This window comes from Vitis vinifera, chromosome 9, assembly GCF_030704535.1.
Source record: "Vitis vinifera cultivar Pinot Noir 40024 chromosome 9, ASM3070453v1".
Lineage (NCBI taxonomy): Eukaryota > Viridiplantae > Streptophyta > Magnoliopsida > Vitales > Vitaceae > Vitis > Vitis vinifera.
The window spans coordinates 19,587,716-19,659,804 of NC_081813.1; the positions used below are offsets into that span (position 1 = coordinate 19,587,716).

The following is a 72,089-nucleotide window of genomic DNA, read 5'->3' on the forward strand; positions in this document are numbered from 1 at the left end:
CCCACCATAAAAAACCTCAACCATAATCCCACTGAGGAGAAAAAAAAAAAAAACCTCAACCAAAATCCGAATGGAAAACATTTGGAAAAAACAAACCCTAATAAAAAAACCCAATAATATAATGGAAAAAAAAAATACCAAACAAAAAATAACCGTGAAAGATCAAAATACAAAAAAAAAAAAAAAAGAAGAAGAAGAAGGAAAAAACATAAGAAAAAAAAAACCAATGCAAAAACACTCACAAAAAATAGAAACAAATGATAAAAATTCTTGAAGAAGATTGAAAATATTACAACAAAAAACAACTACATAAAATCTTAACAAAAAACAACTCCAAAAGTCCCAACAAAAAAGCCACTGCAAAAACGAGCATAAGATGCCTTAACAAAAATAAATAAATAAATAATAATAATAATAATAATAATAATAATAAAGCGAAAGATCTTGAAGAAAGAGAAGAATAAATATGAGAGAGTTGTACTTTGATCTTTACCCGTCTATCTTTATCATGGGTTTGAACTTCACTAGAAAATTCAATGGGCGAGAGGGTGGAGAGAACCTAAAAGGAAGGAGAGGGAAATGAAGAAATAAGAGAAACGTCATCGTAAGGAAATGAAAAAGGGCAATATTGTCCTAAATGGGTTATTTTAAAAAATAAAAATAAAAAAGGAAGGTTATTTATAATTTTAGATGTTGTTTCTCATAACCATATCCTTTTAAAACTTTTATGGTTACTAGAATTTAAATTTCCTATACCTTTCTATCCCGTAACACCTTCTTAGTTGTCTTCATTTGTATAATTTTAGACCTAACCAAAAAAATTTAAGATTTTTATTAAATTAATTTAATGAGTAATGTATACATATATTTCAATAAATCTTTGAACAAATCTAAAATTTAGTTGTGAAAAATCAAATTTTACTTAGACATTTAGTTTCTAACTCTCATACAAGTGCACTCGAGAACAAATGAAAAACAAACAAACAAATAAACAAAATAAAAGGAAAACAACCTCATGCATCATGTATTAAATGCACATATCCATAATTTCCCAGATTTCTCAAGTAATGTTCTTAAAGTGTGTCTCATAATATTTTAATTCAAAGTATTTTTAACGAAATTGTTTTGTTTTTAAAAGAATCACCTATTAAAATGTTTATGTAAGTGATTTTTCATATTTTTTAAAACGTTTTCAAAATTTTATAAACACCTAATTTCTTTTCAAAAATATTTTTGAAGCTAAAAATTATTCGTAGAGTCATTATCAAACGAGCTCTTAGTCCACTCTACTGTTGGATGCTTTATTTATATCTCGGCCAATGGTTAATTAATTTGTAATTATAGAGTGGCTCTAGAGTGCGTGCAACTCACATGTTCGATGGCCATAAATGGTCTGTGGGGTTTTTATTCTAAGGTAATGTTTAAAATCTTTATTCACGTAAGAAAAGAAAAAAAAGATATATACATTGCATAAAACAATATAAATTGAGCTCTACAGTAACAATGATAGAAAATTTGAGTTATTTTTTTAGATTTACGACAAGTTTAACATATTCTTTATTATTTTTCTTTTATACTGACGTTTTTTCATTGATTTTAAGACTGTTACATTATGTTAATTTGGTTTCCGAAAAACATTAAATAAAAAGGAAAAAAATATTAAGAAAAATTATTATTTTTGGTTTTATTATGAAAAATATATATAAAAAAAATCAAATATAATTAAAATTAGTAAAAAAATTATATATTTTTAAATTATTTAATTGTTATATTTGATGTAAGATATAAAATAATTTATTAATTTTAAATCTATTTTTTCTACTTCTCCTCTTTGTTTTCTTTTCAATATTTTTCCTTAAATTCGTCAGGAACCAAACATAACCTTAAAAAACTGCTATTTATTATTTTTATTATTATTATTAAAATTGTCAATTTATATATTTTTAAAATTGAATTGATGCCAAGTGATGGCCTATGGTTTGGTTCTTTTGCTTCCAATCCAAATGGAAAATAAGAATATTTCAAAAGTAGACCTGTGTAGTACTATTTAAAAAGAAAAAACTAGTTAAGAATACTATCATTTTTTTAATTTAATTTTAAATAGAACTTAAAATTAAATAATATTTAATAGTATTAAATATTATGTTGTATGTTTTCTTAATATTTTATTTTTATTAAATATTGAAAAGTAAATAAGAACTAATATATATTACTTTGGGATAATTGTGTTTCAACTCATTTGGATTTGATAATTAAGATAAAGTCCTCCAACCTATGATTACAAGGGTATAAAATAGTAATTGACAAAAATACCCTTTAACTCATTTTTGTTTTTATTCTACCATTCTTCACATGTCACTCCCAATAAATTCTTTCTTATTTAACCATTTTTTGATTTTTCATCGTTTCTTTAAACTCTTTTATAAATAATTGAAAAATCAACATTATTTTTTATTTTTAAATTATAAATAAACAAACATTAATATATATTAATGATTCAAAGACTGAAATTTTTGAAAAAATGTTAATTTAAATAAATAAAAATTATCTTTTACATTTTAAAAGTAAATAATTTAATGGTTAAAATATTCAATATTTTCTTTTCTTTTATACTAAAAAGTATTTTAAAGTTTATTTTTTTCACTATTATAAAATAAAAAGTTTAATTTTTTTTTAATCTTCTTCCTTCCTTATTGTAATAACTTTTTGAACATGACTTAGGAATAAGTTATATGAAATGATGCAAATTTATTTACTAAGGATTTTTTTTAATAGTTTGAATTAATTGAAAATTTATTAAAATAAGAAAAAGCAAAAGAAAGAAAGAGAATGGATAGAGCGTTTTTATTTTAAATACCCAATTAAAATGTTTTCATATGACCTAATTTTAGAAGTTGATTATATCAATACCTAGTAGAGATTGAATTTTTCTCATATAAAAGGGTTGAAAAGTATATTTACTCATTTTAGATAAAAACACGTAGTTACAAATGATATAGATTATGTTTGAGTTTGGTTTAAAAATATTTTTCTAGCTTTTATTTATTTTTTTTATTTTTAAAAATAATTTTTATTTTCTATATTGTCTCTTTTTGAAAATATGTTTAATTAAAAAATGAAAACTATTTTTAAAAATGAAAATTGAAAACCTTATTTAGTACTATTTTTATATATATAAAAAAAATTAAATTTCATTTATTCATTTATTTCGCCATTGTTTAATGGTATTACACTAATTGTATAAGGGAAATATATTAAGTGTATAGAGTGTACAAGACTACTCTTTGTGAAATATTACAATCGATTATAAGTCATTCATTTATTTTTCCTATGATCATCACCCACGAATTGTACACATATGTCATGCACTTTATTTAATTCACATATGGAAATTCCAATACTTTCTCTAGTAATGATATTTGGGGAAAAATTTTTGACGCTAAGTCACTCATCATTTTCTCAACTAAATATTTGGAAATATGGTTAAACACTCCTACATAACTTAGGAGAGATATGAAATTTCTGTTATTGTACAAGGGTATTACACTAACTGTACAAGGGTGTACAAGACTACCATTTGTGAAATATTTCAATTGATTCTAAACCACTCTTTTATTTTCCTTGTCACCCGAGGATTGTACACCTATGTCATGCACTTTCTTTAACTTTTAAATATTTTCCCCAATAATGATATTTGAGGAAAAAAATTGATCCTAAGTTATCTACCATTTTCTCAACCAAACCATTGAAAACATGGTTAATACACAAACATTGACATATAACTTAGGAGGGATATGAAATTTGTGTCACTGTACAAGGGTATTACACTTATTATACAAGGGAAATATGCCAAGTGTACAAGGGTGTACAAAGCTCCTAATAGGTTTTGTACAATTTTTAAACAACTTGAATTTGATATTAAGACGATTATTGATAGTGTTTTTATTTTATTTTATTTTTTGTCAAACTATGCCATTAAGACATTCCTTACAAAAATTAACACATAGGAAATAAAATTAAAATCAATCATGTTTGAATTGTTCATCATAAGTAAACTAAATGAATTATATATTTTTACTATTTTGCCTTTATAAACATAATTTCAATGTTATCACTAGAGATTAAAAAAAATCATATTTAAATGGAATTACAAATAAAGAAAAATTATTTTTGTAACATTTTTTTTATTTTTTTTAAATCATTAATTTAAATTATGAAATTAGTTTTAAAATTAAAAATATTTGTTGTAATTATAGTTTTGAAGATTTCATGATTTTTATCTTATTACTTTTAAAGAATTGCTTTAATAAGAAAGTATTTATTTTAATGATTTTAAATATTTAAATATTTATTAAAAAATATTTAGGATTAGTGTGGGGAGCAATTAGGTAATTTTGGAATGGAGAAATTTTGAATATCTTCAAGACTTTAATTCCACCAATTACCCTATTTACGCTTTCAAAATTATTGGAAGGTTGATACATGGTCTTAGAAATATTGTCTTCTTTTATATATATAGATATGCATGTAAGTGTTTACATTATTTTTGAAATAATATGAGATATAATAAACATCACGTGTCTAATTTGCAAGTTAGAAAAAAAATAAATTTATGATGTATTTAAAAAATATTTAATATATATGAGAAATAATGTACACCATATTTATTATTTTGTAAGTAAGAAACAAAAAACATATTTGCTAAGGTATTTAAAAAGTATTTATTATATATTCTAAAAGTTTGAAAAAAAAAATTGATGATATCTAATTTGCAAGTTAGAACAAACAAAGAGAATACTAATATTTTATGAGGTGTTTAAAAATTGTTTAATATATATGATAAATAATATAAGTTTGAAATAAAGAATAATATTTATGTTGTGAATGCAAGGGTGGATGTCACCCGTTAAAGTCCCCTTTGCATTAAAACTGGTATTAAAACATTATAAAGTCTTCCATTAATGCCTCTATTTATTGATATTAATGGAGAGCATTAATGGAACACTTTTGTGAGGCCTATAAAAGGCCTTCCATCCTTTGTACAAAAGTATCCCAAAAAAATAAAGAAATTCTCATTCTCTCATATTCTCTCGCTTTCATTCTCTCAACTTTTTCATTTATCTTCTTTGATTCCTCCCCTCCATTATATTTATTATTAAAGTAATATATAGTTGTCTCCACTTTTATTTGAATCACATTTACCATCATTTTACAACACATTATTAGCACGAATTGCTCTAAAGGTAATTCTCGTATCTTAAACCTGAAGTTGTTTATATAGAATAAAATTTTACATATTTATATTATTGTTGATTTTGTTTTGTTATATATTGTTAAAAGTTAAAGTAAATTATTTGATTTTTTTTATAATAAAAAGTTATATCAATGCTATCAATTTATTATAACTGATTCTAATAATATTGTTTTGTTATATATATGAAGTTATTTGACAATGTTGAATCTCACAAAACTCGAATTTGTGGCACTTAACATTTCGGGAAAGAATTATCTATCTTGGATCCTTGATGCTGAAATACATCTTGATGCAATGAATCTTGGAGCTACGATCAAAGAAGAAAATCAAGCATCCTTGTAGGATAGTACAAAAGCGTTAATTTTCCTTCGCCATCACCTCCATGAAGGTTTAAAAAATGAGTCTCTTATGGTAAATGACCCTTTTACTCTATGGAGTAATTTGAAGGAAAGATATGACCACCAGAAAACTGTAATTCTCCCAAAAGCTCGATATGATTGGATGTACCTGAGGTTGCAAGATTTAAAAACTGTTAGTGAATATAACTCCACACTTTTCAAAATCAACTCTCAATTAAAGCTGTGTGGAGAAAAAAATCACAGAAGAAGACATGTTAGAAATTTTTTTTACTACATTTCATGTGTCGAATGTGCTCTTGCACCAACAATATTGAGAGCGTAGATTTACAAAATATTATGAATTAATATCATGTCTTCTTATTGCTAGACAAAATAATGAGCTTTTGATGAGAAATCATCAGTCTTGTCTAATTGGATCTGAACCATTCCCTGAAGTGAATGTAATATTGTCCCAAAATTGTGGATGCAGATGAGAATGAGGACGTGGTCGTGGTTGTGGAAGAAATCCTCGATACCATGGTTCTTATGGTAATAATTCATCAAATTCTCATAAAAGGAAAACCTCATTGCACCACCAGAAGTGGAATAATATTGAGGCAAAACAAGAAAATGGGAAGTGTTTACAAGATAAACCTCCTAAGAACCATGAGAATAATTGTTATAGATGTGGCATGAAGGGGCATTGGTCGCGTACCTGTCATACGCCTAAACATTTGATCGACATTTACCAAGCATCGATAAAAGTAAAAGAAAAAGTGACAGAGATGAATTTTATTGATGGTGATTTGGACCTAACCTACTATGACATTGATTTTTTTGGAGGTCCTAGTGAAAAAACAAACCATTTAATAAATGATGAGAATATTAACATTGATTGACGTTACTTTATATATTAAATAATATATTATTATGTCTTATATTCACATGTAATTTTATTTTGTTATTTACATTGTGCCTTGTTTTTTTTTTTTTAATATTGGTTAAATCTAAAATCCATGTGTTATTTGGTCTCAAGATTAATGAGGATGATGTATGTTTCGCAAACTGTGCAACCACACAAACAATTCTTTGAGATAAAATATATTTCCTCGAATTGTCATTAATAAAATCTAATGTAAGTACCATATCTGGTACTACAAACTTAGTTAAAGGCTCTAAAAGAGCAAATATAACGCTATCAAATGGAACTAGATTCCATATAAATGACGCTTTATATTCTAGAAAATCTAGAAGAAATTTGCTCAACTTTAAAGATATCTGCAGAAATGGTATCATATTGAAACTATGAATGAAGATAATGTAGAATATATTTACATGACTTTCATTATATCTAGCCAAAAACTTCTAATGGAAAAACTCTTGGCTTTCTCCTTTAGGTTGTATCATACAATTATAAAGCTTATTGAATCATATGTTGTCATGAACCAGAAGTTCAATGACCCTCAAGTTTTTGTCCTTTGACATGATAGGCTAGGTCACCCAAGGTCTTTAATGATGAATCGAATAATCGAATACTCACATGGGCATCTACTAAAGAACCAAAAGATTCTTTTGCCCAATGAATACTCATGTGTTGTCTGCTCACAAGGTAAATTGATAATTATACCATCTTTTACTAAAGTCATATTCGAGTCACCAGTTTTTTTAGAAAGAATACATGGGGATATATGTGGGCCTATCCATCCACCATGTGGTCCATTATGTTATTTTATGATCTTAATAGATGATTCTACTAGGTGGTCATATGTTTGTTTCCTTTCTACACGTAGTTGCCTTTGCTAGACTCCTTGAACAATTAATCAGATTACGAGCACAATTTCCAGATTATCCAATTAAAAAAATACGTCTTGATAATGCTGGCGAATTTACTTCTCAAATATTCATTGACTATTGCATGTCAGTAGGGATAAATATTGAGCATCAAGTTGCTCATACTCATATCCAAAATGGTTTAGCAGAATCTTTCATCAAACGTCTCCAACTAATAACTAGATCATTACTAATGAAAACCAAATTACCTACTTCCGCCTAGGGACATGCTATTATGCATGTTGCAGTTTTAGTCTGTATTCGACCTACAACTTACCATGAATACCCCCCTTCACAACTTGTGCTTGGAAAACAACCAAATATCTCTCACTTACGAATCTTTAGTTGTGTAGTATGTGTACCAATTGCACCTACACAACGCACTAAAATGGGTCCCAATGAAGACTTGAGATTTATGTAGGTTTTGATTATCCATATATCATAAAATATCTTGAACCTTTGACAGACGATGTTTTTACAACCCGTTTTGCGGATTGTCATTTTAATGAGAGTGTTTTCCCATCATTAGGGGGGAGAAAAGTCGATTCCTGAAGAACGACAAGAAATTAGTTGGAAGACATCTACTATGACCCATATTGATCCTCGTACAAATCAATGTGAACTAGAAGTTCAAAGGATCATTCATTTGCAAAATCTTGCAAATAAATTACCAGATGCATTCATTGATACAAAGAAAGCGGCAAAGTCATATATCTCGACTGCAAATACTCCAGCACATATTGATGTCCTTGTAGGACAGTTAACAAATGAATCTAAAATACGCCTGAAGTGTGGTAGACTTGTCGGCTCAAATGATGTAACTCCTCGGAAGAAGAGAACATAAGAAAAACTTAGCTCTCTAGAAGAGACCATCAAAATGACTGATTAGTTTAAAATTGATAAATCTATAGCCCCAAAAGAGACACAAATAATGCAGAAAGCCCTTGAAGAGACACACATTGAACAAGAAGCCCCTAAAGAGGCAAAAGTACTTGAAAATTGTGAGATCTTAGTAAGTTATGTACGCATGGGAGAAAAATGGGATCGAAATAATATTGTTATTAACAATATTTTCACTTTCCAAGTAGCTTTTGATATCATAAGAAATTATGAAGGTCCCAAATCACGAAATGTGGAAGAATGCCGACATAGAAATGATTGGCTAAAATGGAAAGAAGCTATGCAGACAGATTTAAACTCATTAACAAAACGAGAAGTTTTTAGACCTGTAATCTAAACACCTGAAGATGTAAAGCTTGTTGGGTACAAATGGGTATTTGTACGAAAGTGCAATGAGAATAATGAGATCATAAGATATAAAACATAATTAGTAGCACAAGGTTTCTTGCAGAGACTTGGTATTGACTACGAGGAAACATGCTCTCTTGTCATGGACACAATCACATTTCGTTTCTTAATTAGTTTGACAATCTCAAAATGATTGGATATGCATCTCATGGATGTTATTACAACATATTTATACGAATCCATGGATAATGATATATACATGAAAATCCTTGAAGGATTTAAATTGCCTGAATCAAATAGTACAAAACCTCGTAACATGTTCTCAATCAAATTACAACGATCCTTGTATGGATTAAATTAATCCAGACGCATATGGTACAAGCGCCTTAGCGAATAGTTTCTAAAAGAAGGGTATGTGAATTATTCTATATGCCCATACATCTTCATTAAGAAATCAAAAACCGAATTTGCAATTATTGTAGTGTATGTTGGTGACTTAAATCTTGTTAGAACTCATGAAGAGCTCATAAAACAACAAATTTCTTGAAAAAGGAATTTAAGATGAAAGATCTTAGAAAAACAAAAATTTGTTTCTACCTACAGATCGAGCATTTTCCAAATGGAGTTTTAGTACATCAATCAACATGCATTACAAAAGTTTTGAAGCATTTTTATATGGATAAAGTGCATCATTTAAATTCTCCAATGGTTGTCTGATCACTTGATGTGAAAAATGACTCATTTCATCCTTGCGAAAAAGATGATGTAGTACTTAGTCCTGAAGTACCATATCTTAGTGCTATTGGTGCACTTATGTATCTTGCTAATTGTACATGTCCAGACATTGCTTTTTCTATCAATTTATTAGCAAGATATAGTAACGCTCCAACTCGAAGACATTGATATCAAACATATATTGCGTTATCTTTGCGAAAATACTTATACAAGTCTATTTTACTCAAGGGAATCAAAGTAACAATTGCTTGGATATGCCGATGCAGGATATTTTTCAAATCCACATAAAGGTAGGTCACAAACATGGTATGTGTTTAATTGCAATGGTATTGCTATTTCATGGAGATTTGTCAAACAAATAATGGTGACCACATCATCAAATCATTCAGAAATACTAACAATTTATGAAGCAAGTTGTGAATGTATATGACTAAGATTTATGATTCAGTATATTTGGGAATCATGTGGACTCTCTTCTATCAAAGGTGACCTGATAATATTTTTTGAAGATAATGTTGCATGCATTGCACAAATAACAAGGGGTTATATTAAAGGAGATAAAACTAAACACATTTCTCCAAAATTCTTTTAACACATGAACTTTAGAAGAGTGGTGAAATTGATGTGCAACAAATACGCTCAAGTGATAATCTAGCAGATTTATTCACAAAGTCATTGTCAACCTCAACATTCAAGAAGTTAATATAGAAGATTGGAATGTGTCAACTCAAGGATATCAACATGAGAGGGAGTATGCTTGTAAAAGGGTGTCAGTGTATTGTACTATTTTTTCCTTCTTCCAGGTTTTGTCCCACTGGGTTTTACTGGTAAGGTTTTTAATGAGACAATCCTAACATACAAAAACAACTTAAAGAATTATAAGAATATTGTACTCTTTTTCCTTTGCTAGGTTTTTCCCATAGGGTTTTTTACTAGCAAGGTTTTAATGAGGTGTGATGGACATCCAAGGGGGAGTGTTGTGAATGCAAGGGTGGATGTCACCAGTTAAAGTCCCCTTTGCATTAAAACTTGAATTAAAACATTATAAAGTCTTCCATTAATGTCTCCATTTATTGATATTAATGGAACACTTTTGTGATGCCTATAAAAGGCCTTCCATCCTTAGTACAAAAGTATCCCAAAAAAAAGAAAGAAATTCTTATTCTCTCGTATTCTCTCTTACTTTCATTCTCTTAACTCTTTCATTTCTCTTCTTTGATTCATTTCTTTCATTATATTTATTATTAAAGTAATATATAGTTGTCTCCATTTTTATTTGAGTCACATTTATTCTCGTTTTACAACAATTTATTATATATTATGTAAGTTTTCAAGGTATTTTAAAAATATTTATTATATATAATGTAAGTTTGAAAAAAAAAATATTTGATGAGGTATTTAAAAGTTATTTACTTCAAAAATACATTTGGCAATAATAATTTTTAACTATTTATCTTTCATATTCAATTTGATGGAGAAAAATGATTGAGAAATTATTCAACTTGGTTCCACAAATAAATAGGTGAGAGAAGGGTAAAAGAGTCAAAGAGAGAATGAGAAAGATAGGGTGACTGGTTAGTTTTTTCATTTAATAGTTAATGATATTTTATGGATTTTTTAAAGGTAATATCCTTCCTCTTAATTTCTATTTTTTTATTAGGTTTTAAGTTTAATTATGGGTGAAATGAGGACCTTACCTCAATTACCAAACTGCTAAAAACACAATTCTCCCTATTACTTTTTTAGTATTGAGAAAAAGTTAAATATTTTGGATTTATTTGGAATCACAAAGCAAATTATTTTAGTAAAAAGCAAGGGATTAAACAAGAGAAGGTGATTAGACAAGGTAACATTAACAAGAGTAGAGGTTCAGACATAACATTAAGGATGATCTCATCCATCCTTCTAACAAGTAGGTGGTAGAGATGGTTGTCCTTCCAAAGGACCAGGCGCTGCTGCAAACTGTCCTGCACTCTTAGACGACCTGCGATGCGGCGTGGGACTAGAACTGCAACCACCAAGAGGCCCACAAGGGTCTAACACTGGCGGCGGAGACACCCACATGCACAGGATTCCTCGACAGGGATAGTCATCTTCGAAACTGATTTCCCCCATGGCATGGCCAAAAGCAATGGCGGCCATGGAAATAGAAAGAAGCTTCAACAGACCTGATGATGAGTGACCTCTTATCAGCATTTTCTCTACATAAACGCTCACTCTTATATTATAATACCTTCACAAATACGATATTAGGTAGCTTCTCCCCATGCATAAATACAAGCAAGGGCTGCAAGTAGAATTCAATGTGGCTGACATATTGAATCAATATTCATCAGAATTTTGAAGTTATTTCACTTAATGGACAGAGCTTTACAACTCTGCAAGGACACTGAAATGAATGCATTTGTACGGAACACATGGGGCCGGCAATTGTTAATTGGGTGGTTCGTTTTATTAATCAAACCAAACGAAAAAACAAAAAAAATAAAAAAAAAACAAGATTTTTAACATGGTTAGGTGATCAATGCTAACCCTATATCCATGAAGTATATCAACACTCGACAATCTACTTATTAGAACGAAAGAGAAGAGTTGCAATGATGAAATTCTAGAAAAAAAATCTATCGATCATGGTCACACTCTCTCAAAAAACAAAACCCTAAATATAAAAATGTTTAATAGAAACAAATTCGTCAATCATTATATAAATCAATGTGAGCTGCCTAGATAATTCAATCCCGACATCCTAAATGAAACACAACAAAATTGATTCAGACTTTATAATCCAACATATTACACTGGGAAGCACGGTAAGATTTACTCTTCCTTGTGATATTCGCGTGTGGTTTTATCTCCAAGTGATGGGTACTACAAAAATATTATTGATATTTTTTTTTCATAATCATTTTGCTAATAAAGTGAATACAGAGTTAATTTTTTTGGCAAAGTCAATACTAATAAATGTGGATTTTTTTTATATATTTGTATGACTCTTTTAAAAAACATTTATAAAAAAATAGTAATTATGAAATAATTTGAGATTTATAGAAATTTGAAAAATATTTTCAAATTTATAACAATTTATTAAAAATGTTTTCCCCCCACTGCACTCAAATTTTTTTTTTTTGGGCATTTGGATAATGTAGGTTAACAAAATATCATTAGAAATGTGGGTTCTTCGACTTTATACTTATGGTTGCATCAATTATTATTTGACTTTAAAATAAAAACGTCTTTTAGTTTTTTTCTTATAATTATTTTCTATGAATTATTTAAAAAAATAATTATACAAATATAAAAAATGAAATTAAGATGCTTATTCTATAATAACTCTTAACTTGCCTACCCTCTATTTAAGTGTCTTAGACGGCCTAATATTTTCTGCAATGGCAATGGCTTCATATTTCATTATGTTAAAAAAAAAAAAACAAGATTTTTTTAGATCCAATAGAACATATTTCATCTTTTTTTTTTTCAAAACTTAGACTTGGATCATAATACCGATATTCATATATAAAATTTTGTTAAAATATATTTCAAAATATAGAATTTAAAATATAGAAAATAATTTAAAAACATTTTAAGTTTTCAAATAAATATTTATTATACAAAATATTAAAAAACTATTTTTTACAACCACTCTAAAAAATAGTTACAAACAAAGATCTGTTTGGGAATTGTTTTAGAAATCAATTCTAAAAAATAGTTTTTGAGAACAAGTTTTGAAAATTATTCTCTAATTTTTGTAGAATAAAAATTTGTTTTGAAATATAAAATATTTTTAATATTTTTAAATAAGTTTTAAAAATAATTTTTATATTTATTGTTTTATTTTTAATCATTCTACATGTTTGTATAATTATTTCTTAAAACAACCCAAGTGAAAATAATAAAAAATAATTGAAACATATTTTTTAAAAACACCTTATTTTCTATTCCTAAAAAAAGAAAATAGAAAATAGTTTTTAATTATTTTTTGAAGAATAGAAAATTATTCTAAAAAATAGTTCTCCAATAACTCTACTCTCATAAATTTGTGTTTTTTTGAGACACTCTAATCTCCTTCATCTCCTTCACCTGATCTTCATCAACGGTGGATTTGTATTTGAATACTTTTATTCTATTTGTTTCATTTTGATCTTTCTCATTTTCCATTATCATCCTTATTCTCAAGCAATGGTCTTTGTCTTTGGGTGTTTGAGACAGTCCCCATGAACTCTGATGCAGATATTATAGGGTGTGACAGTACTCTATTGATAGTAAATAACCCTAGTTTTTTTTCTATATATTTCATCATCTTACTTACACGACAATGTAATTAGCTATCTAAGACCTCATTGGATACCTTTCTTTCTTATTTTTGTTTTGAAAAATAAGTTTTTTTTTCATATTTAGAAATTCTTTTTTCTAAAAAAAAAATAAATATATTATATTAGAAGAGATGAGATAATACTCATATTTGAAAAACACTTTAATATACTAAAAATGACAATGATTGTAGAAAGTATTTATACTATTTTTTAATACTTAAAAGATAAAAACTTGTAAGTATTAGAAAATGTAGAAACGTTTCCTCAAATCACTATCAAATGTATTCTAAATATTACATCTATAACATTTAATCTAAAATAAGGCTTTCGAGTTACTTTGTGAGAAGCCTAAAAATCCTAATAGGTTGTTTCAGCAACTAATTTTTTCGTCTCAAATCATGAATGAAATTTAGAATATGAGAATTATCCTTTCCTTTTCCACAGCACAAGAGCCAACTTAGTTTTCACAAGAAAGCCAAAAAAAAAAAAAAAAAAATTAAAAGAAAAGACTTTTTGTTTTTCAGAAAGAAGAATTATATTATTAATTTCTTTCTTTGTTTTGAGGAGAGAAAAGAAAATGTATTCTTCTCTTCTTTTTTTTAAAGGAGAGATTGTTCTCACAAAGTGATTTATTTTATTTATTTTTTTAAATAATGGTATGTTGGGATAGTTTAAAAACTGTCAAACTACTCTCCTTATTTCTCTCACATTTCATGTTTTTAAAAGATGGAGTGCATTCTTCCTTTTTAATATTCATTTAATCAAATGTTAAAAAAATATATATCAACTTACCTTACATTTTTAAGAGTTACTTTAATTTTTTTTTAGAATTTGATATAGTAATAAATTTTAATTTCTTAATTAGTTTTCAAAAATTATTATCATTTTAATCTAAGTTTTTAAGAACTCTTTTACTTTATGTCCAAGTTATTATTATTTTCTATTTTTAAAACCAATTGCAAAAATGTTTTTATCATTCATCATCACCCAATAAATAAGGAGGTGGTGATGGTTAAAAATGATAATTTAAAAGGATTAAAATAAATAAATAATAATGACACGTGTGAATGACAATGGGATGGGTCATCCAAAACCCGACTTAGTCCTATTTATATAAATTAATTATCATTTTTTCCCTAATAAAATAAATAGATAGGATGGGTAAATATAAGAATTTCTCACACCCATCCAAACTTAATTTTTTTAAATTTTTAGAAATGTTAATTATATTAAAAATAAATATATTTTATAAATAAATAAAATATTAAATTTTTATAACTTATTTTGTTGAAAAGTAACTTTTTATTATTTTATATATGTTAAAAATGAAAAATAAAAAAATATATATATATTTTTTAAAATTATATATATATAACAAGGCACAGTAGGACATGCTAGATAGACAATACCTAAACCCAACCTAGGAAAAAAAAAAAGAAGAAAAATTCAAACTCATACCTAACCTATTTATTCAAGCCCACCCCTTTGCCAATACGCGTCCACTATTCAAGTGTACAAATTAAATAAATGAGCACATGGTTTCTTTCTTCTATTTTAATTTTTAAAGTTTGAAATATTTATTATACTTCTCAAATAATTTCAAAGGGCCCCTCCACTTTTTCATCTCACTGTCCAAATTATATGGACCTTGCCAGACTATTTGGTGACATTTTATGCTATTATATTTTCTTAGAAGCTGAATTTTCATCAAGAAAGGGAAGTGTCAAAATACAAATGTGAATTCTTTTGCTAATGGATGGATTAATAGTTGGACCCAAGTTGATCATATTGTATTGATGTGTGAAAGATAATATTATCGAGTCTAGGTTAGTAGACAATTCTAGTTCAAAGCTTGATGTCGTAGACCAAGACTTTAGACTGCCTTTAGTTCTCGAAAAATACTAAGAAAAGAAAAACAATATTTAAAAATAATAATTTTCTTATATTTAGCTTCATTATAAAATAAATAAATAAATAAATAAATAAAATATAATTAAAATTAATAAAAAATTTATATATTTTAAAATTATTTCATAGAAAAAATAAATAAAATGAATTTGAAATAATATATAAAAATAATTTATTGATTTTAAATTTATTTTTTATTTTCCTTCCTTTTTTATTTCCTTTTATTTTTTTTCTCTCTATTTTCTTTCCTTTGCAATTTCCCTCAAATTTTTCAAGAACCAAACATAGCCTTATAGTTTTTTTTTTTTTTTTTTATAAATATTTTAGAGTTGTTTGGTTTCCAAAATCTCTTGACACAAGAATTAAGAGTGCTTCTACTCAAAGTGTTTTTAGTGGAAGTAATTTGTCTAAAAGTATTTTTAACATAATAATTTTCAAGTATTTATTTAAAAAACACTATTACTAATTTTTTAATACTATAAATGATTTTTTAAATCTATAAAAATGTTTTCTAAATTTTACCAAAAACCTTGGCCTGTTTAATAATTGTTTTTGAAAATAATTCTAAAAAATAATTTTTTTTTTGGGAATTTAAAATATTTTTAACTTATTTTTTTTTATATTTTTAAATATGTTTTAAAAATAATTTTTATGTCTAAAACTTTATTTTTATCATTATATATGTTTTTATAATTATTTTTTAAAACAATTCTTAAAAAAATGAAAATAACATAAAACAACTAAAAGATATTATCTAAAAATATCATATTTTCTATTCTTCATAACAGAAATTAGAAAACGGTTTTCTAATTGTCAAATATATTTTTTAGGTTTTTTGTTTTGAAAAATATAAAACTGTTTTTGAAAATAGTTGCTAAACATACCCCTTATTTTTTTTTTTCAAAAACACTTTTTAAGTTAAAAGTGTTTTTCAAAAACATTGCCAAATGGACTTCTCTTTTCGGGTATAATCCTAAATAATCCAAATTTTCATTGTTCATCATTTGTTGAAGCCATATTCAAATTCTCGTTGATTGGGCTTAAGAGGATGCATGTAAATTGCTTTTGTGCATGCACACACGTTGGGGGCTTTTTACATTATTAATTTGTGCATAGTGTCCAATATTTATAGACCAGGTCTTTTGCTTTATTATATATAGTGTTTCCATATAAAGAAATTAAACTGGTTTGAAGCCATGGCTGAGTGCAGCGGTCCACGCAACATCAATCTGATCCACATCAATGGCCCCGACCTCATGGTGAGTCCAACCTTGTAGGAGATGAACAACACCACCTGCATGGCAAGCATGGAGGACTCCTCTTTCCATCGTATACTGCATCCATCAATACACCTTGGAAACGTCAACAATTGTTTTCTTTTTAATTTCGAAGCTTTACATATGCAATAGAAACATAAGAAATTGTTTGATACATGTTTTTGAAAACAATTCTAAAAAATAGTTTTTGAGAATAATTCTAAAAAACAATTGTTTGATATTTTATAAAACAAAAGTTTATTTGGAAATCTGAAATATTTTTAACTTGTTTTTAATATTTTTGAATATGTTTAAAAATAATTTTTATATTTAATGTATTTGTTTTTTAATCATCCTATATGTTTCTATAATTATTTTTTACTTTTTAAATACTTAATAGAATAAAATATTAAAAAACCAAATAATTTAATACTTAACACTATTAAATACTATTTAATTTAAATTTTATTTAGAATTAAGATAAAAAAATAAACATCACCTCACTCAAGTTTTCCTTTTTATTTTTATTTATTTTTAATGTTAGTAGCTTAATTAATTCAACATATCGAGTATTTAGAATAAACAACGCTATTTATCTACATTGATATTAAAACATATTAAAATATATAATAAAATGATAATTTATTAAAAAAAAAATTTAAATAATAAAATTTTATTCCACTTTTTGATATATGACATATTTTTTAATAATTAAATATTTTAATTTTACTCTTTAATAAAATATAAAACATTAATATGTTAATATTAAAGATAAAATATAATAGATTTTTAAAATATTTATATATAATTTAGCTTCTTATAATAATATATAAATTACATATTTATTATGAAACTGACATCACGATTTAATCGTAGTTTAATTATCGGTCTAACTAATAAATCATTATTTGATAACTTTTTCAATTCCATAATGAATAAAAAAAAATTGCTTTTGGATTGATTAGTGCTTGGATTAAGAAAAAAAGAAAAAGAAAAAGAAAAAGTGTTTTGAAAGTGTTTTAACACTTCCAAATATTAAAAAAAATACTTCTAACCCTCAACTACCAAATGTCTAGGAAAATCCTATCTGGAAGTGTTCCTTCAAAGAAAAGGTAGTCTTTCAATGCAAAACATGTGTTCTTGCATGAATGTAAAAGGAGAAGCAAAACATACCTCACAATATCCCAGGCCTTCAACATCTTCTGGAAGTCTCATGGCTGCAAGCTTGCCGTAAGTGCAGTCTCTTCTAAAACCCAAGATTGGTGGCACAACAAATTGATGGAAATGTGTCCCTGGAGGAGCCCAACTTTGCTCTCTTGGGGTGCACCATTTGCCAATGATCCATGTCTACCCGTCACACACCACAAGTTACAGATATGGTCAATACATAGAATAGTCCTTTCTTCCTTCATATAAAAGCTAACATAAAGTTTCCCTAGTAGGATCAAACTGTATTAATTCATTGCCCAATACCTTACAATGTTGTGCTGCTTGATATTTTGTCACTTGAACTAGAAATTGCTGGCAATCGATTGGAGCCTCCCTTTGGATACTTTCGAATCTCTCTGAGGATTGAGTTAGCATCTGCGTTTCGTTCGACAATTAGAATGAGATAACAAATAGAACAACTAATGGAGATGCTCACAAAATCACCATCTTCTTAATTTGTTCTGTCTTGTATACTGATCATCATGATATTCTTATGCCTCATGTCATCACTATTATTAAGCGCTAACCAAATCACGTACACACATGAACAGAAAATAAAGAAAAGACAAAAATTTTAACATGATTTGGTAATTAATATGATCCCTACATCCACGAAGTGCATCAACACTCGATAATCCATTAATAACAAAGAATGAGAAAAGTTACAATGGTGAATACTCGAAAAACACCTCTCAATTATGGTTACACTCACTAAATAAAAAATCTTAAATATATAATAGGGGCAAATTCGTCAATCATCATATAAAAAAAAATTTTTAAGGGGCGCACTGCCTCTTTCAACCCACATGAGCTGATCAAACAACTTGATCCTTGCAAGCTAACCAAGCAGCTCAACCCCCGACATTCCAAGCAAAGTGCAATAAAACTAATTAAGACTTCACAATCCAATATTAAGTACATTAACATATGGCTAGCCATATAATGACTCACCGCCCATAGAGTCATCTTGTACAAATATGTAGAAAATCAAAGTTGTTTTTATGTATTGCATTTTTTTTCAATAATTCTAGTAGGTTACCTAGAAATTTGAGTGTAAATTTATGGAAGATCATAAGAGAGTGTTTTGCTCTAGTTTAAGAACACTTGATTTCCTTGACAAAAGGTTTTATGATTGATGATTACAATGATAATTATACAACAAAGCTTTGTTACACACTAGTTTTTATTTGGCTTGTCCGTCATTGAAAACCCAAAAATTTTCCATAGTCCGCTAGTAATTTTCTAGTTGACCCTTTGTCCAACATAGTCAGAATCTTCTGCAAAGTAATTTGAAAGAACTATGAAGTGGCTCTTACCAGTACAAAAATCTTTTTGCGACAAAGGTAGAGGGAAATGGCCGTTCCTAATTTAGATGTAGCGCCGGTCAAGAAGACTTGGGTTGCATTTTGCGGGATCTCTTTGAGTATCACAGCAGCAGTCAAGGTGTTTCCATGGACAACTCTGACTCGAAGGTTGGGATGCTTGTTAACATATAGTGTTCCACCTCCATTTAGAGATTCATTCTGCAAAATATATACATACATTAATTATAGAATCGCTTGTTTAAATGCTAGAAAGCTACTAACTTGACCTAAATGAAGTAGCTAGTCAGATAATGAGAGTCTAATAATGAGCCAAGCCAACTTCACCCGTATATCTATTATGAAATGATAGTCGTAGCAATAATTTGAAAATAGAAAGAAAATAGAGCAATAAATAAAACAATGGGAAAAAGTACTTATGTGGTAAAACCTCTTAATTATAAGGGAAACCTCTACGAGGAAAGATTGAAAAAATATCTACTATGAAAACAAAACTACAACCTTAAAGAGAACATAAAAACTTATAAAAAGATGAAAATCTTTCGATTTTTTGAATGAATAATATATGTGGTGGAGGCATCCATTTGTAGCACAAGGAAGCTCTCCCCTTTTTGTCTTCTTCGGATATGGGATGACTTCAATCTTAATGATATCATATAGGCTTCTTTGAAGAAACATTCATTCAATTAGAGATATATAATTGTGTATTTAGAGGCTCAACAAAATATAAGGTACAATAATATGTGAACAATGTATATTAAATTAAATTGAACTAAAGTCTTAAGACCAGCCTCATGAAAACTAGGGTTAGAAAATTGTTTAGCATATGTCAAGCCAACTTTGGTTAAAGTCTTAACATCATCCTCATGATGGGCTTTTTGAAGTAACATAAACTAAATCTTTGATACAATTTTAACTTATCAATTTGACTAAAAATCTAAATAAGATATTAGATATGGAGCCATCAATATATCAAAGAAACCTAAACTAGAACCCTAGCTACTATATGTAATTTTCACGCAAGTTGTTCATACGTGTTTGTTTAGGACCACAAAAAAAGTTTCCTAGCTATTACAATTCTCTCCATAAATGGTTGCTCCTCGTCTTCTCACTTTATGAAAGTTAGAGGATACTTGTTTGACATATATACATAATGACAAAAAAAATCTAGAATTATTCTTTGTGACGGTTAATTGAAAATATCAACTTAGGTTCATTAGATTATGCAATAATGATAAGAAATTATACTTTCAAGATAAACATTTAAAACTTCATTTTCTCTCATATGTTCTCAAAAATTGAGGGAAAAAAGAAAAGGATGGGGATATTATTTTTCCCTTTATCACCATTTTTTGGAATTATTACTCATAAAATCATCATTACCATTATGTAGAAACATGATATCCCACATCAGGTAGAGGAGAAAGTTGATGACGCTATATAAGTATGGACTCTTCCTAACCTTATAAACATGTTTTAAAACTATGAAGACCCTTTTAGATTCAAATAGGACAATATCTACACAGTTGAGAATGAGTTCTTAGAAGAAAGGTATTGTACTATTGCATCATCATATTAAAAATATTGATATTATGTCAACATTCTTATTATGTATTTCATATACATAATAAAGAAAGTTTGATGTTAAACTTTTTTCCCATGTAGTTTCTAGAATTTAAGGTTATATTTGGTTTTTGAAGAGTTCAAGAGAAAGTGCGACGGAAAAAAAATTATATGAGGAAAAATAGAAAGAAAAAAAATGAAGAAAAATAAAATATAGATTTAAAGTCAATAAAATATATTTATACCATCCTTCAATTTCATTTCACTTAACTCTTCTATATAAAGATTAAATAAATTTTAAATATATAAGTTTTTTTATTAATTTTAACTATATTTAACTTTCCTTAATATTTTTCATAATAAAATTAGACATGAGAAAATAATATTTTTTTTTTACATTTATTTATTTTCTTAATACTTTTCAAAAACAAAGAAAAGAAAAATGAAGAGAAAAGGGAGAAAAGAAAAATGAACCTTGTTTAATGCAGCGAGACTAATGACCTTGACACCCATTCTATCAGCCTCAAGGATGGCTTCTTCAATCACTTTATTTATGCCTTCCCTAGCAAATGGTAGGAAATACTGCCATGGACAAACAAAAAGAAGAAAATTAAGGCATAAATAAGTAGGCGCCAATGACTATATTCTAAACAGGAAAAAGAAATTCAAGAGAGAAGATATGTAACAAACAAAGTAGTTAGTTAAATCTGCCTGACAAATACAGGGAGAGGGAAACAAATCAAATGTATATTCACCAACCTGGAAACCATATCTAGGAACCATCCATGTTTGATGCAATCTCCCTCTCAGATTGTAGGATGCAGCCACAAAGGTTTTGTACAGCACCCATGAGAAGTTCATCAAAACGAACAAGAAAGGCCACATTGGAAGCAAGAATAATTTGAAGGAGTATTTGAGTGAGCTCAATGACCGGAAAAAGAATGGGGAGTGCGAGGTTGCCATAACGTCCACAAGATGGGCGAGGAATACAAAGTCAGCTATTCTTTCATTTTTACCTGCAAATTATAAGAATATGAGTAGAACTCCACTCTCCTTTCTATTAAACTACCAATTTTCCTAAAAGTTTAAACTTATAAGTTATATAGTGTTTTTTTAACACTCGCCCCTCATGTGTAGTCTGATACCCGCACGTGGAGAGATACACAGAGTTGCAGGCAGACAACTCAAATATATGGCCTCCTTCAGATGGAACTCTGATGCCATGTGAAATTATTAATAATTTCCTAGAAGTTTAAATTTACAGAATTTGGATTTGCAATATATATCATGTTTCTTTAACACTTTCAAGGTCATGCATTAAAATAATTCTTAGTTAAAATCTCTCAAAATAAAACAAAAAATACCTAGGTTTTACTTTTGGGAAGCCGACTATATAAATCAAATTTTTTTTTTAAAAAAAAAAATACTATTTTGTGTTCTTAGAGGAAAATATTGAAATTTCATTAGGTTATGTTTGATTCTCAGAAAATATTAAGGAAAGAAAAAAAAATACTAAAAAAAATTATTTTCTTATATTTGATAGTCCTATGAAAAATTTCAAAATAAATAAAATCTAATTAAAATTAGTTAAAAACTTATACATTTTCAAATTATTTAATCTTTATATTGATGTATTACAATAAATAAATTGAGTTTGAAGTTGCAAATAAAAATAATTTGTTGGTTTTAACTCCATTTTTTATTTTTCTTCACTTTTTCTTTCATTTTCCTCTTTATTTTATTTTCTTTACATTTTCCCTCAAATTTTCTGAGAAGCAAACATAACTTTAATAAAAATACATAAAATTTTTCTTATGGCCTTCACCGAGGGTCAAGATAAAGATGACCATGAAGAAGAGATGCATGATGAGTAGAAACTGATCACCCCACATGTACCTGAACTTGTTCTTTTATGAAGATCCCAGGATTTGTTGTTGATTGTTTTCCAAATTGAATCATAAAGGGGCATAAAGAGGCAGAAATTGGTGTTCATCTCTGTGTGGTGTAGGCAGTGGTATCTGCATATCAAACCAGAAATTGACTGCTGAATATTTTCTTATTATAGTATAATATTATAAATTCAACATAATTTTTCTTTTCTCTCGAGAGAATGTCACATTTTGTGATATTTTGAGGTGACCAAAAGGCCATGCATCTAGCACTAAAGAGAGAGACTTACGTGGGAGTGTAGAGAAAATACTTAAGGAATGGAAAGATCTGAAAGAGAGCATGAGGAATGATTTCAACATTGCTATGCCCCATACATCTTAGGAAATCAAACACCAAAATGTAGCCATATATCAAACTAATTGACCCATATCCAAATAGCCATGTCCCAACTGTTGGAATTCCTATAATTACACCCATCATTAAATGCTCCGAAAAGGTTGCTAGCCCCACTGCACCAATCAAAACATAGAAAACAATGGTTGAAATTATTACATGATACATGTATATATCAATCAACGCTCGATTATGCAGATATTGTCCATTTTATGTATAAGAGGCCTCACAACTTTAAAACATGTTTTCATTATTAAGAAAAACCCATATTTATAGTGTTTGAAACTTTTTCAAGCCATTCAATATAAGATATCAAAATTACCCCTAATGTGGACATAATGTTCTCATTATATCCACAAGATTTTGAGGTCAAACAAACCTCCTTTGTAGGGTTAAATGAATTCCCACACTAGGCTCGGGATCGACTCTAATAATATTGATAAAGATTCAAAGTAGATAATATCTATATAAATAAGAGTAGATCATTACAATATATGATAAAATTATCTCAAAAAACTAACATTCATGTTTAATATATTATTCAAAGTATTTTAGCAAATTTTTTATCAGTTACTTACTGATATAGCAAGTGCTCACAATAGTTTTTTCTACATCCAATAATGAACACCTTTTCACATCAATTAATTGTAGAAAAATAATATAAACATTTTTTTTATTAATGATTTAAAAACAAATGAATTTATGATTTCCAATTTAAACAAATTACAACATATTACAATGTAATTTTGTTGGTATGTATTTAATTACCTGTAAAAGGTTGTGTCACAATAGAGGCATGGTGAAGTGAATGATAATGGGAAAAGAAGTATTGGGTATGCAACAATCTATGGAACCAATAATAAAGGGGCTCTGAAATTCCCATATGGAGCACCATACAACATATAATTCCCTTTGTGTTCCATAAAGGAAGATTAGTAAGGAATGGGAAGCTGAGCAAGGCCATGCCAGCCATGAAAGCTTGGAGAATTATGAAGTTATCCCTGTGAAAAAAGTCATATTAATTCAAGAACACTTGCAAATCATAATTGAATTATTTGTAAATGATGACTTAGGTTATGTTTGGTTCTCCAATAGTACCAAAAAAGAAAAAAATACTTTGAAAAATTATTTTATTATATATGGTTTTACTATGAAAAATGCAAAAAAAAAATAAATTTGAAAATCAAGTATAATTACAATTATTAAGAAATTTATATATATTTAAATTATTTAAACTTTATATAGAAGATTTAAATATGTGAAAAAAAATATTAAGTAATTTATATGTTTTTTATTTCCCTTCTTACTTTTCCTTTTTATTTTCTTTTCCTTGTATTTTCTCTCAAACTATTGGAAAACCAAACATAATCTTAAAGTTAATACAAAAATTAAATTAATTACCAATGCCATTCAGGATCGATTTGCTTGAAATCGATTCCTTGTCGAAGAATCCAGTGGTTTCGAGTAATGAAGAGCATGTTACAGTAAGAGGACCATAACTGATGAACAAGGCCCCTAAGGGCACATAGGAGGAGAATATGCAGGCACCAACTAGGGTTTCGGGTCTCCTCCCAAATCATTGAATAGATGAGTCTTGCAAGAAATGGTCCATATAATACATACTGTTCCATGCAGATACATGAAAAAGGTGATAAGAACATGTTATAAGCAACACTGGGAGAGTAGGAGTCTTTAGTTACTATAAATAAGCCAAAACAATTCTACAAAGTTCATTTCATTTAGCTACTAAGTGGTAGGCCAAAATTTTCAACCAGCTTCATCAGTTTCTTTTCTTTTATACTTTATAAAGTATGCAAATATTTTTTAATTAATTTTGTAAGAAAATAAAAGTATATAAACACTTTTATTTCTTTAGAAAAAAAAAAAAAGAGTAACATAACATGCTACTAAATTTTTAGATTATGTTCGGTTCTGAAAAGTATTAAAAAAAATTATATATATTAAAAAAATTATTTTCATATATTTGGTTGTAACATGAAAAATACAGTAGAAAATGAAATATAACTAAAATAAGTTAAAAACTTATATATTTTCTAATTATTTAATCATTATATGGGAAGAGCTCAAATAAGTAAAATGAATTTAAAATAGTAAATAAAAATAATTTATTGGCTTTAACCGTATTTTTTTATTTTCTTTCACATTTTATTTTTTTTCTATTTTCTTTCTACATTCTCCCTCAAACCTTTTAGGAATCAAATATAGTGTCAGAGAAACAATCTAAAGAAGTATAAAAAAAACAATACATTTTCAATAAAATTAACAAGAAAGAGAATATTATTAAATACCTTGTAAGAACCCAAATTCTCCCAAGGCCAAGCAGATAATGGGGCATGATCCATGGTTTGCCTCTTAATTTGCAACTTGAGTACAAGCTCCCCACTACTTATAAATATCTTAGAAACCAAGTTAAATCTCAATGAATTTAATTTCCTATCAACCCCAATTTCTACCCATTAACATGCTGAGTTTTCCTCGATCTGCCCCACTGGGCCCGAACCAAAGACGTTTTTGTGATTGCAGAGTCGGTGGTAGATGAATATTAATGTGGTGAACATGGTGGTGGGTTGCAGTTGAGAGGAGAGGATTAATGATTTTGGTTATGGGTTGGCCTTTCACTTTCATGGCTTGGTTCCATATGCGTATAGAAAAGTCGCAATTTGTATATGGGTAGTGCAAGGCTAGGTTTAATTGGTAGATGAATTGTAATGGACGTGGTGGCTGAGAAGGGAGGATTAATGGCTCTGTGTCTTTTATAGACCTTTCACTTCCATGACTTGGTTCCGTATGGAAATGCCACAATTTGTATGGATTGGCGTTTCACTTTCATAGATTCATAGAATCATAGAGAAAAAGAAAAGGAATAGGGTTTTTTATTGTAACTGCTTGAAAAACCATTATATTGAATCAATATTCATCAGAATTTTGAAGTTATTTCACTTAATGGTCATAGCTTTACAAGTCTGCAAGGACACTGCAATGAATGCTTTTGTACGGAACACATGGGGCCGGCCATTGTTAATTGGGTGGTTCGTTTTATTAATCAAACCAAACAAAGAAAAACAAGATTTTTAACATGGTGGGTGATCAATGTAATCCCTACGTTCACTAAGTATATCAACACTTAATAATCCACTAATTAAAATGAAAGAGAAGAGTTGCAATGATGAAATTCTAGAAAAAAATTTGTCGATTATGGTCACACTCTCTCATAAAACAAAACCTTAAATATAAAAATGTTTAATATATAATAAAGCAAATTCGTCAATTATTATATAAATCAATGTGAGCTGCCTAAATAACTCAATCCTGATATCTTGAATGAAACACAATAAAATTGATTCAAACTTTATAATCCAACATAGGGAAGCACTATAAGATTTACTCTTCCTTGTGATATTGGCGTGTGGTTTTATCTCCAAGTGATGGGGCACTACAAAAATATTATTGATATTTTTTTTTTCATAATCATGTTGCTAATAAAGTGAATATAGAGTAAATTTTTTTGGCAAAGTCAATGCTAATAAATGTGGATTTTTTTTATATATATTTGTATGACTCTTTTAAAAAACATTTATAGAAAATAGTAATTATGAAATAATTTGAGATTTATAGAAATTTGAAAAATATTTTCAAATTTTTAACAATTTATTAAAAATGTTTTCCCCACACTGCACTCTGTTTTTATTTTTTTTTGGCATTTGGATAATGTAGGTTAACAAAATATCATTAGAAATGTGGGTTCTTTGACTTTATACTCATGGTTGCATCAATTATTATTTGACTTTAAAATAAAAACGTCTTTTAGTTTTTTTTTTTTTAATTATTTTCAATTATTTTCTAAGGACTATTTTAAAAAATAATTATACAAATATATAAGATGCTTATTCTATAATAACTCTTAACTTACCATCTATTTAAGTGTCTTTGACTGTCTAATATTTTTAGCAATGGCAATGTGTAGATCCCAAAATTTGTCCCAATTTTATTTTTACATTAATTTTGAATTCAATTTTAAATCCCGATTACATGTGTTATTTTAGGTCCACTCACCTTTTAATTTTTAATTTTTATTATTCATTATTTTATTATTTATTTTATCTTTATTTTATTTTATTTTTATTTATTAATTTTACTTGTTATTATTATTATTATATTATATTATATTATATTTTTATATTTTTATTTATTATTTTATTTTATTTTTTATTTTTCTCTCTCCTCTCTCTTCCTTTTTTTCCTCCACCTACTCTCACCCACCCATTCTTCTCTCTCCAATTACCTTTGGCCGGCTACCTAACCTTTTTTTCCCCCAAAATTTTTTCCCCCTTTTCTTCTCCATTCATCTTTCTTCTCTCACTCCCACACCGCGGGCCCCCCATCCTTCTCCCCCCTCCCTCATTTATTTCTCTTTTTTTAATCTCTACACACCCCCACACTCCTCCTTCTTCCCTTTGGCCGGCCCCCCATTAGAGGAGGTTCCTCATTTTTTTGCCCTTTTTGCTGCTACTTTTTCTGGAGATAGAAAGAGCCGACCTATTTTATTTATTTATTTCTTTCTTTCTTCCTCCATTCCTCTTTTCCTTCCCACGGCCAGCTCCTATTTTTTCCCCCCTTCCCCCTCCATTCTCCATTTTTTTCTTTTCTTATTTCTTTTAGTTTTTCTCCTCCCATTTTCCCGAGAAGGGCCGCCCCCCCCCCCCCCATTTTTCTCTTTCTTTTTTTTTTTCATCCCCTAATTCCCAGCCGACCCGTCTTCCTATCTCCTCTTCCATTTTTTTTTTTTTATTTTTCATTTTTCATCCCCTTCCTAATTCCCGTAAGGCCCCAAAATTTTTTCCTTTTTTATTTATTATTTATTTCTCGTGTATTATTATTATTATTATTATTATTATTATTATTATTATTATTATTATTACTATTTTTTTGATTTAATGTTAATAATAATTATTGTTGAAATTAGGTTTGTCTATTTATGTTTGATTGTGGGTCTTATGTTTGGGTTTTGTTAATTAATATGAAATTTGAGTTAATTTATTATTGATAGATTAATTTGAAATTGATTAATTTGGGTTTGAATATTTATTTGAGATTTTATACATCTTTGGATATTTACATCTATGCTATTCTTGTTTTTGCATGGACCCACTCTGCAATCTTGTTGACTGAGTACGAATTGATGACACGTGAAACTTATTGTAAGTTTATTTGGGTACATATTTTATTTCTCACTTTTTATTTGGTTTTATTTTTATTAGTTTGTATAAATATTCGTTTGCATGTATTTATTGAATGTTTTAAATGGGAAGAGGAAGTCAGCAAATGCGTTTTAATAAAACAACAATTTTAAAATATTATTTTTAATAAAAGAAAGTTTTTATTTTATTTTATTTTATTTTATTTTTTATTTATAAAAATTCAAAAAAATGCATTTAGAAAAATCCCAAAAGAAATGTTTTTAATGGAATTTGAAATTTTGTTTTTAAATAATATTTGTCCAAAAATTTCTTTGTTTAACAAAAATTTTCCAAATATTGTTTTGTAAATAAAGTTGTCCCAATTAATTTTTAATAAAATTGTCCAAAAAAATGTTTTTTTAATAAATTCTTTTTACTTAATTAAAATTGGATTAAAAGTCACTTTTAGAAATAGATGATTTATTTATTTATTTTATTTTTATTTTTACTTTTATTTTTATTTTTTCCTTTTAATTAAAAATTCTTTTGTAAATAAAGTTATGTCATTTTAAATAATTTATAAAAATTACTCTTTTAAATGAAAATGAATCTAAATACTTTTGTAAATAAAATTGTAAACATTCATTATTTTCTAATAAAAGTAAGTAAAAAATAATTTTTGTGCCCAAATTGAAATTTTGTAATAAATTCTTTTGATACAATCAGTGTAAATAGCTTTTTCGAAAATTGAACATAACTGGAATTGAGAAAATAAATTGAATCTTTTTTTATAAGTAAATAAATGGAAATCACTAATTCAAAATTTTTAATAGAATCCTTTGAAATTTCTTTAAAACCTTTTTTTTTAAATATCTTTTATTTATTTAATTCAATAAATCATTTTGCATAATCCTTTTATTATTTATTTTGTGTATTTTTGTAATTAGATTTTATCATCGTTTTTGTGCATATTAATTTTCACCATGACTTGTATATTGATTATTTTTCTTGGTATCCATAATTAATTAATTAATTGTCACAATTTCCTCAATTCGTTTAGTAGAGATCGTACATATACGGGCTTAGAGGGGTGCTACGGCTCACCACTGTACCTTCCTAATGTACCTTCCCAATGAGTAACCTGACCCCCAGACCCAAACTCGGTTTTTCACAGACCCGTTTTTTCCTTCAGGAGTCACACTTAGGGTTTTTCTTTCTTATTTTGTTTTTCCCTTTAAAAATAAAACAAAAATAAGTGGCGACTCCAAGTCTTTTTCTAAAAATTGAATTTTCACCAAACAAAATAAAAAGCAAGTTTCGCCATCGAATGGGAATGGGAAAGCAAAATGCGGGGTCCACACAATGACTTCATATTTCATTATGTTAAAAAAAAAAAAAGATTTTTTAGATCCAATAGAACATATTTCATCTATTTTTTTTTTCAAGACTTAGACTTGGATCATAACACCAATATCCATACATAAAATTTTGTTAAAATATAGAATTTAAAATATAGAAAATAATTTAAAAACATTTTAAGTTTTCAAATAAATATTTATTATACAAAATATTTAAAAACAAGTTTCAAAAATTATTTTTTACAACCACTTTAAAAAATAGTTACAAACAAAGGTCTGTTTGGAAATTGTTTTAGAAATCAATTCTGAAAAATAGTTTTTGAGAAAAAGTTTTAAAAATTATTCTCTAATTTTTGTAAAACAAAAGTTTGTTTGGAGATATAAAATATTTTAAAAATAATTTTTATATTTAGTGTTTTATTTTTAATCATTCTAATGTTTGTATAGTTATTTTTTAAAACAATCCTTAAAAAATAAGTGAAAATAATAAAAAATAACTGATATAGATTTTTTTAAAACACCTTATTTTCTATTCCTAAGAAAAGAAAATAGAAAATAGTTTTCAATTATTTTTTGTATATTTTTTTTTTAAGAACATAAAACTATTCTAAAAAATAGTTCTCAAACAACCCTCCTCTCATAAATTTGTGTTTTTTTGAGACGCTCTAATCTCCTTCATCTCCTTCACCTGATCTTCATCAACGGTGGATTTGTATTTGAATACTTTTATTCTATTTGTTTCATTCTGATCTTTCACATTTTCCATTATCACCCTTATTCTCAAGCAATGGTCTTTGTCTTTGGGTGTTTGAGACAGTCCCCATGAACTCTGATGCAGATATTATAGGGTGTGACAGTACTCTATTGATAATAAATAACCCTAGTTTTTTTTCTATATATTTCATCATCTTACTTACGCGACAATGTAATTAGCTATCTAAGACCTCATTGGGATACCTTTCTTTCTTTTTTTTTTGTTTTGAAAAATAAGTTTTTTTCATATTTAGAAATTCTTTTTTCTAAAAAAAAAATAAATATATTATATTAGAAGAGATGAGATAATACTCATATTTGAAAAACACTTTAATATACTAAAAATGACAATGATTGTAGAAAGTATTTATACTATTTTTTAATACTTAAAAGATAAAAACTTGTAAGTATTAGAAAATGTAGAAACGCTTCCTCAAATCACTACCAAATGTATTCTAAATATTACATCTATAACATTTAATCTAAAATAAGGCTTTCGAGTTACTTTGTGAGAAACCTAAAAATCCTAATAGATTGTTTCAGTGACTAATTTTTTCATCTCAAGTCATGAATGAAATTTAGAATATGAGAATTATTCTTTTCTCACAAAGAGATTTCTTTTATTTTTTTATTTTTTTATTTTTTTATTTTTTATTTTTTTTTAAATTTGGGATAGTTTAAAAACTCTCAAACTACTCCCCTTATTTCTCTCACATTTACCATTAGCCCACTATAGTCTAACCAACTCCAATAACCTTATTTTGACATTTTTATTTTAAAACTTTTTATCCATAATGTGTTTGATATAAGATAGGGATGAAAAAATTGTTGAAGATTACTTTAATAAAAAACAAATTATATTTCATGTTTTAAAAAGATGGAGTGCATTCTTCCGAATTTACGTTTTTAATATTCATTTAATCAAATGATAAAAAAAAAAATATCAACTTACCTTATATTTTTAAAAGTTACTTTAATTTTTTTTAGAATTTGATATAGTAATAAATTTTAATTTCTTAATTAGTTTTAAAAAATTATTATCATTTTTATCTAAGTTTTTAAGAACTCTTGTACTCTATATCCAAGTTATTATTATTTTCTATTTTTAAAACCAATTGCAAAAATGTTTTTATCATTCATCATCACCTAATAAATAAGGAGGTGGTGATGGTTAAAAATGATAATTTAAAAGGATTAAAATAAATAAATAATAATGACACGTGTGAATGACAATGGGATGGGTCATCCAAAACCCGACTTAGTCCTATTTATATAAATTAATTCTCATTTTTGCCCTAATAAAATAAATAAATAGGATGGGTAAATGTAAGAATTTCTCACACCCATCCAAGCTTACCTAATTTTTTAGAAATGTTAATTATATTAAAAATAAATATATTTTATAAATAAATAAAATATTAAATTTTTATAACTTATTTTGTTGAAAAGTAACTTTTTATTATTTTATATATGTTAAAAATGAAAAATAAAAAACAATTTTTTTTTTTAAATTATATATATATATAACAAGGCACCGTAGGACATGCTAAACAATACCTGAACCCAACCCAAGTTAGTAAAAAAAAAAAAAAAAAAAAAAAATTCGAACTGCTATTATATTTTCTTAGAAGCTGAATTTTCATCAAGAAAGGGAAGTGTCAAAATGCAAATGTGAATTCTTTTGCTAATGGATGGATTAATAGTTGGACCCAAGTTGATCATATTGTATGGATGTGTGAAAGATAATATTATCGAGTCTAGGTTAATAGACAATTCCAGTTCAAAGCTTGATGTCGTAGACTAAGACTTTAGACTGCCTTTAGTTCTCGAAAAATACTAAGAAAAGAAAAACAATATTTTAAAAAAATAATTTTCTTATATTTAGCTTCATTATAAAATAAATAAATAAATAAATAAAATATAATTAAAATTAATAAAAAATTTATATATTTTAAAATTATTTCATAGAAAAAATAAATAAAATGAATTTGAAATAATATATAAAAATAATTTATTGATTTTAAATTTATTTTTTATTTTCCTTCATTTTTTATTTCCTTTTATTTTTTTCTCTCTATTTTCTTTCCCTTGCAATTTCCCTCAAATTTTTCAAGAACCAAACATAGCCTTATAGTTTTTTTTTTTTTTTTTTTAAAAAATATTTTTGAGTTGTTTGGTTTCCAAAATCTCTTGACACAAGAATTAAGAGTGCTTCTACTCAAAGTGTTTTTAATGGAAATAATTTGTCTAAAAGTATTTTTAACATAATAATTTTTAAGTATTTCTTTAAAAAACACTATTACTAATTTTTTAATACTATAAATGATTTTTTAAATCTATAAAAATGTTTTCTAAATTTTACCAAACACCTTGGCCTGTTTGATAATTGTTTTTGAAAATAATTCTAAAAAATATTTTTTTTTTGGGAATTTAAAATATTTTTAACTTATTTTTTTTTATATTTTTAAATATGTTTTAAAAATAATTTTTATGTCTAAAACTTTATTTTTATCATTATATATGTTTTTATAATTATTTTTTAAAACAGTTCTAAAAAAAAAAAGAAAATAACATAAAACAACTAAAAGATATTATCTAAAAATACCATATTTTCTATTCTTCATAACAGAAATTAGAAAACGGTTTTCTAATTGTCAAATATATTTTTTAGGTTTTTTGTTTTGAAAAATATAAAACTGTTTTTGAAAATAGTTGCTAAACATACCCCTTTTCGGGTATAATCCTACATAATCCAAATTTTCATTGTTCATCATTTGTTGAAGCCATATTCAAATTCTCGTTGATTGGGCTTAAGAGGATGCATGTAAATTGCTTTTGTGCATGCACACACGTTGGGGGCTTTTTACATTATTAATTTGTGCATAGTGTCCAATATTTATAGACCAGGTCTTTTTCTTTATTATATATAGTGTTTCCATATAAAGAAATTAAACTGGTTTGAAGCCATGGCTGAGTGCAGCGGTCCACGCAACATCAATCTGATCCACATCAATGGCCCCGACCTCATGGTGAGTCCAACCTTGTAGGAGATGAACAACACCACCTGCATGGCAAGCATGGAGGACTCCTCTTTCCATCGTATACTGCATCCATCAATACACCTTGGAAACGTCAACAATTGTTTTCTTTTTAATTTCGAAGCTTTACATATGCAATAGAAACATAAGACATTGTTTGATACCTGTTTTTGAAAACAATTCTAAAAAATAGTTTTTGAGAATAATTCTAAAAAGCAATTTTTTGATATTTTGTAAAACAAAAGTTTATTTGGAAACCTGAAATATTTTTAACTTGTTTTTAATATTTTTGAATATATTTAAAAATAATTTTTATATTTAATGTATTTATTTTTAATCATCCTACATGTTTCTATAATTATTTTTTACTTTTTAAATACTTAATAGAATAAAATATTAAAAAACCAAATAATTTAATACTTAACACTATTAAATACTATTTAATTTAAATTTTATTTAGAATTAAGATAAAAAAATAAACATCACCTCACTCAAGTTTTCCTTTTTATTTTTATTTATTTTTAATGTTAGTAGCTTAATTAATTCAACATATCGAGTATTTAGAATAAACAACGCTATTTATCTACATTGATATTAAAACATATTAAAATATATAATAAAATGATAATTTATTAAAAAAAAAATTTAAATAATAAAATTTTATTCCACTTTTTGATATATGACATATTTTTTAATAATTAAATATTTTAATTTTACTCTTTAATAAAATATAAAACATTAATATGTTAATATTAAAGATAAAATATAATAGATTTTTAAAATATTTATATATAATTTAGCTTCTTATAGTAATATATAAATTACATATTTACTATCAAACTGACATCACGATTTAATCATAGTTTAATTATCGGTCTAACTAATAAATCATTATTTGATAACTTTTTCAATTCCATAATGAATAAAAAAAAAATTGCTTTTGGATTGATTAGTGCTTGGATTAAGAAAAAAAGAAAAAGAAAAAGAAAAAGTGTTTTGAAAGTGTTTTAACACTTCCAAATATTAAAAAAAATACTTCTAACCCTCAACTACCAAATGTCTAGGAAAATCCTATCTGGAAGTGTTCCTTCAAAGAAAAGGTAGTCTTTCAATGCAAAACATGTGTTCTTGCATGAATGTAAAAGGAGAAGCAAAACATACCTCACAATATCCCAGGCCTTCAACATCTTCTGGAAGTCTCATGGCTGCAAGCTTGCCGTAAGTGCAGTCTCTTCTAAAACCCAAGATTGGTGGCACAACAAATTGATGGAAATGTGTCCCTGGAGGAGCCCAACTTTGCTCGCTTGGGGTGCACCATTTGCCAATGATCCATGTCTACCCGTCACACACCACAAGTTACAGATATGGTCAATACATAGAATAGTCCTTTCTTCCTTCATATAAAAGCTAACATAAAGTTTCCCTAGTAGGATCAAACTGTATTAATTCATTGCCCAATACCTTACAATATTGTGCTGCTTGATATTTTGTCACTTGAACTAGAAATTGCTGGCAATCGATTGGAGCCTCCCTTTGGATACTTTCGAATCTCTCCGAGGATTGAGTTAGCATCTGCGTTTCATTCGACAATTAGAATGAGATAACAAATAGAACAACTAATGGAGATGCTCACAAAATCACCATCTTCTTAATTTGTTCTGTCCTTGTATACTGATCATCATGATATTCTTATGCCTCATGTCATCACTATTATTAAGCGCTAACCAAATCACGTACACACATAAACAGAAAATAAAGAAAAGACAAAAATTTTAACATGATTTGGTAATTAATATAATCCCTACATCCACGAAATGCACCAATACTCGATAATCCATTAATAACAAAGAATGAGAAAAGTTAAAATGGTGAATACTCGAAAAACACCTCTCAATTATGGTTACACTCGCTAAATAAAAAATCTTAAATATATAATAGGGGCAAATTCGTCAATCATCATATAAAAAAAAAAAATCTTTAAGGGGCGCACTGCCTCTTTCAACCCACATGAGCTGATCAAACAACTTGATCCCTGCAAGCCAACCAAGCAACTCGACCCCCGACATTCCAAGCAAAGTGCAATAAAACTAATTAAGACTTCACAATCCAATATTAAGTACATTAACATATGGCTAGCCATATAATGACTCACCACCCATAGAGTCATCTTGTACAAATATGTAGAAAATCAAAGTTGTTTTTATGTATTGCATTTTTTTTCAATAATTCTAGTAGGTTACCTAGAAATTTGAGTGTAAATTTATGGAAGATCATAAGAGAGTGTTTTGCTCTAGTTTAAGAACACTTGATTTCCTTGACAAAAGGTTTTATGATTGATGATTACAATGATAATTATACAACAAAGCTTTGTTACACACTAGTTTTTATTTGGCTTGTCCGTCATTGAAAACCCAAAAATTTTCCATAGTCCGCTAGTAATTTTCTAGTTGACCCTTTGTCCAACATAGTCAGAATCTTCTGCAAAGTAATTTGAAAGAACTATGAAGTGGCTCTTACCAGTACAAAAATCTTTTTGCGACAAAGGTAGAGGGAAATGGCCCTTCCTAATTTAGATGTAGCGCCGGTCAAGAAGACTTGGGTTGCATTTTGCGGGATCTCTTTGAGTATCACAGCAGCAGTCAAGGTGTTTCCATGGACAACTCTGACTCGAAGGTTGGGATGCTTGTTAACATATAGTGTTCCACCTCCATTTAGAGATTCATTCTGCAAAATATATACATACATTAATTATAGAATCGCTTGTTTAAATGCTAGAAAGCTACTAACTTGACCTAAATGAAGTAGCTAGTCAGATAATGAGAGTCTAATAATGAGCCAAGCCAACTTCACCCGTATATCTGTTATGAAATGATAGTCGTAGCAATAATTTGAAAATAGAAAGAAAATAGAGCAATAAATAAAACAATGGGAAAAAGTACTTATGTGGTAAAACCTCTTAATTATAAGGGAAACCTCTACGAGGAAAGATTGAAAAAATATCTACTATGAAAACAAAACTACAACCTTAAAGAGAACATAAAAACTTATAAAAAGATGAAAATCTTTTGATTTTTTGAATGAATAATATATGGGGTGGAGGCATCCATTTGTAGCACAAGGAAGCTCTCCCCTTTTTGTCTTCTTCGGATATGGGATGACTTCAATCTTAACGATATCATATAGGCTTCTTTGAAGAAACATTCATTCAATTAGAGATATATAATTGTGTATTTAGAGGCTCAACAAAATATAAGGTACAAAATAATATGTGAACAATGTATATTAAATTAAATTGAACTAAAGTCTTAAGACCAACCTCATGAAAACTAGGGTTAGAAAATTGTTTAGCATATGTCAAGCCAACTTTGGTTAAAGTCTTAACATCATCCTCATGATGGGCTTTTTGAAGTAACATAAACTAAATCTTTGATACAATTTTAAGTTATCAATTTGACTAAAAATCTAAATAAGATATTAGATATGGAGCCATCAATATATCAAAGAAACCTAAACTAGAACCCTAGCTACCGTATGTAATTTTCACGCATGTTGTTCATACGTGTTTGTTTAGGGCTACAAAAAAAGTTTCCTAGCCACTACAATTCTCTCCAGAAATGATTCTTTGTGACGGTTAATTGAAAATATCAACTTAGGTTCATTAGATTATGCAATAATGATAAGAAATTATACTTTCAAGATAAACATTTAAAACTTCATTTTCTCTCATATGTTCTCAAAAATTGAGGGAAAAAAGAAAAGGATGGGGATATTATTTTTCCCTTTATCACCATTTTTTGGAATTATTACTCATAAAATCATCATTACCATTATGTAGAAACATGATGTCCCACATCAGGTAGAGGAGAAAGTTGATGACACTATGTAAGTATGGACTCTTCCTAACCTTATAAACATGTTTTAAAACTATGAAGACCCTTTTAGATTTAAATAAGACAATATCTACACAGTTGAGAATGGGTTCTTAGAAGAAAGGTATTGTACTATTGCATCATTATATTAAAGATATTGATATTATGTCAACATTCTTATTATGTATTTCATATACATAATAAAGAAAGTTTGATGTTAAACTTTTTTCCCTTGTAGTTTCTAGAATTTAAGGATATATTTGGTTTTTGAAGAGTTCAAGAGAAAGTGCGACGGAAAAAAAATTATATGAGGAAAAATAGAAAGAAAAAAAATGAAGAAAAATAAAATATAGATTTAAAGTCAATAAAATATATTTATACCATCCTTCAATTTCATTTCACTTAACTCTTCTATATAAAGATTAAATAAATTTTAAATATATAAGTTTTTTATTAATTTTAACTATATTTAACTTTCCTTAATATTTTTCATAATAAAATTAGACATGAGAAAATAATATTTTTTTTTACATTTATTTATTTTCTTAATACTTTTCAAAAACAAAGAAAAGAAAAATGAAGAGAAAAGGGAGAAAAGAAAAATGAACCTTGTTTAATGCAGCGAGACTAATGACCTTGACACCCATTCTATCAGCCTCAAGGATGGCTTCTTCAATCACTTTATTTATGCCTTCCCTAGCAAATGGTAGGAAATACTGCCGTGGACAAACAAAAAGAAGAAAATTAAGGCATAAATAAGTAGGCGCCAATGACTATATTCTAAACAGGAAAAAGAAATTCAAGAGAGAAGATATGTAACAAAGAAAGTAGTTAGTGAAATCTGCCTGACAAATACAGGGAGAGGGAAACAAATCAAATGTATATTCACCAACCTGGAAACCATATCTAGGAACCATCCATGTTTGATGCAATCTCCCTCTCAGATTGTAGGATGCAGCCACAAAGGTTTTGTACACTACCCATGAAAAGTTCATCAAAACGAACAAGAAAGGCCACATTGGAAGCAAGAATAATTTGAAGGAGTATTTGAGTGAGCTCAATGACCGGAAAAAGAATGGGGAGTGCGAGGTTGCCATAACGTCCACAAGATGGGCGAGGAATACAAAGTCAGCTATTCTTTCATTTTTACCTGCAAATTATAAGAATACGAGTATAACTCCACTCTCCTTTCTATTAAACTACCAATTTTCCTAAAAGTTTAAACTTATAACTTATACAGTGTTTTTTTAACACTCCCCCCTCATGTGTAGTCTGATACCCACACGTGGAGAGATACACAGAGTTGCAGGCAGACAACTCAAATATATGGCCTCCTCCATATGGAACTCTGATGCCATGTGAAATTATTAATAATTTCCTGGAAGTTTAAATTTACAGAATTTGGATTTGCAATATATATCATGTTTCTTTAACACTTTCAAGGTCATGCATTAAAATAATTCTTAGTTAAAATCTCTCAAAATAAAACCAAAAATACCTAGGTTTTACTTTTGGGAAGCCGACTATACAAATCAATTTTTTTTTTCAAAAAAAAATACTATTTTGTGTTCTTAGAGAAAAATATTGAAATTTCATTAGGTTATATTTGATTCTTAGAAAATATTAAGGAAAGAAATAAAAATACTGAGAAAAATTATTTTCTTATATTTGATAGTCCTATGAAAAATTTCAAAGAAAATAAAATCTAATTAAAATTAGTTAAAAACTTATACATTTTCAAATTATTTAATCTTTATATTGATGTATTACAATAAATAAATTGAGTTTGAAGTTGCAAATAAAAATAATTTGTTGGTTTTAACTCCATTTTTTATTTTTCTTTACTTTTCCTTTCCTTTTCCTTTTTATTTTATTTTCTTTACATTTTTCCTCAAATTTTCTGAGAACCAAACATAACTTTAATAAAAATACATAAAATTTTTCTTATGGCCTTCACCGAGGGTCAAGATAAAGATGACCATGAAGAAGAGATGCATGATGAGTAGAAACTGATCACCCCACATGTACCTGAACTTGTTCTTTTATGAAGATCCCAGGATTTGGTGTTGATTGTTTTCCAAATTGAATCATAAAGGGGCATAAAGAGGCAGAAATTGGTGTTCATCTCTGTGTGGTGTAGGCAGTGGTATCTGCATATCAAACCAGAAATTGACTGCTGAATATTTTCTTATTATTGTATAATATTATAAATTCAACATAATTTTTCTTTTCTCTTGAGAGAATGTCACATTTTGTGATATTTTGAGGTGACCAAAAGGCCATGCATCTAGCACTAAAGAGAGAGACTTACGTGGGAGTGTAGAGAAAATACTTAAGGAATGGAAAGATCTGAAAGAGAGCATGAGGAATGATTTCAACATTGCTATGCCCCATACATCTTAGGAAATCAAACACCAAAATGTAGCCATATATCAAACTAATTGACCCATATCCAAATAGCCATGTCCCAACCGTTGGAATTCCTATAATCACACCCATCATTAAATGCTCCAAAAAGGTTGCTAGCCCTGCTGCACCAATCAAAACATAGAAAACAACGGTTGAAATTATTACATGATACATGTATATATTGATCCATCCTCAATTATATAGATATTGTCAATTTTATGCATCAGGGGCCCACAACTTTAAAACATGTTTTCATTATTAAGAAATAGCGCTTGAAACTTTTTTGTCCATCCAATGTAAGATATCAAAATTACCCATAATGTGGACATAATGTTCTCATTGTATCCACAAGATTTTGAGGTCAAACAAACGTCCTTTGCGGGGTTAAATGAATTCCCACACTAGGATCGAGATCGACTCTAATAACATTGGTAAAGATTCAAAGTAGATAATATCTATATAAATAAGAGTAGATCATTACGGTATATGATGAAATTATCTCAAAAAAACTAACATTCATGTTTAATATATTATTCAAAGTATTTTAACAAAACTTTTATCAGTTAGCTCACAATAGTTTTTTCTACATCCAATAATGAACACCTTTTCACATCAATTAATTTTAGAAAAATAATATGAATTTTTTTTTTATTAATGATTTAAAAACAAATGAATTTATGATTTCCAATATAAACAAATTACAACATATTACAAAGTGATTTTTTTGGAATGTATTTAATTACCTGTAAAAGGTTGTGTCACAATAGAGGCATGGTGAAGTGAATGATAATGGGAAAAGAAGTATTGGGTATGCAACAATCTATGGAACCAATAATAAAGGGGCTCTGAAATTCCCATATGGAGCACCATGCAACATATAATTCCCTTTGTGTTCCATAAAGGAAGATTGGTAAGGAATGGGAAGCTGAGCAAGACCATGCCAGCCACGAAAGCTTGGAGAATTATGAAGTTATCCCTGTGAAAAAAGTCATATTAATTCAAGAACACTTGCAAATCATAATTGAATCATTCGTAAACGATGACTTAGGTTATGTTTGGTTCTCGAATAGTACCAGAAAAAGAAAAAAATGCTTTGAAAAATGATTTTATCATATGTGGTTTTACTATGAAAAATGCAAAAAATAAAAATAAAAATCAAGTATAATTACAATTATTAAAAAATTTATATATTTTTAAATTATTTTATCTTTATATAGAATATTTAAATATGTGAAAAAAAATATTAAGTAATTTACATATTTTTTATTTTCCTCCTACTTTTCCTCTCTATATTTTTTCTTGTATTTTCTCTCAAACTTTTGGAAAACCAAACATAACCTTAAAGTTAATATAAAAATTAAATTAATTACCAATGCCATTCACGATCGATTTGTTTGAAATTGATTCCTTGTCGAAGAATCCAGCGGTTTCGAGTAATGAAGAGCATGTTACAGTAAGAGTACCATAACTGATGAACAAGGCCCCTAAGGGCACATAGGAGGAGAATATGTAGGCACCAACTAGGGTTTTGGGTCTTCTCCCAAATCATTGAATAGATGAGTCTTGCAAGAAATGGTCCATATAATAAATACTGTTCCATGCAGATACATGAAAAAGGTGGTAAGAACATGTTATAAGCAACACTGGGAGAGTAGGAGTCTTTAGTTACTATAAATAAGCCAAAACACTTCTACAAAGTTCATTTCATTTAGATACTACGTAGTAGGCCAAAATTTTCAACCAGCTTCATCAGTTTCTTTTCTTTTGTACTTTATAAAGTATGCAAATATTTTTAATTAATTTTGTAAGAAAATAAAAGTACATAAACACTTTTATTTATTTAGAAAAAAAAAAAGTAACATAATATGCTACTAAATTTTTAAATTATGTTCGATTCTTGAAAAGTATTTAAAAAAAAATACTAAGAAAATTATTTTCTTATATTTGGTTGTATCATGAAAAATACGAAAGAAAATCAAATATAACTAAAATAAGTTAAAAACTTATACATTTTCAAATTATTTAATCATTATATCAAATAGCTCAAACAAGTAAAATGAATTTAAAATAGTAAATAAAAATAATTTATTGACTTTAACCGTATTTTTTTATTTTCTTTCACATTTTATTTTTTTCTATTTTCTTTCTACATTCTCCCTCAAACTTTTCAGAACCAAATATTGTGTCAGAGAAACAATCTAGAGAAGTATACAAAAAGCCAATACATTTTCAATAAAATTAACAAGAAAGAGAATATTATTACATACCTTGTAAGAACCCAAATTCTCCCAAGGCCAAGCAGATAATGGGGCATGATCCATGGTTTGCCTTGATAGAGTTTCTTTTTCTTAATTTGCAACTAAGTACAAGCTCCCCACTACTTATAAATATCTTAGAAACCAAATCACAATGAATTTAATTTCCTATCAACCCCAATTTCTACCCATTAACATACTGAGTTTTCCTCGATCTGCCCAACTGGGCCCGAACCAAAGATGTTTTTGTGATTGCAGAGTCGGTGGTAGATGAATATTAATGTGGTGGGTTGCAGTTGAGAGGAGAGGATTAATGATTTTGGTTATGGGTAGGCCTTTCACTTTCATGGCTTGGTTCCATATGCGCATAGAAAAGTCACAATTTGTATATGGGTAGTGCAAGGCTAGGTTTAATTGGTAGATGAATTGTGATGGACGTGGTGGTTGAGAAGGGAGGATTAATGGCTCTGTGTCTTTTATAGACCTTTCACTTCCATGACTTGGTTCCGTAAAGAAATGCCACAATTTGTATGGATTGGCCTTTCACTTTCATACTTTTTTCCGAATAGAAATGTCACAATTTGGATGTGGATAGTGCAAGGCAAGGTACGCCATAATATTGCATATCGATGTCATTGTGAGATTCATAGAATCATAGAGAAAAAGAAAAGGAATAGGGTTTTTTTATTGTAACTGCTTGAAAAACCATTATAGAACACAAATAACATTTAAATAAGCTTACCATCAAAGGAAATAAAAGACTAAGATCCAATTTAGCATTAGGTATATGGAAGCTTTGATACTACTTGTTGGTTAGCAAAAACGTCAATATAAACACATTAAATGAAGAACATAAAAATTAACACAAATCACACAAAAGAAATACGTACAAGGTTTTGACATGGTTCAATCAATTATGTCTATTTCTATAAATAAAAGATAACATTTTATTATATAATAGAGAATATTACAAATAACAAAAATAGATACAATTATCGAGTGTCTTTGTATCTTCATCCATGAGCCATTTTGCTCCACTAGATGTCTCTTACTATTCCTCACATTTACACCCTAGTGAGCCATTTTGCTCCACCAACTCTCTCTCTCGCTCTTCCTTACATCTCTATCTCATCTCTCTCCCTTTCTCATAACTTTTTCCCCTTAGAGTCTAGAATATTTATAAAGATATTCTCACTAGCTTTTCTTATTCCATAAGAAATCTCTCTTCCTCATATCCCTATCTCATCTTCTTCATAACTTTTTCTCCTCATGGTTTAGTATATTTATAAAGATATTTCCACTAGTTTTCCTTATCTATAAGAGATCTAACTACAATCACATATAAAGTTAGGAAACATTCTATGTAATATTCCTTTTACAAAAAGAAGTATATTTTAAATAGGAATTTGAGATACTTTCCCAGCATTTAGTAACTATTTTCAAAAATAATTTTGAAAAATGATTTTTGAGAATAGTCTTTAAAACTGCTCTTTGATATTTGTAAAACAAAAGTCTATTTATAACCTAAAATATTCTTAACATGTTTTTTATGTTTCAAATATGTTTTAAAAATAACTTTTATATTTAATACTTTATTTTTGTCATTTCCTATATTTGTATAATTATTTTTATGCAATCCTCAAAAAACAAGTTAAAGCAATAAAAAACAATTAAAAGATGTTTTTTGATAACACCTTATTTTCTATTTTTAAACTATTTTCTTTATTATTATTATTTTTTCTATTAAACATATTTTCATTTTTTTAATTCTAGAGAATAAAAAATTATTCTTAAAAAAAAATTATCAAAAAGGGCTTAATTTACCGTGACTCCTAAAAGAATAATAATTCATATAACTCTAACTATAGCATATTGATGGTCTTTGGTATGATAATTATCATGTTTTTGGAAGATTGACAATTTTCGCTTATTGGGGCCTAGGGAAATATCACGAAAATTCATCAATTTTGTAATTAATTTGTGAAATGTCGATGACCTTGTCAACCACTTCTCCTTTTGAAAATTTAATACAATGGGATCATGGGCTTGAAGCCTAACCCAACCTAGGTTTACCATGTGAATTGGAATTAGGCATAGGTTATAAAATACTCATTTGCTTCTCATGGTTTTCTGATGTAGGATGTCATTTTCATATGACCAAGTCTCACTGTGGAATAATAAAAATTTTAGCCACTTGTTGATTCTCACGTGTCATAAAAAAAAATTCAGTATAGAATATGTAACAAATGAAAATTTTCTCGTGGCAATAATTCTATCAAATCAAATTATAAGATATGTTACACAGCCTGCAAACCAGAGAAAGACAAGTTATCTTCAAATTAAATGAAGAAATAAAGAATTTTAGTAATTAAAATATAATTATAAAAATAAATAAAAATGATAATTTGATAAGTGAAAAAATAAGTGCATTATTAAAAATAAATTAAGAAGTATTTAACTGTGATTTTCAAGTTTCCTCAAGAATCAAGGGATTATATCCTAGTTGATTGCACTTGGAACTCCATAGCAAAATGGAGTAGTAGAAAGAAGAAACCAAATATTGATAGACATGGTGAGATCTATAATGAGTTTTTCATCGCTTCATATATCCATTTGGGGATATGCCTTGAGTACAATGACTTTCCTTCTCAACCTAGCACCTTCCAAGTTAGTATCTTTAAATTCCCTGGAGATGTGGAAAGGTATAAAGTTAGAGTTAGAATCTAACGAAGTTTGCGATTTTGTAGAAGCACCTAAAGGTATAAAGCCCATAAGTTGCAAATGAATCTATAAGAAGAAAGGGGTAGATGGAAAGATTGAGACATATAAGGTTAGGCTTGTAGCTATAAAGAGATCTTCTCGTTGGTAGTTATGCTCAAATCCATCAAAATACTCCTATATATTATGACACATCTCAATTATAAGATGTGGCAAATAGATGTCAATACAAAGTTCTTGAATGGTGATCTTGAAGAGTTCATTTATATAATGCAACCAAATGGATTTATAGCAAAGGGCCAAAAACACCTTATGTGCAAGCTGCATAAATCCATTTATGGTTTAAATCAAGCAACTCACTCGTGGAATAGGTGCTTTGATCAAGCTATCAAGACTCTTGATTTTGATCAAAACAAATATCAACCTTGTGTGTACAAGAAGACGTAGGGAAGTATGGTGGTCTTTTTGATCTTGTATGTTAATGACATTCTACTCATTGGGAATGATATAGGGTTATTTTCATCAATCAAGATCTAGTTATCTACTTAATTATAGATGAAAGATCTAGATGAGGTACAATATATTCTTGGGATTAAGGCCTTTCAAGACCGTAAGAATATGAGATTGTGTTATCTCAAACCACCTATATTAACAAGCTTTGGTTTAGTATGTGATAAGATAATTAAGAAGAAAGATTGCATAAAGACAATTCTCTATGCCTCAAGAATGGGTAGCCTTATATATGTGATGTTATGTACTAGATTAGATATTTGCTTTATGGTAGTCCAATTCGAGCATAAAGCATTGGACAACTTTCAAGTATATACTCAAGTATCTTCAGAGAATGAAAGATTATATATTGGTGTATCTTTATGATGAGCTATTACCCTTTGGGTATGTGGATTCGGATTTTCAGTCTAATAGAGACTCTCGCAAGTCTACCTCTGGGTTTTTGTTTACTCTAGGTGGTAAGGTTGTTAGTTGGAGAAGTGTGAAGCAATCTTGTATTACTGAATCAATTATAAATGCTAAGTATGTTGTTGCTTCTAAAGCACTAAAGGAAGTCATTTGGCTTTAGAAGTTCTTGATAGGACTTGGGATAGTTCCCTTGCTTGTATTGCCCTTAATATTGTTTTGTGATAACAGTGGGGCGGTGGCATAGTCAAAAGAACTAAGAAACCACCAAAAGGTTAAACTCATAAAGAGGAAGTATCACTTGATACATGAAATAGTAATGAGAAGATATGTGACTATGGATAAGATAACTTCTGCGGAGAACTTGGTGAATCCCTTCACAAAGAGATTATCTACTCGATCTTTAATGGTCATAGGGATAACTTAGGTGTTAGATGTGTTTCCAACATACTTTGGGGTTAGTGGAGGTTGTTCGGATAGAGCCCTAAAAAGCATGACATGATGTAACAGTTTTAAATTCATTAATGAATTTATTTATTTACATTTCTAGTTTCCTTTAATATCCTATTTGCATTAATTAGTTAACTGAGCATACACACTCATATCACTTGCATTGTATATGACTTCAGTGAATTAAGAGTTGCACAAAGGGCATAAGTCATGGGTTCTTGCAAGATGATTAGTTGTTCATAATCAGTTCATGGATTTAGGAAATCCAATAAAGATTGTGGGGCACTACCTCCTAATTGGATGAATGGTTTATCTTGGTCGTTGTGATGGGTTTTCTATGGTGTGTGCACTAGTGTGTATGATTACACATTAAGCAAGATCTAAGATGAATCATGATGCAAGGCTATCAATTATCATGATTCACCAAGCTACTTTACTGCATAGACATTCAACCTTGAAAGGATATTACGTATGTGCCAAAATCAATAAAAGATTTGACCTATGGGTGAGACCCTAATGTGGTCAAATATTCCTATGAACTAGGTCACTATTGATAGAGGCTGATGGTAATAGATATTCTTAATAGAGGCACCACGATACCTCATGGGATTGAAATAGTGCGTCCCATTGGGTGATCAAAAAGACATGTGATCCAAAATATTATGGTCATAGCAATTCCTTTAGTACAATTTGACATATGATGCTCCTTAAATCTAGAGTATGTCAATTGATCACATAATAGGTAGATCTGTAACTCAAGGATTGGAAATGTAATTTTGATAGGTTGATAGCACTACCTTGTTAGATTATGGACACCAATTCCAGGGAAATCTACATGCAGTAAATAGTAGGCACGAACCCAAGCATTCACCTTGTTGTAATTACATAAGATATTGGAGTTCAATTGATTTTCTTTAGTGGAATGTTGAATCAACTTCATAGTTACATTTTAAGGGAGCTAATATTTTCCTATGTCCCAATGGTCGTCACGTGAGCTTTCAAATTATGATGCATGTTGGTTTTGAGGATTTTGGGTTTCAAGTTCATAAGTGTGCATAAGGGTATTTTGGTAAAAACATAAGGTTGCACTAGAGCTTATCGATTATCTTTCTAAACAGAGCTAATTAACTAACTGAAACCCAATAGAGCTAATTAATTAATTAGAACCTAAGTGGGATAGATCCAAGCCCAATTTGAACTCAAGTCGCTTAAGCCCGAGCCCTATAAATACCCCTTGTGGTTAGGGTTTCCTACAAAATTTTCTATCATATTCCAGAGAGCCTCCAAGGAGAGAAACTCCAGTTGTCTTTTATGGAGAAAAGCACACCTTTTTCTCTTGCCAAGACCCTTGAAAGAGAGATCAAGTAGAAAAGCACCAAGAAAACAACTTTTATGTTGGTTTTTAACATCTTCATCAAATTGGAAATGATTTGAGAACATCCAGATTGAAAGTATGATCTTTATACTATCTAAATCTATTGTATTTTGTTTTTATAGCCTTGTTACTCCATTGTGATATTTTTGAGATACCTAGGGTAGATAACATGCACTTTATAAGGCAAGAGAACGAAGTAATTCAAAGTTCCCAATAGAAATGAATTATTTAAGGAAGCAGGATGAATTGATGACATAAAATACTACAAATATCACTAACTAGTTGATCATTATGTGTAACAACACTTTCTACTAAAAGATAAGATCATGGAGTTGGCTTGTCAAGGGAAGATCGATCTTGAAGAGTAAGTGGCAAATTTAAATTTCATATCTATAACTTTTAGATTCCTTATTGCAAAAGTACGAATGTTAGTGATATTACATACCATTTACAAGATTTAGTTTGGATCATTTGGTCCTACTCAAGTCAAATTTGCATAATTGACTTCTTGTCAAGCTTCTTCTACTCTAGTTACCACCCAAAAGACCATTACGTTCAATACACAAGAAGTGAAGATTTTTGTAAGAATTGGAATCAATTATCTCAAAAAGAATGATGGAATCTTATAACTAAACAAAGAAGCAATAAATAATTTCTACCAAAGCCAACATCAACACAATCGAGAAATACCAAGCAAAGGTTTAAGATGGTGAAGAGATGGAAAAAAATGGAATCTTAAGAAAGTGAAAGAAGTTGTGGTTAATCATGGTGACCTAATCGAACAAAAGTCAAAGATTCATGTCACCTTATTGGAATTTATGCCAAAAAAGTTCTAAGATGTACACAACACTATGGTTCTCACAAAAGCATGTTATGAACTGCATGATAACAAGGATTCCATTGATGATGAAGATGATGAAACACCAATAACATGAACAACTTTTAAAACAAAGTTCAAATAATCAACCTCAAGCTTGTGCAACTTACTTATTAGTAATCACATTCATTGATGAAGATCTGCTCCTTGACTTAAAGCCTCACAATCGTCATCTCTCCATTATTAGGCATGCTCGCAAATGCAAAGTGAATAGGATCTTACTAGATGGTGGATCTATTGTCAACATCCTACCAGCTTACACAGTGAAATAACTGGGAATCACCATAGATGAGCTCACCTATAGTTGTTTGATGATTCAAGGCTTTAATCAAGGGTACAAAAAGCTACTGGCAAGATAAGACTCAATTTGAACTTTTAAAACCTCCAAACAAAATATTCCTTTGTCATTGAAGGTGCTCCTTTAAAAGGACACCTAGGTAGTTCTACCTTAGAGTATGTCTCAAGTCGTATGTATGAATACCACAACCATAAAAGTTCTTTTGAGCTACTAGTGTGAATTCTTTTTTAAGTTCTCCTAGTATGTCTTGGTAGAAACCAAATTGTTTGATAAATCTAAAAAGACTATAAGCTTAAAAAATATACACATCATTATTGCAATGTTAGGTAGCTAAAGTGATAACTAAGAAAATAGCTTACTTGGGATATGGATAGTTCTTTTTATCATGTAAAACATTTACTTGATCTTTATATTTTACCAATATGTCAAATGAGCTCAAATCAAAACTCCTAAACAAATAGTGGGCAATAAGACATTGAAATGCCTAGCCATCTACTCTCCACTAAATCTAACAATTAAAGGGGTATTGGATTGAGTTGAATGATTGAAATACATGCCAAAATACTCTGTAAGCCACTTGTAGACATAATGGATGGGAAAAGTTTCATCACACTTGCTTAATGAAATGGATAATAAAATTTCCCATAGTCCATTGTACATACTTGCTAAAGCTGGCACTACCATGAAAAAAGATTGCATACGAGCCATCATAGTTGGAACCTTGAAAATATTAGGCCAAATGAAGGCTACATCCTTGTTGGGTAAGGAAAATTTACACAACTAGCATGATAAGAATGCATCCAAGTAAACCTCTTCTTCAATGTCTACTCCAAATTATAAATCGATGAAAGGAATCTTCTCCTTTTGAGACCTCTTACAAGATTTATCAATGAAGCTGGTAAGGTTAAAGATCTTTGATGACACCTTAATTCTTTTATTATTGGTCCAAGTTAGAGGCTTCTTATACTTGGCAACTACCTTAAACCAAAACTTCACCAAGTCTGCAATAGTAATTAGAAATTCATCACCTATCTTGTAACTTTGTTGATGAAAGGTAAGGAATAAGTATTAACAACTTCGATTATAAGTTTATTTTTCCTATCAGTAGCAGTCAACTCCTCAGTAAAAGGGACAATTTCATCATAAAATGGGTCCACAAATAGAAAAATCCCTTATTTGGCATAGGTCCAACAAAGAGAAGGAGAGCTCACGAAGCGTATTCATAGAAGGACACCAAAGCTCATAGAAAGCTCGAACAATATTCTTGTTGCAATCACATGTGCAAAACATAGTCAAAATTACATTACAAAGATAGGCTTCCATGAGAAGTGTCTGATTTTAACCAATGATGCCTTCTTGTCATTCCCAATAACCTTTAACGAAAATGAACTCACTAGAACTAGTAAAATATGGGCCCTAAATAATCATATTTTTGTTGATACAGTAAGCCAATAAAAAAGGACGATTGAGAGAGGATTTATAAATGTAAAATAAAGGTTGCAATAACAATCTTAGAGATCTCAAGATATTGTTAGACTTAGGGCAAAATAATTCACTAGTTGATCTTAAGCTCCACTAAGGCAAGCAAAACCAATAATTAAAGGTGCCATATCATCTTACAAGTGAACCAATCAAAGGCTTTTATAGTAGCCAAGTGATCCCTTCCATTAAATTGTCATTCTTGTTTCTCAAAATAGCGAGTTTTTCTCAAGCCTTAAATCTTTAATTAAAGAAATTTTGATTATTAAGGTTGCAAAAATGACAATTGAGATTATTGTCGGGCTTTGTGGAGCCTAGTTTTGTTTGATTTGGTTTGACGAGCCGACCCTAGAAAATTTTTTGAGCCTGTTTAGCCCATTGTGGAACCGCCTTTTGTAATTAGGGTTTTTTAGTGTGGTGTGGTTGCCATGTTTTTATATAGAGCCAAAAATATTGTAGCTGAGTGTTGCACTCTGTATTCTTCCCTGATAATAGTGATATCCCTGCAACTCCATGGATGTAGGCAAATTGCCGCACCACGTAAATATTATCTTGTGCATGCGATTATTTTTCGTTGGCGTGTGTTTTCTCTATTTTTTGTTTTTTCACAGGTTGGGAATTCGGCTTAATTCCCTTCAACTAGTATCGGAGCCTAGGGTTAGGTTTGAGTGGGAGCAATGGGAGAGGAAGCAAGAAAGACGTTTGGAATAGAAAAGTTTGATGGCACAGACTTTGTGTATTGGAGGATGCAGATTGAAGATTATCTCTATGGGAGGAAATTGCAACTGCCTCTTTTGGGGACAAAACCTGAGAGTATGAAGGCTGAGGAATGGGAGCTTCTTGACAGATAGGTTCTAGGAGTTATTAGGTTAACTCTGTTTAGATCGGTTACACACAATGTTGTAAAGGAAAATACCACATCAGATCTGATGAAGGCTTTGTCTGATATGTATGAAAAGTAGTCCGCAAACAATAAGGTGCATCTAATGAAGAAATTGTTCAATTTGAAGATGGCAAAGAATGCATCAGTAACACAACATCTGAATGAATTTAATACAATTACAAATCAATTGTCGTCTATAGAAATTGATTTTGATGATGAGATTCGTGCTCTAATCGTCTTGGCTTCTTTGTCAAATAGTTGGGAGGCAATGAGGATGGCAGTAAGCAATTCTAAAGAAAATGAAAAGCTCAAGTACAATGATATACGAGATTTAATTCTGGCTGAGGAGATTTGCCAAAGAGATGCAGGTGAAACCTCAGGATCTGGTTCTGCCCTAAACCTTGAGACAAGAGGTAGAGGTAATGACAGAAATTCAAACCGGGGTAGATCAAAATCCAGAAATTCTAATCGGAACAGAAGCAAATCTAGATCAGGCCAACAAGTACAATGTTGGAACTGTGGGAAAACAGGTCACTTTAGAAGGCAATGCAAAAGTTCTAAGAAGAAGAATGAAGATGATTTTGCTAATGTTGTAACAGAAGAGGTATAGGATGCATTACTTCTTGTAGTAGACAGTCCACTTGATGATTGGGTTTTGGATTCAAAAGCTTTATTTCATACCACTCCACACCGAGAAATCATACAAAATTATGCTGCAAGTGATTTTGGTAAGGTGTATTAGGCTTATGGTTCAGCCTTGAATGTTGTGGGTCTAGGAAACGTTCGGATATCGTTGCCCAATGGGTCTGTTTGGTTACTGGAGAAGGTTCGACATATTCTTGACCTAATGAGGAATATGATTTCTGTTGGACAACTTGATGATGAAGAACATGCAATACTATTTGTTGGTGGTACTTGGAAGGTTACAAAGGGAGCTAGGGTATTAGCTCGTAGAAAGAAGATTGGTACTTTGTATATGACCTCATGTCCAAGAGACACAATTGCAATTGCTGATGCAAGTACTGATACAAGCCTATGGCACCACAGACTTGGTCACATGAGTGAGAAATGGATGAAGATGTTGTTGTCAAAAGGAAAACTACCAGAATTGAAGTCCATTGATTTTGACATGTGTGAAAGTTGTATCTTAGGAAAGCAAAAAAAGGTGAGCTTCTTGAAAATTGGCAGGACACCAAAGGCTGAAAAATTGGAACTAGTACACACTGATTTGTGGGGGCCTTCTCCGGTTACATCCCTTGGAGGTTCAAGGTACTACATCACTTTTATTGATGACTCAAGCAGAAAGGTATGGGTTTATTTTCTGAAAAATAAATCTGATGTATTTGAAACTTTTAAGAAGTGGAAGGCCATGGTTGAGACAGAAATAGGTTTGAAAGTAAAATGTTTGAGGTCAGATAATGGAGGAGAATACATAGATGTAGGGTTCAATGAGTATTGTGCTACACAGAGAATTAGGATGGAGAAGACCATTCCTAGAACACCACACCAGAATGGTGTGGCTGAGCACATGAACAAAACTCTCAATGAGCGTGCTAGAAGTATGAGGTTGCATGCTGGACTACCAAAAACTTTTTGGGCTGATACTGTTAGCACTGTAGCTTACTTGATAAACCGAGGACCATCAGTTCCCATGGAGTTTAGACTTCTTAAGGAGGTTTGGAGCGGTAAAGAGATAAAGTTTTCACATTTAAAAGTTTTTGGTTGTGTTTCTTATGTTCATATTGATTCTGATGCTCGTAGTAAACTTGATGCAAAGTCTAAAATATGTTTTTTCATTGGCTATGGTGATAAGAAATTTGGCTATAGGCTTTGGGATGAACAAAACAGGAAAATCATCAGAAGTAGAAATGTGATATTTAATGAACAGGTTATGTACAAGGACAGGTCAACTGTAATGTCAGATGTTACAAAGATAGATCAAAAGAAATCTAAGTTTGTCAACTTAGATGAATTGACTAAAAGTACTGTCCAAAAAGGGGGTGAAGAAGATAAGGAGAATGTAAATTCACAAGTAGATTTGAGTACACCTGTAGCTAAAGTTCGCAGATCTTCCAGGAACATTAGACCTCCACAACATTATTCACCTGTTTTAAATTATCTCTTGTTGACTGATGGTGGTGAGCCAGAGTGTTATGATGAAGCCTTGCAATATGAGAATTCAAGCAAGTGGGAGTTAGCCGTGAAGGATGAGATGGATTCCTTGTTGACGAATCAGACATGGGAATTAACTGAATTGTCAGTAGGAAAGAAGGCTTTGCACAACAAGTGGGTATACAGAATAAATAAATAGCATGATGGTAGCAAACGTTACAAGGCTAGATTAGTTGTTAAAGGGTTCCAGCAGAATGAGGGCATTGACTACACAGAGATATTTTCTCTAGTTGTGAAGATGCCAACAATCAGACTTGTACTGGGAATGGTGGCTGTAGAAAAATTACATCTTGAGTAGTTAGATGTGAAAACAACATTCTTTCATGGTGACTTGGAGGAAGACCTTTACATGATTCAACCAAAAGGGTTCATTGTTCAGGGACAAGAGAATCTAGTCTGCAAATTGAGAAAGAGCTTGTATGGCCTTAAACAAGCTCCTAGACAGTGATACTAGAAGTTTGACAATTTTATGCATATAATTGGGTTCAAGAGATGTGAAGTTGATCACTGTTGCTATGTTAAGTCTTTTGACAATTCTTACAGCATATTACTGTTGTATGTGGATGATATGCTTATTGCAGGGTTTAGCATTGAGAAGATTAATAATCTGAAGAAACAATTGTCCAAATAGTTTGCAATGAAGGATTTGGGAGCTGCAAAGCAAATCCTTGGTATGAAAATCATTAGGGACAAGGCTAATGGTGCATTGAAGCTTTCACAGTTAGAGTATGTGAAGAAAGTTCTCAGCAGGTTCAACATGAATGAAGCTAAACCAATGAGCACACCCTTGGGTAGTCATTTCAAACTAAGCAAATAACAGTCACCGAAGACAGAAGAAGAAAGGGACCATATGAGCAAGGTGCCCTATGCCTCAGCTATTGGCAGATTGATGTATGTTATGGTGTGTACAGGGTCAGACATTGCACATGCAGTGGGAGTTGTGATTAGATTCATGAGTAGGCCTGGAAAGCAGCATTGGGAGGCAATCAAGTGGATTTTAAGATATCTGAAGGGGTCATTAGATACATATCTTTGCTTCACAGGTGCAAGTTTGAAACTGCAGGGTTATATAGATGCTGATTTTGCTGGTAATATTGATAGTAGAAAGAGTACTACTGGGTTTTTTTTTACTCTAGGTGGTACAACTATATCATGGGCTTCAAATCTACAGAAGATTGTTACTTTGTCTACTATAGAAGCTGAGTATGTTGCAGCAACTAAAGCTGGAAAGGAGATGATTTGGCTACATGGTTTCTTAGACGAATTGGGTAAGAAGCAGGAGATGGGCATTCTACACAGTGACAGTCAGAGTACAATTTTTATTGCCAAAAATTCAGCTTTTCATTCAAAGTCGAAGGTTCAAAATACCACTTTATCTGTTACCTTGTTAAAGATAAACTAGTAATACTTGAGAAGATTTGTGGATATAAGAACCCAGCAAACATGTTGACTAAGGGTGTCACTATTGAGAAGTTGAAGCTGTGCGCAGCTTCAATTGGTCTTCTAGCTTGAGGATAGGAGGATGAGTTGCAAGGATGAGGGATTGTTTCTTGGAGGATAGCGGTTTGATGTTGGTGATTGAACCAGTCTCCAAGTGGGAGATTTTTCGGGCTTTATGGAACCTAGTTTTGTTTATCTAGTTTGAAGATCCGACTCGAGAAAATTTTTTGGGCCCGTTTAGCCCATTCTGGAACCGCCTTTTGTAATTAGGGTTTTTTTAGTGTGGTGTGGTTGCCGTATTTTTATACAGAGCCAAAAATATTGTAGCCGAGTGTTGCACTATGTATTCTTCCCTGATAATAGTGACATCCCTGCAACTCCGTGGATATAGGTAAATTGCCGAACCACGTAAATATTGTCTTGTGCGTGTGATTGTTTTTCTTTAACGTGTGTTTTCTCTATTTTTTGTTTTCTCACAGGTTGGGAATTCGACTTAATTCCCTTCAATATAATTATCATTACACAAATATCTTAATAGCCCACTGAGACAAAAGATACTACAACCCCATAAATGGACCATCCAGAAGAGTATCAAATTAGCCATAACTAGGTACAATATATAGCATACGTTTCCACCAAAATTGCAAGTATCCGAGAAGCATATTCATTCAAGAAGTCTGGCATCTTGAAAACATAAATAAAAAAAAAAAAAAATTTAAGGCTTTCTCCATCGAATGTTGGATGGCTTCTGGCATTATTTTCAAATGGGTGATAAGTAATATAGGACCCATTTGTTGTTCAATGCTAGCCAAGTGGAAGAATTTTCTTGATTAAAAAAATCAAACCTAATTCTTGTATATATAATATATGCTTAAAGTGGATTGGTGGTTTGAATTCAAAATGTCATCATTATACACCATAAATTGAATGTATGATCTCATGGGGACCAAAACATGGAACCTTAGATACATGGTATGATAGTTTTGTATAGTGGGTGCCACTATAAACATCATTATCATATTGGTTGTCCAAGACAATGGGCCAAAATAATAATATTTAAACAAATAAATTAATAAATAAGATCAAAGACATTAAAAAAAATGGGAGAAAAATTGGGGGAAATACCTTGATGAAATAATCAATTCAAAGAAGAAAACAACATCAAAAACTTATAACAAAAAAGAGAGTAATAAAATAAAAAATTCACAAAAAATCTATCAAATCAAATTATGACATTGTTACATGGGTGTCATCTAAGAGCTTCAAGTTTCGTTCAAATTAAATAAAGAAATAAAGAATTATGATAATTAAAATATAATTATCAAAATAAATAAAGATTGTAAATTTAATAAGTGGAAAGGTAAGTATTAATTCACATTAAAAAATAAATTAAAAAATATGCAAATATATTTTTCAAATTTGTTGGATATTAATTTTTTTTAACTAAAGATAATATTTTAGAAGTCATGATTATTAAAATATGTCTTAAAAATCTTATTTGGTTTTAATTTTAAGTAAGGAATGATATTTACAAGAAATCAAGAAAACTATCCAAATATGTCCTTAATTCCTATAAATAGGGGATTTCCTTAGCTTCAAAAAAACAGGCCAACATATAGGAAGAGTTCCACATATGAAAAGAGTAGGAGAAAGTTTGCCTCAAGGATTTAAAAAGTTCTTCTTAGCCTTCAAAGATCAAACATATTCCATGGTTAACTTTGAAGTTTAATTAATTCAAGGCATCTTGAATCTGAGATCAAAAATTTTTACTCAGTCAACATAGGGTGAAACCAAAATCCAACTCCAAGCCAAGACACGTTAAGGTCCAAGCCCAAGCTCAAGACCAAACAAAATCCAAGCCCAAGCATAAGCTTAAGACACGCCAAGGCCTAAACTAAACTAAGGCCCAAGTCAAGTTCCTTCTAAAGAGAATTTGAAAATCAAATAAATATTGTATCTCATTTCCAAAATTGATCAAATTTTAATTTGGCCCCCCACTTTTAGCCAAAGATGTTTTTGTATATATAAACACCTAGGATAAAAAAAAGATGTTAGTTTCTTAGGTTAAACAAGTTAGCCACCCCAGTTTGGCCCTATTAGGATGAGTATAAAAGTATATTAATTAGGGATGGGACGGGTATGGGGACTTATTCAAAACTCAAATTGGGACTCAAATCACCTCGCCTCAAAGGTAAATTTAACAATTCATCCTTCATATAAGTAGATGTTTCAACCTTCATTTTCAAGGCTTCTCTCAGTCATAGACGACTTTCCTCTCAGCCGCATGCGACTCCTCTTCTCCCCATTCCTTTTACCTAAAACCAGAACCTATTTTGTGTGATGCAAACCTCAATAAATACCCTTTGAGACCCAACAAATAGTATTGGAATAATTTCCCAAAAAAGCTAAAATACAGATTTTTGATAGAACCCTGACTTAACGTTTATAAGTGAAACGCGAACCAAAAGTATAAGTAATAGACTTTGACCCAATGATTACAATTGAATCACAAACCGAAGGTTTAAAGTTTGAACGCCACAAGGAAGAATCCCTGATAAGTTCACCTTTTCTGATTGTTTTATTCAATAAAAATTATCTCCTATTACGATGAGTGCATGCTATTTATATGTCATGAAAAAAACTTACTAAATATTAAAACCCTAAATAAAAGTTGATTTGGTCTGAAATTGGCAGATCCAAAATAGGAAAATAGCTAAAAAATGTACTAAATATTAAAACCTTAAATAAAGGTTGATTTGGTATGAAATTAGAAGATTCAAAATAGGAAAATAGCTAAAAAAAAACGTTCTAAATAATAAAAACCTAAAATTAAGGTAGATTTGGCTTGAATTTAGAAGCTCTAGAATAGGAAATAACTGATATGAAGCTGGAAAGTCAATCAATCATTAATCCACGCCATAAATCACGCCCAATCAAGCCAAATTAGCCCTCAATAGCTTGGATTAAATTTATTACACCTTCATCTTCCTTTGGGCCAAGTTTGGAATGTCTTGCTTTAGAATCAACCCAAATCTCTTGAATTAGCCCATTAAGTGCTTCTTTGATCTTTTTAGATCTTGCTTTAGTAATAGGCCCAACTGGAACATGCAATGGATCCTTGAATGCTTGTTGATTCTCATCATTGTGTGCCTCAAGTTAATGAAAGCTCTCGGTAGCTCCCCTAGATCCAAATCACTTCAAGTTATATGTTTCTCAATATCCTTCTCAGGCCATTTTCTAATTTGCAAATCTTTTAACCCTTTTTCTTTACGATTGTGTTTTCTCTCTTTAATCTCAACTTTCACACTTTACATTCGTAATGAAGATTTGATGGAATTGTATGGGATGAACTCAAAGGTTTTTTTAAGGTTGTTTTACTAAGATAACAATTAGGGTTTAGACCATGGTGACGATTTAATCTGAGGTCAAGATCGAGATCTCATGGAGTTGGATAGGACATGTCCTCTAACAAAATTAAGGACTTGGTCTTAGCCCTCCTTCTCCAATTTATTTCATTGCTATCAAATTCCTTAGCAAACAAAAGAGGTTGAAGAAAGCGAATGCGTATGGAATTAGGGCTGATAATTCCTTTTTTTTTTTTCAAATTTGTGCAATGGGTTCTGGAGTATTTTGATATTTATGTGGAGTGATTTAATTTGGAATTCATGTTTGTAGAACAAAGAATGAATTATGGAATTATGGAATTATGGAATTGTTTAAACTCTATTGGCATGTACTAAATTAATTGTCATTTGTGTTTTGTATTTGTTGACCATGAGATTTACAAATTTGTTGTACTTAGTATACAATTTTGTGTTAGAACCCTAATCTAACATAATATACATTCGAGGCGAGATGGGGCGGGATGATATTACTATTCTTTTTTATAAACGAGGAAGGGAACACATCCATCTATCTTGCCTTGGGTTTGGGATAGGGATAGGATGAAGATGGGAAATAATTGTATAAGTGGGACGGGAATAGGATATGGGTGTCTCGTCCCAAACCCACATCGTTGTCATCCCTAAAGACAAGGTAATATGTAGTGAAAATATAAATTATACAAAAACTCAAAATGATCTAGAAATTAGAAACAAAATAAAGAAATTGAAGACTTAAAATCTTGATATAATATTCATAATTTAAAAGTAGTAAACATCTTGATATACTTACAAGGAGAAGTAACTTACAATGGGGAGCAAAGAAATTAGCGAGTCCTTAAGGAGAGAGGATAGAAGGAGAAAGTTGTCCCTTTTCTTCTTCCTCTTGCTCAACATGAACACTCCAACAGAGTTTTCTAGTACTTAAACTACTAGAAGATCCTTAGAGTTTCTTAGGATCTAGATTTTTCTTAGAATTCTAAAAAAAGGACTTGGAAGTTGGGTAGCCTTTTTAGGAGTCATGATCCCATGAATGGTGCAAAAATTCATAATTATAAAATTAAACACAACATATAAACTTATAAACAAGATTATTAGTATTTTTTAAATAAATAAAAAATACTTATACATATATCATTATTTTTATATCATGGAATATATCATCATTTTTAAACATTAATTTTTACTAAATATTATAAATTTATTATACATATATTATCATTTTTAATAAAATAATTGTAATATATGTATTTGTAGACCTTCATTTTGGTCTAAGTCTTTTTGGTTATATTTGGACCAAGGGGTATTTTTTATTCGTGCCCAGCTGGTGTATGCCCTGTTGATTGGTGTTCAATCAACTAGTGTGCTTTGATTTCAGTCCTCAGACGGGAGTAATCAACAAAATTTATAAACCTATTTCACCATATACTAGGGTAGCATTAGCTAGCATAGCATAGTGGCTCTAGGATCGTCCATAGGGATGGGTTTTCAAATTACAATTGATATTAATTTAGAAACTGAATTGGTGTTTTTTTCTTTTCAAGGTTAGCTTTAAAAGAAAACATAAGTATGTGTGAAAAGGTTGGTTTTAAGTGAAACAAAAAATAAAGTAACTAAAATTACTTACAAAGAAAAGTGCTTCTTGGAGTTTTAGATCACTAGGCTCAGGTTCCTTATACAAAAAGGGAGATTTCGGTCACTTGGATCTTTTCCTCACATTGGGGATTTAACATATAGTTATTTCCCGAACCGGTGTGGTACAGATGCTTCCCCTTAATGGTTTCAAACATTAAATCCCTGTCTCTGAATCATCTTGCAATGGTTCATACCTCTCACCCGATATTGGCCATTCAAGGTGATCTTTAACCTTGGATTACTCGTCAAAAGCTCGCAAGAGATAACTAATGGATGTCTCCTGGGAGTCCAAAAGCTTACCAAGTGTTGGCTATTCTAGATAATCCTACCTTTAAACCACCTCCCAGAGGCTCGCAAGAGATAAACTAATGGATCTCAATGGAAGGAGTCCACTTGCCTTACCAAGTGTTGGCCCAGGTGATTTTAAGGGATTTTAAGTTAACTAAAAAGACAAAAACCATTAATGGGTCACACTTTCTCTCCATTAAAAATTGAAACAACGAAACTTCCACTTTTGTATCCGGAACCTTACCTAACTTCATTCACTCCAAGAAACAAAAAGCCTAGCCACTCATTCTCTGGGAAAACATCCTTAGAATTTGATTTGCTAGAAATAAAAATAAAAGAGAAAACAAAATGAGAAGGTAAGGTAGAGCAGAGCTCTGTGTATTACTTTCTGAAAAACTATACAAAGTTCGTCTCTGAGAAAAAACTACCCCAAGATCTCTTTTTAAAAGAAAATTACAATAGATATTATATAGAGAGGCTATTCACCCCTCTTGCTAACTTCCCAACCAAGAAAACTTGTCATTGGTGGGTTACAAGGAGAAAATAGGGATTTACACACAAATATCTGAAAATAAACATTAAACGGAGTCGATGCGCAAATATCTCAGATTACAGGTGGATTTCGCAAGTTCAAACGCAACTTGCGAAAATTTAGCAAATTGAAATTGTCCATTTCGCAAGTTGAAATTGTGGTTTCCCAAGTTGCGAAATTGTCCTACAACTAATCAGCTCTCTGTCCTGCAATGATTCCTTTCCTTTTCCTATTTTGCAAGTTGGGAAAATTTCGCAAGTTGGATTCCACAACTTGCGAAATTGCTAGATGGTTGATTTCTTCTATGATTTTCTTTCTTGCATCCTTGTTTGGCTTTGGAAAAGGGTTATGAAGCTCCAAAGATTAGTTTCTTCATGAATTTGAGCTTCAACTTGCTTTGCCATGAACTATACAAAGATCTCCCTCATTCTTGGATTGCTTTGGTGATAAAAAAGCTATGAAAAACACCAAAACTTAACACAATTTGATTAGAAACGATTGCAAAGGTCCTTAACATGCCAATTGAGTTAAAAGGTAATAACTACTACTCAAAAATGTTTAAAAGAATTAATTACAAGCTATAAAATAGCACTTTTTGAGTAGTAATCAATTTTCATATCACCCCGAGAGAGCATCTCATGCATGAGGAGGGAGAGACATTTTCCAAGCAAGCTGCATATTGTGACACATGGCAAAGGACCATCAACTTGCCATGGTGGTGGTTGAGAGAGGGACGTCTCTGAACAGAAGGGATGGCTAGAATAGAAAGCTTTAGATGGATGATGGTTGGAACAGGGTTTTTCAAAGATAAGATAAGAAAGAGGAGAAATGAGATGGAGGGGGGCTTTTTGGATAGAGAACTAGGAAAATGAGATAGGGGGGAGCTTTCTGAGTGGAGTTTTTTTTCAACAAGAGATGTGAGAGAAAATTTGGTAAAGGTTGGAGTAGAGAGAAAAAAATAGAGGGTTGGGGAGAGGAGATAAGGGGAGCAAAAACGAGAAGTAGCGGAAGAGAGAAAAACAAGGTTGGGTGAGCGGAGTTTGAGAGCAAAAAATAAATAAATAAAAAACAAAAAACAAAAAACAAAAAAAAGTTGGAGGAGCAAGAAGAATGGGGAGTTTTTCATAGACTGGGAAGTTTTCAGAGTCAGTTGCAACCATACTAATGGAAAGGGAAGTCCGGTCCAATTTTTAGGAGTTTCAGGTGAGTGAAACTTTTGTGAATTTGTTTTTTTTTTTTTTTTTATGGTCTTGTTTAGAAGGTTTTATTTCAGCTATGCTTTGATGCTTAGAAACTTGTGGAAAAGACCCACAATGAAAATAAAACCAAGTTTGAGTTTTTAAACTGTGTAAAATGGACTAGAGACCTTTGTTCTTTTGGTTGACTATATTTCATTTTTCTCTACATTCCAATCTAATTTTGTAAACATCAAGACTTGGAATAATTGGGTGGTGGAGGTGGAGTTGATCATGTCCTCTATTAATTGATTTTGGACGTGTTTAGTTGCATTAAGTTTGTTCCATGTATCAGTGAACACTAATCAAGATTTCCAGATTTCATAGAATTGGAATTTAAAATCAAACTAATTTCTTTGCTGCTGAAATGTTGAATTTGTTTTATTTACTGATCTACTTTCTTTGTGTTGGTGTTTGGTGTCTCATGATACCTATTAAAAAAAAAATACCTTTAGTGCCTAAAAACATGATTGTGACCTTCCATAATTAAGAAGGTAGCTGTTAATTTTCAAATTTAATTTTCACAACTCTAATTTCAAATAATTTCCAAAGCTTCAATTTTTAAATAATTTTCAAAGCTCCAACTTTCAAATAATTTTCAAAACCCCAATTTTCAAAACTTCAATTTCCAAATTTAATCTTCAAAACTTCAATTTTCAAATAATTTTCAAAGCTCCAATTTTCAAACAATTTTCAAATAATTTTAAGTCATTTTTCTTTTTCCTTCATTAGGGTTTAAAGTCACCAAGAATCCCGTTTTTAATAAACTCGTTGCCTTTTTCTTTCAGGCAAGCACCTTCACAAATTTTCTCTGATTTTAAAATAATTTTCACGTTTTTCACTATTTTAAATAAAGTATGAATATGATTTTCATAATTCCAAAATAATGGAATTTCTAAGATTAATTCATACAAAATCAATTGGGCTTTGGTGGAGGCCCTACATATGAGTTTTCTCTGCTGATTGTCAACTAATGTGCTTAATGAATATTGTTTAATCTTTGTCTTACTCTTTGATATGCATGTGATAATTTTATACTTGAGCTAACCTTATATCCATGATAGCACGTTCTTATTTGTTGCTAAGGTACGCTCCCACTCCTACTTCATTTATTTATTCATTTTCATGCTCGATTTGTTTTATTATTTGACCATTTCATTAGTATCTATTGATTTCCTTATCAATTGTCACACTTGCCTCACCATATTTAGTAGAAACCTTATTATAGGGCTTAGAGGGGTGCTACGGCTCACCACTGTACCTTCCCAATAGGTAACCTGACCCTCAAACCCAACTTGTATTTTCCAAATAAAGAGTCACACTTAGGGTTTTCTTTCTTATTTTTTTTCCCTTAAAAATAAAAGAAAAATAAGTGGTGACTCCAAGTCTTTTCTAAAAATCATATTTTCACCAAATAAATAAAAAGCAAGTCACGCCATCTATTTGGAATACATTGTGCGAACTACGGGGTCCACAAAATGGCGACTCCACTGGGGATCATTAGAGGGTCAAGCTTGAACATAAGTTGGGGCAAATGTGGCATTTGATTGGTCGATCAATGGGTATCCACCTCTCTTTGTGCTTTTGTTTGCTTGATCGTTGATTGCACATTGAAAGCTCTTGATATCATTATCCTTGATGCATGCTTGGTTATTGTATTCGTTTGAGGCATTAGCATGTTGATTATATTGATTGATCATTTCGCCTATCCTCACATGTTGACTCTCCTTGTTATATGATTACTCCGCTCACTTTGACTTGTATATTCTCAGTGTTGCTTATCTTTTTCATCTTTATATCTTGATTCTTTCTGTTATATACTATCTTGATCACCTCTGAGCATGCCATTTATTCTTGTTAGATATTCATCATGATTATCATATTTCTTGCTTAGCTTGTGTGTAGATTTGGATGATATACCTGTGGTTTGCTTGACTACCTGTTACATGACCTCTCTTCTCTTGTATGATGCATGTGTTGCTTGTCTATGTGGGTCTCACACATATCCTCTTATTTCCAATTCCCTAGTCTTGGTCGAACTAGTTTCCTTTGATCTCGTATTTGATATGAGACTTGTTGTTTTGTTTGCTCTCCGACCGCATTAGTGATTTGGAGTAAGGTCTAGTTTTGGGCTATATCTATGTTTGGGAGCATTTTGGAGATGGCCAACACATTGATGCTGATTGGAGTCCGATCTTTGAAGACTTGTATAGCCCAAAGCTAGGCTTCAGGATATTTGTGTGACTAGTGTGTTTTTCTTTCTAGTTTCATAGGATTTTCGAATGCACCCACACCATTCACTATGCACCTTAGATCATCGATGAGTGATCAGAGTTGTGAGATACGCTAGCCATTAGGAGAGCCTTCACCATAGGATCCGATGGGATGCGAGGTAGTGCATGAGTAGAGGTGATGACCATCTTGCATGGAAGCGCTCCATCTCTTCGGAGACGTGCAGAGGGTTGCATACCGTCGGAGGGTACGATCGCTTCTGCTAGGGATCCTTTAAAATCCATTTTTTTTCTTTTTAGAGCCACCTTGACCTTGTAGGTTGAGCCTTAAATCCTTCGATTAGGATTTCTTTCCTACACGTGGGTGCATCTAAGGGCCTTCAGAGCCTCTTTAGTTACAGTTCGAATCCAATAATCCCTCTTTTGGCCTCTAGTTAAGAGTGCTTAGAGATCAGTGCAAGTTTGAGTATCAATTGAACCACCTTTTGTCATGTAGTGTTGATTTCTTCTAGTCTTTCATTGAGTCTAACATACTTTCTCCCTAGGGCTTTAGATAGTCTTCTTGTCTTGAGTTGACACTTTTTTTCAGTTTGTTGTCACTTTCTACTTGACGTTTTGGGATATGCTAATTGATTGTGCTCACCTTTTTACATTCTTCACATGTCATGAGCTTGGTACTTCATTCTATGGTCGATTTTCCAATTTCTATTTTCAATCCGATATTTTCATTACAAAAAGGTGAAAGGCATGTTTTCACATACACACCATTTTTTAGATGTTCGCTTTTATCACCTTATCATTTTTCTTTATTGAACTTGGATTGAAAGTGAATCAAAGATTTTTTTATTATGGATGGAGTATCGATCTCATGATAGTGTTGTTTTTTACTCCTTATTCATTTTCTAGATTATTGATAAAAATTATTTAGTCACATTTGTAGTCATCTCACAATAGACACTTTTATGACCTTAGAGTTTCTGTCATTTATCCAGTTTTAAATTGCCATCACAGGACTATATATCCTATGATGTGTTGTACTTTTGACTTGAGGTATCTATTTGTTTGCACATTGTAGTCTTGAGGCTTGACCTATCATAGAGGATATTGAGCCTATTGACTTAGGATCAAAAGATTGACCTAGAGAATTCGACACTATGACCCATTTCACTTTCTGATCAAAGCAGTACCATATCCATATCTATATCCTGACTTTGTAGACTTGATGACCTACCCAGTTTTGAGCCTGACATGACACCACCCCTTGGTTCCACTATACAACCTAACCATTCTTGTTCGTCTTAGCACACTATAGTACCATTGCCTATTCCTTCCATCATTTTCTTAGATCTGACCAGGTAAAGTCTGAGATGGTTAGACCTGAGGTGAGCTTTGCATGATGATAGATGGATCACAATGAGAGAGTAGTTTGATTGCTTGATGATGTTGTTGAGACAGAGGGGTTGTCGTAGAACTTCCAGATCTGAGCCATTGCACATGAATCAAGGGTTTTAGTATGATCAGAGAGACTGATTTTATGAGATGATGGTGAGTGGCATGTGATGATAAAGTGAGCTGATTTTCAGATGACATTGATGATTATCACAGAGCATTCGGAGTAGGAGCTTTCACACAATTTCAGAGGAATTGACATGTCTATGTTTGATAGATGCCAGTTTTTAGTATTGACCACGTGAGATTTTGAGAATACGATGTTTGAGGTAGTGGTCAAATGATGGGTGGCCATCATTTCATGAGCCCATTTACCCTATCACCCTTACATATAGAGTTACCCGTTGCTAGCCCATTGAGCCTTACACAAGCACCATAACATTTTCTTTCATCACCTCATTTACCTATTACATCGGGTTGGGGACCCCATAATGCTTGCATGCTTTGATTAGATACGTCACGAGTTCTAGAACCTGACATACATATTCAGGCCTCATCCTTCACTCGTCATTGTGATATTTTTCACTTTGACATCATCTCATGACTTTTTCCGACATCACATATCACCACTTGTGATATTCATTCTCTGTCTTTTCTCTCATCATTGCTTACTCAACATTATCTTTGTTTCACCTTGAGTGGTGGTTTTTCACACGTCACTGCATGGAGGATTGTCACATTCTTTCTCCTCGTTCACCCCATGGGCAGTGGTTCAAAGATCTTAATTTGAGAGGTTGTCTTGTTAGTGAGGATTCATGTTACATCCGTATATGGAGAGGGTTTGACCATTTGGGTGTATATTTTCATGGAAGGTTATTCATTATTGATCAGAGTATACAAAAAATAAAAAACAAAAAAGATCAAATATAGTGCATTCTTCATTGTATCATTCTTCATTAAGCACATGTATGGATGTGCTAGTTTGCTTCAATAAGTTTGTGTTAGAGAGAGTTCGTATGGGAGCTTCTTTCTAAAATTCTATCTTGGTATATACTTTAGGTGAGAGTATGAGTAGCCCCTTCGATTTTTGTGAGAGAGGCAAGCGACATTTCTTTAGGATTTTTGGATCCTTGCTCTATGCTTCATTACATCCTTTTTTTTGTGACTTATCTCCATGCTTTGATGCAGGTTGACCATTACTCACTTTTCTATCTCTTTGTTTTATTTTATCTTTATTTTATTCCTCCATTTCACTCTACTTCATCTGATTTCTTTCTTTTCTCATCCTACTTGATGTTTGACTTGGGTTCAACATCCACACTTTATTCTTGCTTATTTGATATATTCATTCCTTTATCATCACTTTTCGTGTGGGGATCCTTAGGTATGTGACTCATGATATTTTCTACGTATTGCATCTCATGCATGAGAGGTATGAGGATTATATCATTACGATTATTAGGCTTAGTTTCCTTTCGTTTCTTTCACCCTAAGACCTTAGCCTATGCTACATCCCGTGTCTTGAGACCACCCTGAGGCCATGACTTCACATTGTGCTTGATAGCTCACGTATGGGCAATACTTGAGATTGGTTGGAGATTATTTCTTGGAGCATGATGGATGGGGAGTTAAGGTGATGGATTCCATTGGGGCATACCCCTCTTATCAGTAATGGATTTTCAAAGGTGATGTGATATACACTAAGGCATACCCTGCTCATCAATGATAGATTTTTGAGTTGATGACCTATACTAAGGCAAAGTTTTCTTATTGATGATGGATTATTGGGATGACGCCCTACACTGGGGCATAACTAGTTCTCCTCTTCACTTGGGTTATGATGGATTAGGAGTTATGGGATGACCCTACACTAAGGCATAGCCATTTCAGAGAGCACTTTTATTGGAGATACAGTCACTCTACTCGATATTCTACATTGGGACACACTTTACTCATTGATGGTTGATTTTTGAGATGATAGTTTACTTGAAGACACAGTTGCTTCAGAGATTGCACATGTTGAGACATAGCCCTCTCATTGGCGATGGACTTTGATTTATCTTGGAGCATAAACACTTTAGATTGTTTATACTGGGGCATAGCCACTTCATTCACATTCATAGAGCCCAGGGATTTTAATTCATATGGATTATGTTGAGATGTTTCCATTTTTGGCACCAGGAGTAGAGATTGATTGATTTGTTGACGTACACTAGGTATGATCTTCTTCAATAGTTGTTGACTCGGATACACTACTTTATACTGGGATATAACCGGGATGGAGAATATTTTTCATTAGAGCATAGCCACCCTATTGGATCCTTTACATTGGGGCACATCCATCTTTTAGAGGGAGATCGGATTGATTCTTTACATTGGAGCATCTGACGAGTGATATAGAGATCATTAGATTGTTTCATGTTGTCCTCATTGTATACTGGGGCATAGCCACCTAATCGAATGTTTTGACATCGAGACTTGAGTTTCTATTTATGATTGCTGCTTTCGATAGATTATGGAGATATTGACACCTTGGGTTTAGTCTTCTCAGCATACTTGGATGATCTCGGATACCTACCTATCTTTTATTTCGTACTCAAGCATTTCACCATTGATACTTTCATGTTTTCTATCTTACTAGAGCCTGATCAATACCTTCTTTTATCCCACACATCTCACCATGACACATGACCTCTCACCCTTCTCTGGATTAGGAGAAGATGTAAATCAGTCATCGATTTCCTTGGTTGTGCTTTCATATATCTTGTGGACTTTAGGTTCAACATCTTCCATGATGGCAGGGCTTGACAGATTGTTGATTTATTAGTGATAATGCTTTCATTTTGACAGTTGCCATGTTGAGTGAACTTTGCTTGCTTTTTGCATTTTGAGCACTAGTCATCATTGTTTTTATTCATCAATTAGTTTTGTTTTCTCAGCATGTTATCACGATACATGGTCCTGTTTGGCATTACCTATTTGAGGTTGGAAATTTTCATTACATGATGGATGAACATATTTCAGAGTATAGTAGTTTTGAGGCATTTTGTATCTTTGTTTGTTCATAGTTGCATACTGAGGCATACCCCTCTTCCCTAGGATCATCGGATCTTTCACAAGTTTCATTATCTTTTGACCTAGTTGTCGATCCTTATGAGTTGTCATACTAGGGCATATCCCCTCCAACTGAGTTTGCTTGCATCATTATCTTAGTTATCCTTTGGCTTTGGGCCACTTGATCAAGTCATTCATCTTGTCAGTTCAATTAGAGTTGGGACCGCACATATATCAATCGGTCATCTTCCTATCAGTTTGTGTTCAGTTTGAGTTTTTGGGATCGTACCTATATCGTTAGGTTATCTTTCATGTTAGTTTGAGTTTTTTGGGACCACATCTATATTGATCGGTCATTGTCTTATCAGTACAGTTAGAGTTTTGGGGCCGCACCTATATTGATCGGTCATCATCTTGTAAGTTTAAGTTTGTGTTTTTTGGGCCGCATCTATATCAATTGGCCATCTTTCTATTACCTTGTGTTAGATTTCAATTTTTGGTACCACACCCATATCAATTGGTCATCTTCCTATCAATTTAGTTCAGTTTGAGTTTTGGGGTGGCACCTATATAGATCAGTCATTCATCTTGTCAATTCAATTAGAGTTGGGACCACACTTATATCAATCGGTCATCTTCCTATCAGTTTGTGTTCAATTTGAGTTGAGACTGCACCTATATTGATCGGTCATTGTCCTGTTAGTTTGAGTTTGTGTTTTTAGGGTCGCACCTATATCGATTGGCCATATTTCTATCATCTTGTGTTAAAGTTTAGTTTTTGGGATTGCACCTATATCGATTGGTTATCTTCTTATCAATTAAGTTCAGTTTGAGTTTTAAGGTCGCACCTATATCAATCAATCATCTTCCTATCAGTTTGTGTTCAGTTTGAGTTTTTGGGACCGCACCTATATTGATCGATCATCATCTTGTCAGTTTGAGTTTGGGTTTTTGGGACCGCACTTGTATCGATCGGTCATCGTCTTGTTAGTTTCAGTTTGAGTTTTTGGGGTCGCACCTAGATCGATCGGCCATCTTTCTGTTAGTTTATGTTTAGTTTGAGTTAAGACTGCACCTATATCGATCGGTCATTTGTCTTGTTAGTTTAAGTTTTCGGGACCGCACCTATATCGATCGGTCATCGTCTTGTTAGTTTGAGTTTGAGTTTTTGAGGCCACACCCATATCGATCGGTCATCTTTCTATCATCTTGTGTTAGATTTTAGTTTCTAGGACCGCACCTATATCGATCAGTCATCATCTTGTCAGTTTGAGTTTGGATTTTTGGGGCCGCACCTATATCAATCGGTCATCTTACTATCAGTTTGTGTTCAGTTCGAGTTAGGACCGCACCTATATCAATCAATCATCGTTTTGTCAATTTGAGTTTGGGTTTTTAGGGTTGTACCTATATCGATCGATCATTCATGCTATTTTGTCAATTCAGTTAGAGTTTGGGACCGCACCTATGTTGATCGGTCATTCATCTTGTCAATTAGAGTTTGGGACGGCACCTATATTGATCGGTCATCGTCTTATCAGTTTGAGTTTGGGTTTTTGGGGCTGCACCTATATCGATCAGTCATCTTCCTATCAGTTTGTGTTCTGTTCGAGTTGAGACCGCACCTATATTGATCGGTCATTTTCTATGCCAGTTTGAGTTGAGTCTTTGGGACCACACCTATATTGATCAGTCATTCATCTTGTCAGTTGAGTTGAGTCGTGTTCAACTTCTATTTGCACCTACCTAGTTGAGTCTATTCGGCCTTGAGCCACACCTTATACTTCATTTGAGTTCTTTTTTCGTGTGTCGATCACTCCTTATCTCACTCATCTTTGGACTACTCATTGTATCACGGTTCAGTGTTATTCATTACATATACACTCTTCGCACCATCCACATCTTTGGCTAGAGTCTCACCTTCCTAGTATGTGCCCTTGATCTTGAGCTTTTCGTGTTATGTGTTTAGACCAAAATTTAGGATCTTTTCTATTCTTCGGTACATTTCACTTCATTCCATTCACCTTTCACATATCCGTGATCCATTCATTTCACTCATGATTTCTACCGAAAAGGGGTATATTTGTAGACCCTCATTTTGATATAAGTATTTTTGGTTATTTTTGGACCAAGAGGTATTTTCATATCACCCCGGGAGAGCATCTCATACATGAGGAGTGGGGGACGATTTCCAAGTGAGTTGCATGTTGAGATGCATGGAAAAGGACCACCAACTTGCCACGGTAATGGTTGTGAGAGGGACGTCTCTAAATAGAAAGGATGGCTGGAACAAAGAGCTTCAGAGGGATGATAGCTGGAACAGGGTTTTTTAGAGATAAGATAAGAAGTGGGGGAGAGAAGATAGGGGAGGGCTTTCCAAATGGAGTTTTTTTCGACAATGGAGGTGAGAGAAAAGCTGGTAGAGGTTGGAGTAGAGAGAAGAAAACATAGAGTTGGGGAAAGGAGATAAGGGGAGCAAAAACGAGCAGCAGTGAGAGAGAGAAAATAGGGTTAGTGAGCAAAGTTTGAGAGCAAAAAAGAAAAAAAAAATGAAAAAGAAAGAAAAGTTAGAGAGGCAAGAAGAATGGGGAGTTTTTTGGAGACGGAAACGTTTTTAGAGTCAGTTGTGGCCATTACAATGGAAAGGGAAGTCCGGTCCAATTTTCGGGAGTTTCAAGTGAGTGAAAGTTTTGTGGATTCGTTTTTTTTTTTTTTTTTATGGTCTTATTTAGTTTTATGTCAGTTGTGCTTTGATGCTTAGAAACTTGTGGAAAAGACCCTCTACTTAAATGCTGACATTTACTTCATAAAGTACTTCATCTTAAGCAAAATCTTCCTCTCTTTCCAAGACCCACAGTGAGAATAAAACCAAGTTTGAATTTTTAAACTATGTAAAATGGACTGGACACCTTGGTTCTTTTGGTTGGCTGTATTTCATTTTTTTCTACATTCCAATCTAATTTTGTAAACATCAAGACTTGGAATAATTGGGTGGTGGAGGTGGAGCTGATCATGTCCTCTATTAATTGATTTTGGACACGTTTATTTGCATTAAGTTTGTTCCATGTATCAGTGAACACTAATCAAGATTTCCAGATTTCATAGAATTGGAATTTAAAATCAAACTAATTTCTTTGCTGCTGAAATGTTGAATTTGTTTTATTTACTGATCTACTTTCTTTGTGTTGGTGTTTGGTGTCTCATGATACCTATTGAAAAAAAAAAACAAAATACCTCTAGTGCTTGAAAACATGGTTGTGACCTTCCATAACTAAGAAGGTAGCTGTTAATTTTCAAATTTAATTTTCACAACTTTAATTTTCAAATAATTTCCAAAGCTTCAATTTTTAAATAATTTTCAAAGCTCCAACTTTCAAATAATATTCAAAACCCTAATTTTCAAAACTTCAATTTCCAAATTTAATCTTCAAAACTTCAATTTTCAAATAATTTTCAAAGCTCCAATTTTCAAATTTTAGTTTTTTAAATATTTTTAATTACACCTTGGTTTTCAAATAATTTTAAGTCCTTCTTTTTCTTTTTCCTTCATTAGGGTTTAAAGTCACAAAGAATCCCGTTTTTAATAAACTCATTGCCTTCTT

At 30.7% G+C, this 72,089-nt stretch overlaps 2 protein-coding genes across 3 annotated transcripts; both read right to left on the reverse strand.

Moving 5' to 3' along the window:
* Positions 1-16,669: 16,669 nt before the first annotated feature.
* LOC100250075 (very-long-chain aldehyde decarbonylase GL1-1) lies at positions 16,670-25,713 on the reverse strand. The gene is made up of 11 exons (XM_019221957.2): positions 25,566-25,713; positions 24,658-24,878; positions 24,025-24,257; positions 23,153-23,372; positions 22,870-22,991; positions 21,733-21,989; positions 21,448-21,555; positions 19,405-19,611; positions 18,353-18,463; positions 18,053-18,226; positions 16,670-16,957 (listed from the first exon to the last, which is right to left on the reverse strand). Exons 1-11 carry the CDS (start codon positions 25,617-25,619, stop codon positions 16,802-16,804), a joined length of 1,863 nt encoding a protein of 620 aa, XP_019077502.1. The 5' UTR covers positions 25,620-25,713; the 3' UTR covers positions 16,670-16,801.
* Positions 25,714-33,381: 7,668 nt separating this feature from the next.
* On the reverse strand, positions 33,382-42,727 carry LOC100244938 (very-long-chain aldehyde decarbonylase CER3). Of its 2 annotated transcripts, none has more exons than XM_059739728.1 (11): positions 42,149-42,727; positions 41,252-41,472; positions 40,625-40,857; positions 39,784-40,000; positions 39,501-39,622; positions 38,366-38,622; positions 38,081-38,188; positions 36,121-36,327; positions 35,065-35,175; positions 34,765-34,938; positions 33,382-33,669 (listed from the first exon to the last, which is right to left on the reverse strand). In XM_059739728.1, the coding sequence occupies exons 1-11, from the start codon at positions 42,200-42,202 to the stop codon at positions 33,514-33,516; spliced, it is 1,860 nt and encodes a 619-aa protein (XP_059595711.1). In that variant the 5' UTR covers positions 42,203-42,727; the 3' UTR covers positions 33,382-33,513. The 2 variants fall into 2 exon arrangements, with proteins under 2 accessions (XP_059595711.1, XP_002270075.1); XM_002270039.4 differs by having other exon boundaries at positions 39,784-40,003; positions 42,149-42,726.
* Positions 42,728-72,089: the final 29,362 nt, after the last annotated feature.

Bases quoted from the DNA above. Each gene is read 5' to 3' on its own strand.
- LOC100250075 (XM_019221957.2), bottom strand. From the start codon at position 25,619: ATGGATCATGCCCCATTATCTGCTTGGCCTTGGGAGAATTTGGGTTCT. The intron at 24,258-24,657 runs GTAATTAATTTA...CTTTTTTCACAG, and splicing joins ATCGATCCTGAATGGCATTG to GGATAACTTCATAATTCTCC. The intron at 18,464-19,404 runs GTAAGAGCCACT...AACGAAACGCAG, and splicing joins GCAAAAAGATTTTTGTACTG to ATGCTAACTCAATCCTCAGA.
- LOC100244938 (XM_002270039.4), bottom strand. From the start codon at position 42,202: ATGGATCATGCCCCATTATCTGCTTGGCCTTGGGAGAATTTGGGTTCT. The intron at 41,473-42,148 runs GTATGTAATAAT...TGCATGGAACAG, and splicing joins AGAATTTGGGTTCTTACAAG to TATTTATTATATGGACCATT. The intron at 38,189-38,365 runs GTTGGTGAATAT...TGTCCACGGCAG, and splicing joins TTCCTAGATATGGTTTCCAG to TATTTCCTACCATTTGCTAG.